At 30.7% G+C, this 72,089-nt stretch overlaps 3 protein-coding genes across 5 annotated transcripts; 2 read left to right on the top strand and 1 right to left on the bottom strand.

Moving 5' to 3' along the window:
* Positions 1 to 18,262: 18,262 nt before the first annotated feature.
* On the top strand, positions 18,263 to 19,389 carry LOC108475626 (uncharacterized). Its single transcript, XM_017777609.2, has one exon. The coding sequence runs from the start codon at positions 18,767 to 18,769 to the stop codon at positions 19,175 to 19,177; it is 411 nt and encodes a 136-aa protein (XP_017633098.1). The 5' UTR covers positions 18,263 to 18,766; the 3' UTR covers positions 19,178 to 19,389.
* A 17,763-nt stretch (positions 19,390 to 37,152) lies between these two features.
* On the top strand, positions 37,153 to 48,794 carry LOC108475649 (phosphate transporter PHO1-like). 2 transcript variants are annotated; one of them, XM_053025961.1, is made up of 16 exons: positions 37,153 to 37,615; positions 39,898 to 39,906; positions 41,760 to 41,828; positions 41,924 to 42,140; positions 42,631 to 42,985; positions 43,288 to 43,336; positions 44,481 to 44,552; positions 44,956 to 45,085; positions 45,188 to 45,308; positions 45,387 to 45,636; positions 46,748 to 46,852; positions 47,041 to 47,085; positions 47,431 to 47,580; positions 47,728 to 48,006; positions 48,183 to 48,319; positions 48,428 to 48,794. In XM_053025961.1, the coding sequence occupies exons 1-16, from the start codon at positions 37,208 to 37,210 to the stop codon at positions 48,513 to 48,515; spliced, it is 2,484 nt and encodes an 827-aa protein (XP_052881921.1). In that variant the 5' UTR covers positions 37,153 to 37,207; the 3' UTR covers positions 48,516 to 48,794. The 2 variants fall into 2 exon arrangements, with proteins under 2 accessions (XP_052881921.1, XP_052881920.1); XM_053025960.1 differs by lacking the exon at positions 37,153 to 37,615 and having other exon boundaries at positions 39,706 to 40,158; positions 41,739 to 41,828.
* Positions 48,795 to 49,424: 630 nt separating this feature from the next.
* On the bottom strand, positions 49,425 to 53,002 carry LOC108474540 (KIN14B-interacting protein At4g14310). Of its 2 annotated transcripts, XM_017776494.2 has the most exons (4): positions 51,270 to 53,002; positions 50,701 to 50,916; positions 50,303 to 50,622; positions 49,425 to 50,180 (listed from the first exon to the last, which is right to left on the bottom strand). In XM_017776494.2, exons 1-4 carry the CDS (start codon positions 52,860 to 52,862, stop codon positions 49,649 to 49,651), a joined length of 2,661 nt encoding a protein of 886 aa, XP_017631983.1. In that variant the 5' UTR covers positions 52,863 to 53,002; the 3' UTR covers positions 49,425 to 49,648. The 2 variants fall into 2 exon arrangements, with proteins under 2 accessions (XP_017631983.1, XP_017631981.1); XM_017776492.2 differs by having other exon boundaries at positions 50,303 to 50,916.
* Positions 53,003 to 72,089: the final 19,087 nt, after the last annotated feature.

Raw genomic sequence — 72,089 nt, forward strand, 5'->3', positions numbered from 1 at the left:
GTTAATATTTTGTATGAATATAATTTTTTATAATTATTTTAAAATTAATTTGTTAGTAATTTATGTTTATGTTATAAATTGTTGTGTTTGTAATTATTTTAAAATTAATTTATTAGTAATTTAAGATTATATTATAAATTTTTGTGTTTAGTTTAGTATTTGGTGAGTTTTAGTAATGTAAAATATTTTATTAGTAATTTATTATAAATTGTTGTGTTTTGTGAGTTTTAGTAATGTAAATTTTAAAAAAATAATTTTATAGTTATTTTGTAGTAGTTTATGATTAGGTTATAAATTGTTTGTGTTTTTGTGTTTTGTTATAGTTATTTATTTTGTTAGTGATTTATGAGATTAGGTTACAATTTGTTAGTATTTAGTATAGGGTTTTGTGATTTTTTTAAGTAATGTAATTTTTAAAAACAATTTTATAGATATTTTGTTAGTAATTCATGATTAGGTTATATAAATTGTTAGTGTTTAGTTATGTGTTTTGTGATTTTTATTAATGTATTTTTTTAAAAATAATTTTATAGTTATTTTGTTAGTAATTTATGATTAGGTTATATAAATTGTTAGTGTTTAGTTTAGTGTTTTGTGATTTTTTAATGTAATGTTTATATAATGTAATTTTATTTGATTTTTATTTATTTGACAATTTTTATTGATTTATTAAAATGTTGATTAAATTTGTTGTTATATAATTTCATAGGTTGTTTGAAAGAAACTAATCAAGTATGTTTCTATTTCTATTTTTATTTTTTAATTCGTATGTTTTTATGTTTAGATAGTTTAGATTTATTTTAATTATATTATTATTATAAACTAGCATAAATTTTTTGTACATAAATTATGAGAAATTATGAGATATTTACCGTGTTTTTTGTTTTGAAATTTGAAATAATTTATTGTATTTTTTGAAACAGATTAAATTAATTTCTTTTTTTAATTGCAAATTTGTAACAAATGGGTTCTTTGATTAATAATAATCACATATCAAGTATTATTAATGAGATGATAATGAAATTTTATTTGATACTCATGTTATTTGTGGAATTAACTTATATTGTATTAACTATTTTGCTAATTTAATAATGTCAGGGCCCATACCGCGTATTGTGGGGCCATGTTAATAGTGTAGGGTTTCTGTCAGATGAACGCCTAATGTCATACTTAGAGTTAGTCGAGTTCGGATCAGCGGCATTGATCCAGACTTTTGATCTACGATACGACTTGATTTCTGCTTTAGTCGAGCAATGGCGTCCGGAGACCCACACATTTCATTTGTCGTGCAGGGAGTGCTCCATCACTTTAGAGGATGTTGCACTACAACTCAGGCTCCCCATCGACCGGAATGCGGTCACAGGCATAAGTTAAATCTCTAGGCTGGCTGCCATTTGCTATGACTCACTTGGACGCTCGCTAAGTGAGGGGAAATTTACTAGTTGGAGGTTTTTATGGCTAAAGGCCAATTTTGAGTATTTGTTGAGTACTACCAATCAATGAGAGGTGATGCAGGTCGTTTGAGCTTACATTATGCACCTTATAGGATGTGTACTCATGCTAGATGCAAACATCAATACGATCCACTTGATGTACTTACCCATATTATCCAATTTGCATAACACCCATTCATACATTTGGGGGTCTGTAGTGTTAGCCATGTTGTAGCACGAATTTTTTCGGACGACAGATCCTTCTACGATGGATATAGGCGAATTCCTCATACTGCTGCAGTCGTGGGCACTTTACCGAATACCATTCTTGACATCCATTAGTCACCAATCATATGTATTTCTACTCATTAATAGGTGATAAATTTTTGCTCGTTATAACAATTAGTTGACTGAGCACTAATCCGGGTATCGAGAGGTCATACAGGGTTCTGATATACCGTCTGATGATTGAGAATCATGTTAGAGAGGGGGTACGTTTTTCCAATATCAACTTAATTTTATTATTTTATCTCACTCGACCCTCATTAATATAACAATGTTATTAACTGTGCAGTTTATTTGGATGTTGTATTCTGTTCCAGAAATTATGGCGGTTATTCCCCCATCTGCCCACGTTCGTTCAAACCTATGGTGCATTAATGCATCCGTTATCAATTTTTAGAAAGTGGAGTGGTATTATGGCGATCGAGTACTTCAGCAATTTGGTTGCATACAGTATATCCTGACACTGCCAGTACGATTTGGGGAGATCCATGAGATTAACAAGAGGAGGAAGCATGGAAATGATTGGGGAGAAGTGTATAAAGAATATATTACGATGTGGAACAACCGGTTGGAGAGGGTACCTCAGATGGATCGTGCTTTGGATTTGTAGCCCTTGCTAGAGTGCATACAATGGTACTGTGAGATAGGGAAACAATTTTTGTTTGGTGGACGGTTGATGGTAGTCCGTCCACATACGACACGACTTGGGTAAGCCACTCTAGATCCGCATTATGCACCGAAGCCGGAACTACACTCTGAGGATAATTCTTATCATTCAGATTTGGAGGGAGATGACTATTTCCCGGGCTCATCAGGCCACGAATATCATTCAGAGTTTGATATCTTCAGCCCACTACCACCTCAGTACTCCAGTCATCCCGGCTCGTATCCACTTCAGTACTTCGCTCTTTCTGGCCCGTATCTAACGCTGTACTCCACTCCTCTCGGTCCGTATCTACCGCCGTACTCTATTCCTCCTGGCCCATATCTACCGTCGTACTCCACTCCTCCCTACCTGTATCCACCGCCGTACTCCACTACTTCCGGCTCAATTTCATCTATGGCGTTTGAGACATGATTTTTTGTCTATGTTTCGCACACCTCCACATTTGGATGAAGAGAATGTTGATCACCGCAGTCGCCCGCAACGTGAACGTCGAGCTCCATAAAAATATACCCTTAGAACCACACCATTAAACCATCAATTTTAGGGGGTTTTGAAATTCAAATAACTTCATATTTATGTAATGATTTTTTTTCGTTTTATTTATCAATTTTATGTGTTTTTTTTTCAATTTAAATAATCAACTTTGTATTTATGCAATGACTTTTTTGCCATTTTATTTATCAATTTTATGGGGTTTTTTTTGCAATTTAAATAGTAAACTTTGTATTTATGTAATGACTTTGTCGCTATTTCAGTTATTAATTTTAGTAGTTTTTTGCAATTTAAATAAACAAACTTTAGACTAACTTTGTAATTCAAATTAGATTAATTGTAACAAATTCTAAACAAATTTTAGATTCAATCCTATCAACATGTGGTGAACAACATCTCAATTTCTACTCAATCGCGACAATTGTCCAATATGGTAGTTTTAGAGTGGGCATTTACTCTTATTATGACCAACTAATCTGTATACACCACATAGCTTCCCGTTGAATTTCTCTCTAATGTCCATTTTGTTATAGATTATGGATGATTTTGGATGACCTTTCGGGTTTCGCCGCAACCCTTTGTCTAGGACAAGCTCAAAAGTCATCAGAGGAACCTCTCATGTAGATAGGTCAAGAAGCACGGGGAACTCGTTCTCCCATACACGCAATGTGTGCTAGAGGGTTTACATTTTATTGATAAATTATTCTACATTGATTGAGATATTAGTACAAGCTACCACGACATGTGCACAAGGATACTGAAGTGTTTGGAACCTCCTACAATCGCACCGCTTGTTTCAGAAATCAACTCCATAGGACCTAGGTGGTATACTGGATCAACGACTGATGGTCTCTGTAACTCGAAACGTTTCATTACATCTTGAATATACTTCTACATTCATCGACCTCGCCATCCGTTGGTTTGTAACTATTGCATTCCTGACATATTCGACAAACACGTGTCCCGCCTCTATCTGGTTAACTTGGTGCTGCCCCATTCTTGATATCAAAATAGCCAACCTGTAGAATGCAGTCGAGAAGACAGATGAAATCATAAGATGTCGTGTTTTCAAAAACACAAAGTTAACCCCCTCCGCCAAATTAGTGGTTATATGACCATAACTAAAGCCCTCGTCGAAAATTTAAGCCCATTGCCACAGCTCCATGGTACCCAACCATTGTTGAAAAGATGTGTTCGTTTGACCTTCAATGTCACTCTCAAGTCGAGTCATCCTTTGCCGAAAAATGTGTGGCTCTATCTCGTGTACTGTGTATGTATTAAGAAAATATAAGTTACAGTCTTGCTCTAAAACATTAGGTTATATATTAAAAGGATAAGGTTATTATTTACCCATTCTCACAACTTGTCTCCACCAGTCTACATTCTTATAATCTCGGTGGAAGTTAGTCACGATGTGCCGGATAAAGTAAATGGATCTCCATGGCACATTGGAACACCTAATTGCGGTAATTAATCATTTCCTTCTATCGGAGATGATGCAAATATTATCATTACTAATAACAAACCTCCAAAGGTTTGTAAGAAAGAATTCTCACAACCCTACGTTCTCCCTATCTACGATGAAAAATACAACCGGAAGCATGTTCTTATTCCCGTCTTAAGCAACCACAAGAAGATCTGTGTATATTTACCGTATAGTCATGTCCCATTTACTTGCACAAACGGCTTACAGTGAGGAAATGCACGCACGCATGGATCAAACATCTAGAACATCCATTGGAAAATTCTTTTTTCCTGTTGTAGTTGGTCATCCGGGTCGTAATAAGGTCGTGTCTACAATTCAATGACAGTCCTCAGCAAGTACTCCCACATAGCGGCTATCCATCCCTGTAACTCATTGTACGATGCATCGAAATCTCCGTACAATTGCTCTATTGCTATCTGTTTAACTATCCATGCCTTCCGGTATGATACTCGATATTAGAATTATGCCTGCATTTTGGTAATCAATACCGAAACTCTAATAGTCGTCATGTCTTTCACCATTGGTATGATACATGTACAGATAATTTTGAAATCAAGTTTTCGATGATTTTCTGTCATACGGTTGAAGTGCATGTGTGAGGCTCGACAAATTTTCGTATATCCCACATCTGCTACTTCTGGATAAATGCAGCTCATATCCGCCAATTGCAGCCTTCTGCTAACCTCTAACACTCCCCAATATATAATGTCGGTTTAGACACGGCGACTTTGTAGTCCACTAATATATTCATGTTATACCGCTTAATGGCAAATATGCAGTCTTCTTTACTTTTGAATCTCTGGCCCATGAACAACTCCTCAGGATCGGAATCTACAGTCAGCTGGTGAGCAAATAGTATTCCAGGGTACTCCAAAAACCTGGTCGCGTACGCTGCATCAAGGTTTATCCGAGACATGTGTGCCCTAAGATTATTGTGTATCACAATACGACGAATCCAGTTCCCGACTGAAGGCGCATTAATGTTTTCATCGTCATTCACGTCTTCGTTGTCATTATCATCTGGGACCTCGTCCACGTCGGGATCACTATCACTATAAACCTCGTGATCAGAAGGATCACTACTACGATATATATCATCATCAACCACATCAGTCTCGGGTGCAGCATTAAGATCAATGTCGATCCTGTGTATAGTTGATTGACTATCAACGTACGATATCGGAACTACCATACATGGCTTTGAGCTCCATGTTCTTCACCTAATGGAGTGGGATTTTTAGTTGGCTCCATACCCGCTAACTCAGCAAATAACTGAATCGGTGCATTTTATTTGCTCCGAGTTCTTCATCGTCTACAAATTCAATTTCGGTGAATTTTATGGAATCCGTCGAAATTGGAAAGTTGTAGAAAAGTTTCGAGATCCTTCTTCCACAACATCTATAAATTTTTTCACTAATTCTTTCCTTCATATCATCAAATGAAATATTTCTATTAAATCTCATTGCTACTTGTTTGCGACATTGAAATATACATCCCACAGTTGTTGTCAAAATTTCTCCATAAAAAAAAAAACACTTACGAAAAACTGATTCTCCATCTTCAATATTAAATCAGTTAAAAAATTCAAAATTCTCAAAACAGTTTCGAATAGCAAAAAAGTTACATAAAATTTTTAATGCAAAAATTTTTATTCAGAAGCTAACAAAAACAATAACCTAACAAAATAACTTTCAAATAATAAAATTACTAACAAAACTCTACATTCTATTTAAAAAGAAATAAACTAAAATACATTATCCTCTTTTTTTTTTCCTTTCTTTATTTCTTCTTCATATTTTCTTACTTCTGTTCTACTAAATTTTGTGTATATCTTCTGCTCATTTGATTTTCGAGGGAGTATATATAGGGAAAAAATTAAGCACCAGTGGCGTCTGTCAGATAGGAGTCACAAGTGGCGCTTGTTAGATAGGCGGAACCAGTCGCACCTACTAGATAGGCGCCACCTACCCTATACCATTTTCATATCTCTACACGGGTCATATACTGATCAGAGAAAAAAATACAAGCAGTGGGGCCTATGAGAAAGGCGCCACCAATAAAATAATATTTAAAAAAAACAAAAAAAAAAACATTTTAATATAAAAAAGGTGGTTGTGCCTGTTAGATAGGCTCGGTCCAAAAAAACATATCATTTTCGTATATAATTCAGCTGACAACCTATTTCAATATTTAATTTTTTTTATATTATTTAGGTAAATTAACCCATTTTCTCAGCACCTAATTAAAATGGAAACTTTCATATAAGGTCCCTAGAGTTTTTAGATCATCACATTTTAGTTTGGTGCCGCCAATGTGTCAAACGGCGTTATTAGAACGCTATAGCAAATGCTTATTTTTGTAATTATTTTATTTTCTATACCTTTTTCGTAATTAATTATTTTTTATATTATTTGGGTAAAAACTCCATTTTCGCTATTTCAATAAATAATTTACCAACCCGACTAATTTGCCAAATATTTCTTAAACTAGCATATATGATTAAATAAGTCCATAGAGAATTTATTACATATAAAGGAAAAGAAAATAATGTTTAAATTACTATTTTCAAAAACGGAATCGAATTGATTAATTAGATCGAAAGTGATTAAAATATCATTTTGGACTAAAGAATTGAATCGATTAGTCCATAAATTAAATTAAAATCAATTCTCTTTTCCAAATTAACAAAGATTTTATTTATTTATAACTAGTAATGTTGATGTACCAAGTTAAATCAAGTTGAAATTTAAATTTTAGAAAAACTCTGGTTTATGTTTAACTTAATTGATACAAATGACTGGTTTTATTTTTTAAAATAATAAATTTAATTATAAATTTAATTATAAAATATATAAAATATTAATATAAAATTAAATTAAATTTTTAATATAAATTTTCATTTTATTATTTTTAAACAATAATATTGTATTAATTTTGATAATTGTTCATTTTGTTAGTGTTATGTATGAATATATAATTATTCAGAAAAATATTAAAATAAGTTAAATTCGCTATTAGATCTTATACTTCACATAATTTATGGATTTAATATTTATACTTTAATTTGTTCAAATTTAGTTCTTATACTTTTTGAGGTAATCAATTTTAATTCTTGCACTTTTCGAATTTTAAAATTTTAGTCTTGGCCAAATGGTGGTAGTTAATTATGTTCGGTTAAATTCTACTATTAGTCATATATTATGCGTAAAGTTATAGATTTAGTTCATATTCTCCGACTGGACCATTCTTAGTAACTATATTTTTTGAATTTCGAAATTTTAGTCTTAATGCAAACAATAATCAATAAATCTATTAACTTTTTTTTGTGTGTGATAGTAACATGCAGAAATGGCAAGTTGACATTGCTTTATGCATGTGATAATATGTTTAGCGCATCAAATTTTAAAAATAATAGAACTTAATGAAATTAATAGCCACCGTTCAGTCAAGACTAAAAAATTTAAATTATAAAAGTATAAGGACTTGAAATGACGAAATTAAAGTATAGGTACTAAATCCACAACTTACTCAAAGTACAAGGCCTAATAGCAAAATTTGACCTATTAAAATACTACCAATGAGGATATCTATTTCTTTTAAATTAGCCCCTATACTTTGATTTCTAGTAATTTAGTCCATCTACTTTTCATATTTCAAAATTTAAGTCCAATTGTTAGCACTTTTAAATTCTTGACATAATGACTTATTTAGCCCTCCAACTTTATAAAAAGTCATTTTAGCCATTCATTTAATGTTTTGCCTCTTTTAGCCCTTGAATTTGCATTGTTTGTCAAATCACTCTAAAACGGATAGAAAAGTTAATGTTTATTAACTTTGTTGACATGACATCCATATGGCAGTCTACGCCTATGTCACGTTAGCAATTAATTAAATTTTTAAAAATTAAAAAAATGTTTAAAATTATTTGTATATAATTTGTATACTTTTTAATACTTTTAAAATAATTTTATAATCTTTTGAATTTTTAAGTTTGAAAAAAATAATTAATTGCTGAATGATATTTACGAGGCAATTCATATGTATGTCATGTTAGTGAAGTTAACAAAGTTAACATTTCCATTTATTTTGGGGTGATTTGACAAACAATGAAAGTTTAAGGATTAAAAGAGGCCAAAATTTTAATGGAGGGCTAAAATGACTTTTTTTTTTTGTAAATTTGGAGGGTGAAATAAGTCATTATGCCTAAATTCTTTTTGTTATATTTGTTGGTTTGAGAAATACTCACTTGGTAGTCATGTAATTAAAAATATGACATTGTAATGAACCAGAATTTAACCAAAAAATTTTAACAGTGTTAACAGTTAGACCTGAATTTTGACATTTGAAATGTTGAGGGACTAAATTTCAAAATTTGAAAAGCGAAGGATTTATGACATCTTTTTTTATATTCCTCAAGTTTGTTTTACTATCCGTGCTCAGAGTTCGTGACTACCCCTCCTAACAATGTCATCTCTAAAGTTTAAACAGGGGCATAGCCAGGGGGTTGACAAGGACCGTAGCCCCTTTAAAATGGAAAATTTTTTATTTAGGCCCTTTAAGTTTTTTATAAATTTAAATTATTAAAGGTAAAATTACACTTTAGTCCCTCTAAAAATGATAAAAAAATTGATTTAATATTTTAAAAACTATAAAGATATAGGCTATTCAAATGGTGAAATTGAAGTTTTACTATCGTAAAAATTAGAATTTAATTCCGGCCCCCTAAAAAAAATTCAGCCTTCGCCCCTGAGTTTAAACTTGGATCTTCTCATTGAAAATGTAACGTGTCTTATTATTGCACCCACTCACTTGTTTGATTGTGAAATGGAAAATGAATTACAAATACAGTCACAAATAATAGATGTTGGAGCAATTATACTAGAATCAATTCAGTGTAAAGATGAATAGAACAAAAAAATTGAAATATATTTAAACAAGAATAACAAAAACTCAATTTAAAGAACAAGTAGACTAGAAATCATATTATATTTGAAGAAGGCCATGCATGGTGAAAGTTAAATCTAAAAAGATCTATAGGAAAACTGACATATGATATTTATGCTTTGCGAGATTCTAATCTAGACAATCAGAAATTCAAATCCTCAACTTTATCGGTGCAACCTCGTTGACAAATTTTGTATTAATATTTGATATTTCAAGTATGAATAAAATATATTAATATTATATGATTATATAAATTATTAGAATTAATTGAGTGTTAATCAATGTTTGAGGTGACTTAACAAAGCATCATTTTACAAATTTAGAAAAAATATTCTGGGAAAGACTAATCATATACCATAAAACGAACATTAAAGATATTTTGATTACGAGGAAAGAAAAGAAAAACTGTTATAGGCAATTAATTTGGAGATAACTTTGGGCAATTAAGCCCATAAACTCACAAAATATGTTTGCAAACTAAAAAAAAAAGAGTGCGCATGGAGTGGATAAGAATATGAAAGAAAGAGAAGGTTGTTGAGAGGAAAGAAAATGTGGGCAGTAACTAGTCCAAAGACTAACACCTTTGCTCAGTAAAACAAAAAGGAAGAAGCAAATGACTTGGAGAAAAAAGATAATTTTTTTGGGTTTTTCTCGAATTTTATTAATCTCTTTGTTGTATTTAATTAAATGTCTTATATTAAATTATTTTATTTTTAAAAATAATAATCAAAGTGTTAAGTTGATAACCATTTTGTAAATTTTAAAAAAACAATATAATAAAGGTGTTGATTTTTGTAACATAAATATATTTTTATTTCATGAAACAAAAACTTGAAATTGAAAAGACAGCATACATGTCATATTTATAGTCAAAATGTTTATATCTCATTTGAGATGTGCTTATTGCAATTGACAATAAGATCATTTTAATTTTTTTAACAAAATGAGCGTAAATTATGTTTTTCTTACCTTAAATTAGCAAATTACGTTTTGAAAGAATTTAATTTCAATTTAAGTTTAATTAGTAATATTAGTATAATAAAGTAAGAAATTTAACCTTTATTAATTAATTTTAATGGATTAGAGGCAAATTTACAGCCCACTTTTGTCTTGGATGGAAAAAGTGGGCAGCTCGGTTATTACAAAGTTTAAATCAAATTTAATCACCTAAAAGTAGGGGCATAAAGGTGTCTTTCAAAGCTATCTTTGATCTCCACATGCATGGAAATATAGACATAAGTATCGTTGTCAGTTCCCACTCTCACTTTCGCCATCTAGTCAGCTGTATAGGGGCTTCCCCCCATACCAATTTAATTGCAATAGAACCAAATCGATCTACAAGCTTGGAGGTAGCTCTCATCAAAGCAAGCATTAGGATCATTTAATAAACTTACCAAAGCACGACTGTATTAGTAACGAGATTCAATGTAGTATATGTGTTTGGATAATTATCATTACCAGCCTAAGTTTCAATAGATATGGGTCAGATTGCAATAAACTTGCAGGTCGAGCTCGCTTGATCTGCTCGCAGGTCGAGTTCGTTTTTTTGTGGGGTTACACTTACAGATTGGGTTTGTGTAAAACTCTATAAACACGTGTTTAGTTTAGAAGAGGATGCGTGTCTATATGTATAATATTTACTTAACTAACACGTCATGTCAATAAATAATATTCATCTCATATAAATATAATTACTTAAAAGACAAAAAGAAAAACACTCAATAATTCAATACACTATAATCATAATATGAGATACTCAATTGCATAAGACATGGTAAAGAATATTTTAAATGTTATAATGCATGAATAAAGTTTTAAATCATAAATTGCAGTGAAAAATAAAACAGTTTAATGTAATTACAAATTAAGTGAATAATTGTAAATGTAAATTCTTTAATTATCCACTCTCATAACTAAAAAGAAAATTAAAATATATATTACAAATTTAATTTAATGATAGAAATAGAAATTCACAATTAATATATATATGTAAATTTTAAATTACCAAATAATTTTTTAATTTCCTCAATTTATATCCTTAAAATTGTAAGGTATTAGTATACATGAATATTTGAATTAAGGAAATTATTTGCAAAATTTACCTACATTGTTTTTTTTTTCAAATTAATCCGCATACCTTTAAACATTAAGGAGTATTATATGATTTGATTTGTCAATATTACTTGTGAAATAAAAAAAATATAATTATTTTTTAATTTAGTTTCTCTACTATTATTTCAAGTGATTTAATTTCTATATTTTTAGATTTAAAAATAAAACCTAATTTTAACATAATTAAAATCGAGTTCATTATTATAACATAATTTTTTAGATTTTAAAATAATGTAAATTGAGTTGTGAGATATATAACATTCATACTAATTTCTCAAATCTATTAATTTGTTAGAGGTTTATTTAATAATAAATTTAAAATCCTTACAATATTTTTTAATTTGACAAGTCTACGTTTTTAAACCTTTTTAATATATATTAGTTTGAATTAATTGGTTCATAATATATATTATTTTTAGCATTTATAAAGAAATAAAAACAAAATAATTTAATTAAAAGAAATATTTTAACCTAAAAAAATACAGCCTTTCTCTTTAATTTATAATGTTGGAAATTACGTGACAAGGTGGGATTGGCTAACTTTGGGAATTGCAACCAAGAGAATCGTATTGGAAGAGAGGGGGAGAGAGAGAAGCCGTGTGACGGCTACAGGAATAGTTAACACGTAAAATCAAGAACTGTTAAAGAGGAGATGAAGGGCTGATATTTTGACAGATGTAAAATAAAGGAGCAGTTGAAAAAGACACGTAATGATGATTTGTGCGTCAGCCAGTCACCCAAGCACCACCGTACCAGGATTCTCTCTCGTAATAAATGTACCTCCTTTTTCTGGGTACCCACACACGGCCCTATCTTTGTCCTCCTCTCTGCAATTACCATTTTCACCTCCAAATTATCTTTTCAATCTAACAATGGGTTAGGTTTCTATGTCAACCAATGTAATTAACATTACTACCTGTTGCAAGTATTTATACTCTTTTGTATATTTAAATTTTAAAAATAAAATTTTAATCAATTTATTTTTCATATTTAAATTTGTAAGTCTCATTTTAAATAATTTTTTTGTTAAATTTACGTTCATTACAAGGTTTTTCACTCCATAATTATTAAGTGAGATTTTTATTTTATTTTAAAATATTAGAACACCAAATTTTAAAAATAATTTTTATAGTATTAACAATTAGACTTAAATTTTAAAATATTAAAATAAAAATTAAATTATTGAAAATTTACATTGAGAGATTAAATTTTAAATATACAATAACTAGAAGGACATAAAAGCATATTTTAATATTTAATTAACTGAGTTAGAAGATTATGAGTTGTTTGATATTTGTATAGACAATTGTTGAATTGAAAATGAAATTTAATATTTTATTCTGTTTGATAATTATTTTAGTTTTTTTATTTAATATAAAATTTTCAACAAAAATGTTGAATAAATAAGTAAATAGGTATCTACATATCATTTAATGTAGAAAATATTGAGATTATTTTATTTTATTAAAAAATTAAAATATTTTTTTAAAATGAGATATCCAATTTACCATATTTATATTTTATTCAAAACTATCTAAAATTATATGAAATATTATATTAATAAGATTAAATTAAAAAACAATCTTTTAAAATAAGTATTTACTTTTATCAAACAAAATAATTATATTCGATATTTATATTTAATAACTTACCAAAAAATTTCTAATATAAATTTAGCACTTATAAAATTTAGCAGTAAAAATTTAGTACTTCATTTATTAGCACTTAAATTTTTAATTTACCAAGCACACTATTAGTCAAGCATACTGTAGTAGTATTTTATTTTGTCACAACCATGATGTAAGTGGAAGATAGAGAAAAAAATTAATATTTAAAATTATATTTATAAAATTAAAATGTCACGATTGAATCATAGGCAGACTGGTAAAGTACATTTAAGTAAGTTTTCCTTAGGTTTAGGTTCAACTTTTCTTAGACATAGAGAAATGATTATATGAAACAGTGACGCCACGTAATCTATATCTCTTTCCAATAGTTTTATGCCATATCAGTAATCTTATCTTGAATTTCAGGATCTTTTTCTGAAAAAAATCAAATCCGAATTAAAATATAAAATTTAGGATAAGAATACTAATATGGCATAAAACTATTGAAAAGGGATACAGATGATGTGGCGTCATTATTTCATACAATCCTTCCTCTTTAGACATAAAATAATTAAAAAAGAATAAAACACTCTTATATTAATAATAAGCACTTTGTAAAATATGATTTTAAAGTAAATTTAGTTGTCGAGTTAATGAAAAATACATTTACAAAAACTCACATAAAAAAAAGAAAAAACAAACAAGATTTTAATTGAAATAGTAAAACAAACATGTTGAAAATCACACCCTCTTAGATTTAAATTTCATTACGAATGTATTTTTATTTTTATATAAAAGATATAAAAGATAAAAATCTCCTCAAAATAAGTAATATAATTTACTTTGTAAAGTAATAGTATTTTAATTATTACCAACTGAGTTAGTTCTCACTAACACTAGCTCGATCAATGACTTATATAGAGTATATAGAGTTAGTGCTCACTAACACTATCTCGATTAATGACTTGTATATAGTATTTATCGATACAAATATTTTTAAAAATATTTTAGTAAAATTTATAATATTAACAAAACAAAATTTTATTCCTAAAAAACAAACTTTTAAATATCAATTAGTAATTTTATCACACGTGTATGTGTGTGAAAAATATATATTTAGAGCATATATATATATATATATATGGTATATTGAAACATATAATTTAATTGTGTTTTGTAATTTTAATTATGGTTGTAATTATTCAAATATGTAGATTAAATCGGAGAAAGAGAGAACCTATCCATTTTGTTTCTCAAAAAAAAAATTATGTTTATTTTTGAAATTAAAAACATATTTAATAAAAGAAATAAAAATTTGTTTTCAATAATAAAAACATAATTCATACCTATTTTCTTATAATTGAAACATCAACATGATTATAAAATAAAATTTCTATATTTATATGGATTTGATTAATTTGAACTAAAGTAATCAATCTGATATTTAAAATCTGTTGAAATTTTTTTTATTTGCTTTTAGAGTCAATGCATTATTTTCTTTTAGTGTTTGAATTTGATAATTGTTCTCATATCAGGCTTAAATTTTTTTGTTTAAATTAGTCATTGATTGGGTATTTGTTTCCACATTAGAGCTTAAATTAGGCAATTGTTCCCATGTTGGGATTTAAACTCTTTTTTTCTCCATTTTAAACCTCGAACTTGTCAATTGTTCCCATACTAATGATTGAACTAGGCAATTGTTCTCATATTAGGGTTTGAGCTTTTTTTATTCAAATGAGCCCCTAAAGTTGGAAATTGTTCTTACATTGGGGGTTAAAATTTTGTTTTGTCCAACTTTTTTTAAGGAAATATCATGGACTAACTTGGATAAAAAAAAATCCAAGCTTCAACGTGAGAATAATTGTCAAGTTCTTAGACTAACTTAGACAAAAAAATTAAGCCCCAATAAAGGAACAATTGTCAAGTTCAGAGATTAGTTTGGACAAAAAAAAGCTTAAACTCCAATGTAAGAACAATTATCAAGTTTTTAGACAAAAAAAAAAACTTAAACCCTAATATAGGAGCAATTACCAAATTTAGGCCCAAAATAAAACATTGACCCTTTTGTTTATATGAGTTTGAATCATTGTCAACTCATTTAAAATAAAAAAAAAACTATTGTTTTCAATTTTTCAATTTTATAAAGCTTTTCCAATGAAAAACAACGAAATAGCTTTTTATTATTTTTAAATTTTATATATTTTCATTTTTCAAAAATTATTTTTAAAACTTTCTAACCCAACACGCTGCGTGTTTTCTAATTTCTAAAAAACAAAGGCAAAATATAGCTTTTGTTTTTTGAAACCAAACAAAGCTTTACTATTTTTTTTCTTTTCCATTGAATTAAAATTCTTATAATATGTCAATAAGGGTTTGACAATGTTCGACCTAATTAAAGCCTTGCGACCTTGATGTCTTAAGTTCGACTCACACTTTGTATAACCACGTGTGTTCCTGTAATTAGTTCACTTGTATTATAATAATCGAGAACATAATTTATACTATTTTATGGCACACAGGAAAATAATATAACAAATATATTTATAAGTAATTTCATATAAAAAATTAAATGAGGTATTGGTTAAAATGATAAAAATAACCAAAATATATTAGGTTCAAATCTCATTTTTTTGCACGTGCTTTTCTTTTTACTTAAAATATATAAAAGTCTAAAACACCTTCAAAATAATATAGTTTATTTTGTAAATCAGTGATATTTTAGTCATTATCCAACTGAATTGATTTCTAGTTAACTTATAACTCTAATTTAATCAAGAGTTTAATATTATATTAGATTATATCACACCCACAATGTGTGTGAAATAAATCATTTCATGTAGAAAACATTTTCTTTTAATTTTACTCAATAATGATAAGTAGAGTGGTAAAGAAATTATGTTAAATCGATTTAACACGAGTATCCTTAAATATATCAATTTTAAATTTTATTTAAAATTATATAAAATCATGAAAACACAAAATACCGTTTTAATAAGTATAAACTAATATTTTTATATTTGAAACAAAAGAATAAATAAATTGTAACACCAAATAATATATTTATGTTATCTTATTTGATAAAATATCTAATAAAAAACCCCAATCATTATGAAAGCAAATCAAATTTTTTTGTAGCATAAAAAAAAAGCTTATGATGTAATGTTGCGTATAATAACCAAAGTTCACAATATAACTACTTAAAATAAATGTGTGATGTGATTTAATCTCATTGACATAGCTAAGGTTTTCAATTTATTGATTTCCATGTTTCACGTTTTGATTTGTTCTTTTCATTCATTACTACAATATATTATTTACGATTACATGTTGATAGATGACACATTCACTTATAATTTTTATAATTATTAACATAAAAAAACACATTTTATTAATATATTTGGGTTTAATTGTATGGTTGGATTTGATATCGTATAATTTTGATAAATAATATAAGTTTGAAGGTTATGAATAGTTCGAGCATAGTATAAAAAATAGATAGTCGGTTTATTATTTCAGGTGTAATTATATCTTTAAGTGATGTCAATAATTTTTTTATTGTATTGATTTTATGATTATATCTAAATAATATTTAAAATTTTACTAAATTAATGTCGATTTCACTTTTTAACCAACCCTAATTCAATAGAGAATTTATCTAGAGTCGGTTTGTTGTTACAAAGTAGAATATATTGTTTTGAGGGTAATTTTATCTTTCCACATAAAATTAAGAAAAAGTATTTGCACTTAATAGGATTCATATTCAAAACGTTATAAATTTTAATAACTTAACTTACTATTTTAATCAAAACCATATTAGTTATTACATCAATTTTATTAAATCTGTTACATAAAATTTAATGAGTGTGCCATATTCTAGTATGATTATTTTACTTTACGAATGTCAAAAGATCCAATGTTTGGATCAAGGTTTAAATAAAACCATTTGTAATTTTATAATTTATATCAAATTGAGTGCAAGAATTATAAATTTAATATTAAAAATATTTTAGTTGAATCATATAAATCAAAAGAAAAATTTATAGTTATAGTTATTTTTTTATTAAGTTGGTGTTATGGGTTAATTAAGTATTAATTTATTTGTGAAATTATTAATTTAGCCTCTCAACGACAAATTAAATTATAAGAAGATATTTTTATATTTTATATATAATAAATAAATAAAAATTTAGAACATAATTAGCTTTATTATTATAACCAAAATAACAATTAATTTTATATAAACTTTTAATAAATATACTGAGTTAAATAATATTTTTTAGCATAGCAGTGTTAAATCTTAAAAAGAAAAAGTAGTTCTCTTAACAAATATTTTAACATACTCTAACAAATTGAATACTAAACCACTTAATCTGTAAAAGCTAAAATATGAGATAAGTATTTGTACTTTTCATAAAATTAGAATTAGTTATTATATTTCTATTCTTAGGAATTTAATCCTCCATGTTTTAAATTTCTAAATTTCAGTTTAATTGTTAAAATTATTTTCTTTTATTAAATTTGTTAGTATGAAATTTAAAAATAAAGAATATTCACTTGGTAGTAATATAATTACAAAAATGACGTTGTAATAGACCTAAATTTAACAAAATAATTTGGGTGTACACTATAGAATTAGTCACCCAATTATTAGTGTGTTTCTGATTTGGTCATCGAACTATGAAAATTTCAATTTAGTCGCTAACATTTCAGATCATTTCTATTTTGATAACTCATGTTTTAGATCATCTCTATTTTGGTCACTCGCCGTTAAATGGTTAACGACAATGATGATGTGATCTTTTTCTTAATGATATAATAACACATTTAATCCTTAATACTTAGGCTAATAGTTGGTGACTAATTCTATAGTTTACCCAAATAATTTTAAGACAATTGAGAAATATAAAAAATAGAGAGATTAAATTTCTAAAAATAAAAGTAAATTAACTAATTTTAAATTTATTAAGAGTACAAGTACTTATAGCAAATTCAAACCATTTGTAAATGCACTGTATAACCCCACAAACGTCCATTCCAGGTAAATTAAAATTAAGGGTTATAACCGTAATTTAATAACCTTATCTGAAAACTTAGCAAGGTACAAACCAATAACGGAAACAGAATAATGTTAAAAAGCAGAAGGATATTTCTGTCTTTTCAAAAATAAAAAATGGTATTTGGTGTAATTTCTCTAAACATAAAGGTTAATTCTAGTACTTCATATCATATATATTCTTTGAACACTCTTTCACTGCCATTTCTCCCTTATATTTTCTTCTTTCTCTCCGCCTGCAGTTGCTGGTTTTTTTTTACGCTTTTACGCCGTTCTTTTTACTCCTTACGCCGTCTATCTACGGCAGCGGCCACCATTTCAACCGCCGTTTGTAAGCACAGATCAAGGACTGTTTTTTTCGATTCCCTGCAACCCGTGATTTTTTTATCGGATAATTTTTTTTTCATATTTTCGTTTTTATTTTGAAATTTTTTCCTACTGGTTTTGTTTTAAAAATATATATTCCCCAATTTTTATGGTCGGCCGGATGGTTCTTTTGTAAATCTGTTTAACGTAACGGGTTTTTGGGTCTTTTCACTTGTTTTGGACGTTTACGCTCACTTCTCGATAAAGATGATTAGACGTTTTCACCCAAACGACAAGTAAAAAAAGATTTTTTAATTGACGTTTTTGCCCTTTATTGACTCTCTGCTTACGTGGCAGTACTTATTATTATTTTATTATAAAATGAGTCATCAACAGCGTAAGATTTTGACACCTGGAATCTGTAGAAAGCGTAAAGAACGAGAAGCTTTTTATTCCTTTAAACCGTCCGTTCCGGTTCAATCCTCGCTTTATACAAATCCAAAATCCCCGCCCCAACCTAATTGCTCGAACCGGCTCTTAGCTGGCTACATGGCGCATGAGTTCTTGACGAGGGGAACGTTGTTGGGTCAAAAATTCGATCCGGATCGATCGGAGGCGGTTCCGATTGTCGGCTCATTGGCTGAACCTCGAAAGGTCAAGACAGGAACCGAACCGATGGGTAAGAAAGAGTTCCCGAGCTATGCTGAGGTGGCAAGCGTTTTGAAGGACGATGGGGCCCACATTCCGGGGATTGTTAATCCTACCCAGCTGGCCAGGTGGATACAGATGTGAACAAAAGGAATTCCAAATTTGGCAAATTACGTGGCGGTATACGACTGGTGAAATTTTGACACGCACGTAATGGAAGTTTGCACTCACTAGCACTTGATTTTCCTGCTTTCTCTCTTTATTATGTAGCTCTTTCCGTGGTGAGTCCCGTCTCAATTGAATTTTCGTGTAAACGGGAGAGATTCGTTTATCTTAATATAAAATTAAATTATTTTAGTATTTTTATTTATTTAATTTTAGTGTCTGTTTGGATGAAAAATTTAAGATTTTGGGAAAAAATTAAATATGTTAGTATTTTAAATTAGTATTTATTATTATTTTGAGGTAAAAGTTCACATTTATGGTATTTATGATCATTAATGTCAATTACATACTGCTCAGCATGCACTTGGAAGAGTATAAATGTAGTTTTATTTGGTGATAAATAGGAAATGCTAATATTTTAAATTGTTAATATTTATGATTATTTCCATGGTTACGATAGATAGGTTCTGATCATGTCACTCATAATGCATTTATTAGCACTAATGAAAACAGCTTCTTGCTTGAAACTTGGATTGAACATATAATATTTTGCAAACAAAGATAGTGTTATCATTTTCCTTGTTTTTGGCTTCGCCATTGTTGCATTGTGAATTCTGCTCTAACATGAGTACTTTTGTGAAGAACCTTCCGTAAGAACACAATGAGTTTAAAAGGGAGTTACGACTTCCAATGTAGATTTAAGAGTCTGTCATCCTAAAGTTTACTATTATTCTTCATAAGATCTCTGATCGGCTCTTGGCTTATTGGAATAGCCCTCGTGCAAAGCAATGATGGTCCTAATGGCCCCATCAACAAGCTACTTGGAAGAGGATGAATGTAATTCTATTTCTTTTTTCTATAGTTAACGTATCTTCATGCTTATTTTACGGGCATATTTTACTGTTCATGAAATATTTTTAGGGCCTATAGTTACTCTTTCTTTTTAGAGTGTAATATGCATTCTTATTACATTTAATATAATGTAATTTTTTCAAAGATAAATAGGAAATACATTGAATGGTTGTTTTCATTACCATGTGAAGACATGATGTCATTAATATAAGAGGCATAAATTTTAGCTTTATGCTTATATGATTATAATAATGTTATAAATTCAATTCAATCTATTCAATTATAAATAAATTAGTATTTAAAATATATAGTAAAAATTAATTTAAAAATCATAATAATTTAATCTAAACATGATTAATGGTTGAGTTATTCATCTAAGTCCAAAAGTTTACCTAAAATTTGAGAAGGTTTAAACAAAAATATTAATCTAAAAATGAGTTTGGAAAAAATTTTATGCTCATTTAAAATATAGGCTTGGATTGAGCTCGAGTTCTAATTTTAAAGCATAAGCTTAGCTTGATTCATTTTCAAGTTTATGATATATTATATTATATATTATGTAATTTGATTCATATTAAAATATTAAATAAATGTTAAGCTGTGTTTGTTTAGGTTTAATAAAAGAAATATATATATAATGGTTGTAAAATATATAATTATTAAATATTTAAAAATAATTATATTTTTAAAAATAAAAAATATGGACATATATATACAACATTGAGTTAGCCATTTACAAATTGAGTGGGTTTAGGCAAATTTTAAAGTTTATATTTCAAGTTGAGCCCGGTTTGGATAACTATACATGGTATTAATACTATTCATAAGCCCAGCTCGAACCGGCACATGAACACCTTTATTTCAATAAATTAAATCATCGATTTTTTGCTCTTGATATTCCCTTATTTTACAGATTCACATCGATTTAATTTATATTAGAATCTATAAATCGATTCAATTAATCAAACCAATAATTTTTTATTCAACTAAATTAAATCAACAATTTGATCCAATATCACATTATTAAATTATAATGAAAATGTAAGTTGTGTTAGACATCATCATCAATCAGAAATAAATAGGCAGAACCTCCTCTCATATCTAACAATGAATGGTGAAGAAAGCAAACTATTCTTTCTTTGGTGAAGAAATCAAACTATTCTTTCTTTCTTTTTTCCCCTCTATATTAAGGTTGATTACTATGATGAAATAATTCATTAAAACTAGCTATTACTTTTTAAAGAGAACAAATTTTTGAAGTGTATTTAATATTTCAAGCCATATTTTATTATTATATATACTCAAATTTGTAAAAATAAAAGTTTAATTTGTAAATTAGTACGTACCTAAAATTATGCCATTTTTTTATCTTGGTACCTAAACTATTTTTTAGTCACAAGTGGTACTTAAACTATTTTTTTTTCCAAATTGGTACTCCGTTAGTCAAATTGTTAAGTCTATTAAAAAAAGATTTAACCCACAAATTAGTACATAAATAAACTCTTTCTCCCAAGTTGATACCTAATTTTTTTTTTTGAAAGTAATAACTATTTTTTTTGTCACAAGTGGTACCTAAATAATTCTTCCGTTTTCCATCTGATACCAAAATGTTATATCCATTAAAAAATTTCAACCAATAATTGATTGCCACATCATATAAACTTAAAAAATAATTCTTTTCTTTTCTTTTACATTATTTCTCTCTATTTTTTTTCTATTTTTCTTTATTATTCTTTTATAATGTTTGGCAATGCCATCAATATTCAAAATTGGCTCATTAGAGGTCTAAATGCTATCGTCTAATTTTGTTTTTGAGCTTCACCACTTACTTTCTCAACCTGATGTGATTGAAAAAGTTCTTTCATAAATCAAAATCAGTGTTTTTAAAACTAAACTAGATCAATTGTAAATTAAGTACCAACATGAAAAATATAATTTAAGTATTAATTTATAAATTAATTAAAAAATAAATTATTAAAATTTTACAAATAAAAGAAATATAATTGTACAAGAAGAAGAATATCTTATGTCACATAGAACCACCAATTTGATGCTATAGGGGTAGTAAAACTCCAAGGCAAACTTCTCTCTATTAATAATGTTCAGACAAGAGACTTGATTAACAAATCGAACGATGTTTGTTTTCGGAAGTCGATTTTTTGAGAAAATTTTTGAAGTTTTATCTATTAATTATAGATGGATGATATTTTGAATATTTTTTAAAAGAATATAATGCTTATAAAATAACTACGAGAAGAGTTATAAATTAATGGAAGGGATATGGGTTAAATTATATTGAATTATTAATTAATGATAATTTGTAATCTTAAACTTTAAATCTTAAACGAAACTTAATCTTATGAATATTTTGTACATATGGACTAGATTAATAATTGGTAGGAAGACCAAGGTTTTCGTTTTATAGCCTTATGTTTATGTCCGAGCATCTAAAAACATAAATCTAATAATGGCAAAACATGTCGACCAACATTGATGCACTAAACAAATTAAGACAACAGCAACAAAAAATAGGTCCCTTGTTACTTCTGCCCATTTCCAAAACAAGAGAGATTTTTTCAATTAGGGTTACTTCGCATATGATCTTTTTATTAAGGGTTATTTCAGCATCCTATAGTCTATTTCTATAAATGAGAAATGATTTTAGATTGGGAAAATTGGAGATTTGGAGTCGGGGTTTTTGTTTCTTTAATGGTTGGGGTTCTTTTAATCATGGGTTGAGTTAATATTATGGCAGTCAGAATCAGATTGGGATCAATTTGATTGGATCAGAAATTTGTTAGAATATCAATTTAGATAAAAAAAATTGAATCGACTTTTAAGTATGCCGATTGAACTGAGAAAAATTAATTAAATCGATTTGTATGTTTTAAATTTTACATATTTTAATAATTTATTTGATTAAAATTGTACAAACAATTAAACAAAAATTGATAATCTAATTTATTTGACTACCGATAGAATTTTTAAAATAATAATTAATGATAAATTAATTGGGTATGAATTTATTTAAGCTAACTTATAAAAAATATATACTAAACTATATTTATCATCACTTCAATTCTGCTTGTGAAATTCAAATTCTATTAACAACATACTAAATATTTTTTCTTAATATTATATACATAAGTTATATTTGATAGGAGTATTATTTTTTAGCATGTTTAGGTATATAAGTTAACAATAAATAATTCAATTGGTAATATTTAGCAACTACCATGACTTATTTTAGCAAAGAAAAAGAAAATTTTCCGCTTATTTTGAAGAGGTCTTATTTTTACAAAAAATATACTCATATTTCTAATTTCAAGTTTAAAATTATACTAATTATAATTTATTTTATGTCTAACTATTATAATATATATATATATATATGTAATAAATAACCTTTTTTTCCTCATGTTGTTGTATTAATAACCAAACTAACGGTTATAAACTTTAATTATGGGTATACATAGTTCGGTTAAAATTGAATTAACCGACAAAAAATGTAATTCGGTTAATCGGTCAATGGTTAAATTTAGTTCAGTCAGAGATCAGTTAATGATTTTTTGAAATTTTGATTATCAGTTAATTTGATTTGAAACCTAGTAATTAATCGAAGTAACCAATTAACCGAAATGTTTGTTGTTTTCAAGACTTATGTAGTATTTGGTTGTTAATTTTCAAGACTTATGTAATTTTGTAATATCTTATTTGTTGTTTCCACCTCCATTTAAAGTTTTTTAAACTATTAAATAAATGAAAATGAATATTAACAATGTATTTTTCATCTGTTTTATATTTATTTTAACTAAAAACAAAAATATCAAATTTAGTTAATTCGATTAACCGATCAAATTAACTAAATTATTTCAATTCAATTAATATATTTAAAAATTTTCGATTTAATTAACAATTAAAAATTCTTACCTTGTAAATAATTTAAATTAAGTATTACCCCAACCCACCTAACTTTAATCACACTAAAGAAAAGTAAGTGTAAGCAATAGTGGACTGCGCTGTATATATATTAATTTTTGCTGAAAATAATCCTTGTTTAATGCTCTAAGTATATATTAAAGTTACCCACGATTGATAGGGTAGATATGGCACAAGTTAAATACAGTAGGTCACCACCACAATAAGAATATATATGCAAGTAGAGAGTAAACAAGAGCATTAGTGGAAATGTGGAATAACCATTAATTAATTAATTAATTATTTTCTTAATTAGATGAAAATAAAGTACACTTTATTGTCCCACTAAATTTTATTTTAACTGTTGTAATAATTTAAAACATATGAATTTGGATTAATTTAAAAGTTTAATACTTTTCACTTTAAAGATTAAAAATTAATAAATAATTTAAGCTTGAAAAAATTTTAAAAATTTTAATATAAGAATCTCGAGTGTTTGTTTGATGGTTAGAGTTTTACCGTCACAAGTGTGGTCTGAATTTGAGTCATGATATTTACGTTGCTGTTAAGACTTTATCCTTCTTTTGTAATTAAATAAAAAATGAAATATGAACTATAAATGTCGTTTCTAATGCGAAAATATTTTATTTTTTTCATCCCTTTGTTGGAAGTGAAAATATTTTATTATTATTAAACTAAAACCCAAAGAAGCAAACAAAAACATACAAACTTGTTTTCTTCTTTTCTTTTTAGGTTATATTTGGTGCAGTTTTTACTACTAATTAACCTATTAAGACCTTTTGACTTGTTTCATGGACGAAATTAGAATCTTTTTAAAGAAAAAGCCACGTAAAGTATACATTTATTATTGTATTATATCATAATTTCATAATTCTTGAAAGAATTAAAATATAAATTTACTATTTTGAAGAACTACTTACCTCAAACTATCTTTAGAGTCATTTTATATACTCATGAACAATTCATAATTTCAACATAATATATGACATGTCACGAAAAAAGTATAAAATAATATATATAAAAGTTTGTACAAATATTATTTATAGAAAAATCAATATATATAATTATATAGTATTCCAAATATTAGTATAATACTAACATTCAATAACTTATACCAAGCTGAAGGATACCCCCATTAATTAATTAATTAATTAGCCCCCATGCTTCCCTAATTTGGGAACTTATCCGATAGGGGGCAAGGCAAAGAGTATTATATATGCAAAATATTAGACACTTGTAGCATAAAAGATTGCCCTTAAAATTCCACCCATAGTACCCATAGATTCTTTCCTCATCCAACCTTGTAAGTAAAATGGTATCTTTTATCTAAACCCTAAATAATAAAAATGTCCCAAATTGCAAAATTAAAAAGTTTTTTTCTTTTTTTTTTTTTAATTTCAGTCATTTCAAAGGCTAGATCCTAGCATGCCATCCCCATTAGTGAGATGTTTGTCATACACTCCACTAATTAATTACTCTTTTTTATATAATACCTACATAATTTCTATCTCTAAAATTTTAAATCCAAAAATATATATATATATATATGCTTAACACACGATTATTTTTAATTAACTAATTACTTAATTATTGATTTTTTGAATAAAATCAGATCATTTATATTTTCGTATTGTATTTTTATCTTTTTATACAAATTATTGTTTTTTTAACATGATATTTTGTGCCTAGCTACCTACACAAATCCCACCAATGACTAACCAATGAGTTTTTTAGGGTATGGGTTGTGACTTTGTCTTAGTGGATCAACACAAATAGGGAACATTGTTAATTATACGTCGTGTATTCCTCCCCACTCTTATTTTTACAAATAAAAATAAAATTTATTCCATAAAATTAATAATTTTGAAAATTTACATTTTTTTATAAAATAGTTAATTTTATCCATACGAAAACCCATATATTTTTATTTATTGCAATAAAATTGTACCAATTAAATTAAAACTTAATTATAATTTTAAAATATTATATAAATAATTGTTTTCAATGAGATGATGTTATTTAATTCATTATTAATGTACGAAATTTGCAAATCCTCCTATGTCATTATCACACAATGCAAAACGATTCATCACAAAATTGATTAGGTACTTGTAAAGGACAATTGGTTTTGTCGTGGATTGATGACATAACTAGCATTACACGAATAAACCAATGCATCTACATTATTTATAATTTTTTGAGAGATTTATTTATATATATTTTTATTAAATTGATAAATCTGGTTAATAGAATTCCAATTTAGTTGAGGAAAAAAATTAAAAAAGTTTGAAAATAACAATTTTTATTATAAGAGCAGGTTTATAATGTTTTTAAAATTAATTAACTTATGTTATAATTAAAATTTTAAAATGAATGAATAACTAAATTGGGAGATTTAAGTTGTTTTTGCAATGGTTTAATTTTTAATATTGTTTTTATATATGTTTATATAATTTTTGCTTTTACTCCACTATCTGAGTAAAAAGACTATATATTAATTATAAGGTTTTGGCTAAATAAGAAAATAAATATTTATGTTCACATTACAATTTTTGATACATTGTACTTTTATTTTTAAACACTTATACTATTAATTATATGTTGACTAGAGAACACTCACATGATTCACATTGACTTTATAAATAAATGTCAATTTATTTACTATTTCTATAAGCTTTTAGAATTTATTCATTTGAATAGATTTACAAGAGAAAGCTTATAGTTTAAAGTTATTTATATATTCTTACCCATGCGATGCATGAATTTACTTAATGTATAAATTAATTATAATCATAAAAGCTATGAAAATCTGTCAAAATTTGAATCTAGTAATAAGTTATTTAATGAGTAAATTATTTAACATGTACACAAATGGTAATATTGGTTATAATTATAAACCAATCAATGTGTCTTTAATTAATAATAGTGTAAATTAGTACTATATAGATGTATGGGTTTATTGTATTTGTTAAAGATATGTGACTCAAATTCTTGTTAAATAAGAATACAAGTGGCAAGATAGGGGATTTATGGTACAGGATGCACAAGTGAAATCTGTATAGAAGTATGCTTCCTCTATCTGATGTTGATTAGAATAAGGTGTTTTAACCTTACTGTATTACTTCTATTTGACTTTGATTAGAATATGGTTTTACAAATCTATAAATAGAAGTAGTCGTCTCTCTTCTTGTATCAATTCAATCTGTGTATTCTATTTTTCTCTCTTTTCTTACCATTACCGACATTCTATTTTTTCAATATTGAAATTAAAATATACATTTAACTAATTTATATTTTTTATGTATAAAATATTTGCACATAACCATTTGCTGACTTTTGGTGACTAAGCGCATTGTATTGAAATCATCATTTGCTGACTTTTGGTGACTAAGTGCACTGTATTGGAATCATCATTTGTTGACTTTTGGTGATTAAGTGTATTGTATTATAATTACCGTCATTTATTTGCAAAATCTTAGTATTATTATTGTATTAGAATCACCATCATTCATATCAATAATATATAAATAACTTTAAACTATAAGTCATATAAATAATATATAAATAACTTTAAACTACAAGCTCTCTCTCATGAATTTCCTCAAAGGAAAAAACCCTAAAGAACTTATGAAAATAGTGAAGAAATTGGCACGTAGAGTATGTAATTGACACTTTTTTATAGATATGAGAGTGTTCTCTAATCAAACTAGTATGTAATTAACATTTATTTATCGGTAAGTGTAAACATTAAAGTGTTCTCTAGCCAACATGAAATTAAAATTAATTTTTAATGAAAATAGTGAAGAAGCGAGCTATAGGAGTAATGAATGTAGGCTTAAAATTAATTTTTAATAAAAATAGTGAAGAAATTGTTATTTATTTAAAAGGTAAATATGATGTGGGATTAAAATTATTTTTTTAACAAAAAATAGTCCCTTAAGTGGGAGTATTCTCTAGCCAATGTGTTGAATTACAGAGAAACTATAAAACTTAAGTCTTCTGTATTCATAAAACTTCCTTGTATTTTATGAGTAGGCAGTACATGCATTTATAGAGAAGAGAGGGAGATTACTGAAGTACTAGGATCTTTAACAGCTTAACTGCTTTAGCAACTACCTACTAACTGACTTTAACAATAACTCTAACATTCTTCTGGTTCTCTGATCTGTTGAAGTCTGAAAGCTCCATCTCTTGTTGTGACTTGTAAAGCGCTGCGAAGCACGACAAACTACTTGGGAGCAATTGGCTTAGTAAGCACATCAGCGATTTGATGAGCTGACGGGACAAAGTTAACTTGTATGGTGCCATCTACCACTTTTTCTCTGACAAAATGATGATCAATTTCAATAGGTTTGACTCTGGCGTGGTGAGTGGGATTAGCTGACATAGAGACAGTGGAGGTGTTGTCACACCAGACTATGGGTGTCTGTTCCACAGTGAGACCAACTTCTTCTAGCAACTGCTTGATCCCCAGTAATTCGGATACACAATTTGCTAGGCTGCGATACTCAACTTCTGAAGACGACCTAGAAACCACTGCCTACTTCTTTGAGCACTAGGCTATAGGATTCGACCCCAAGAATATGACATATCCTTAGTTGACCACCTGTCATCAACTGAAGAGGCCCAATCGGCATCAGAATAGCTGATCAGTTATAATGGACCTTGAGAGAACCACAAACCATGATCCATAGTACCAATAAGATAGCGTAGAACAAGTTTGACTGCCCGCTAATGATTTTCACTTGGGGCATTCATATACTGACTAAGTTTGTTCACACAGTATGATAAATCCGGTCTTGTAATACATAGGTACTGCAACATACCAACAGTACTTCGATAGAGGGTGCTGTCTACAAGGACCTGACTGCAATCAGTGGCCATCAACTTAGGCGTGACTATCATAGGAGTGGGAGTAGTAGCTGCTCCTTCCATCTCTGTCTTCTTCAGTATCTCTTGCACATACTTCTTTTGACTGAGGAACAGTCCGCGAGATGAAGTCTGAACTTCAATGCCAAGAAAGTAATGTAATTGGCCCATGTCTTTTAGAGTAAATTTTGCATGAAGCTGCTACACAACATTATCAATGCCTTGACATGAGCTGCCAGTGATTACTATATCATCAACATAAGCCATTAGCAGTAAGTGACACTCTGATAACTTGCGAAAAAACAACGAAGGGTCAGTCTTTGAGGCTTGAAATCCAAGCTTGCTGACTAAGAAATTTTTGAGTGTTTGAAACAAAGCTCTGAGGGCCTGTCGGAGTCCATACAGTGCTTTATTCAACCTACACACTATTTTCTGCCCATTGAGGTCTGGTACCTCAAACCCAGGTGGCTGATCCATAAAGATTTCTTCAGTGAGCTCCCCATTCAAAAAAGCATTGTTGACATCTACTTGACGTAATGGCTATCTTTTTGTTACAGCAAGTGCAAGAACAGTCCTGATGGTGGCAGCTCGAACCACTGGACTAAATGTATCCCGAAAATCAGTGCCTGCATGTTGAGAGAAACCCTTCGCCACCAGTCGTACTTTGTATCGCTCTATAGTGCCATTGGCTTTTTGTTTAATTTTAAACAGCCATTTGCAGCCAATGGTGCGTCGATGGGAGGGTAACGGACAAACAGTCCAGGTGTTGTTGTTCACTAGCGCACGGAGCTCAGCATGAACAGCATCTTTCCATTCTGTATGTGCCAGGGCTTCAAGGACATTGTCTGGGACAGTATGTGTAACACCAGTCAGATAAACCTTAGACTTGAATACTCCAGCTTTACTTCGGGTGGTCATAGCATGTATGTTTTGTGTAACAGGATGTGAGGGTGGAGGGATATGGTTATGGGAAGGAGGGGAGCTTAAAGGAGCAGAGGTTGATTGGGTTGCTGTAGGTGGTGTGCATAGAGTAGTTTGGATAGGCATAGGTGACACGGGTCTATTTGGCTGAGTCTGAGGGGTTAAGACAAGTAATTTGGAACTGGTGTGAGGTTGAAAGTGGACTGTAACAGGCTTGGTAATGAGATTTCTGAATGGAAATATTTCTTCATGGAATGTAACATGTCTGGAGATGTACACTCGACCATCAGTGGCTCGGCAGCGATACCCTTTGTGAACTGAAGAGTAGCCCAAGAACGTACATGGTGTGGATCTAAATTGAAGTTTGTGACTATTGTATGGTCTGAGGTTCGGGAAACAGAGACAACCAAAGGTTCTAAGGAGCATGTAGCTGGGTTTAGTTTGAAACAGTTTTTCATACGGAGAAATAAAACCTAGTGGGGCTGAAGGTAATCTGTTGATAAGGTAAACAGCATGGCTGAAAGCTTCATTCCAATAGGTGACAGGCATGAATGCTTGAGCTAACATGGATAACCCGATTTCGACAATCTGACGGTGTTTTCGTTCAACTATGCCGTTTTGAGCTGAGGTGTACGGACAGGTGAACCTCTGAGTGATTCCATGCTGAGCTAGATAGTGTTTAAGGACTTGAAACTCCCCCCCATTTTCTGTCTGTAAGGTACACAGTTGCTTGCCAAGGGCTCGCTTAACTTATTTATGGAACAATTGAAACACAGTGAGAACTTCAGATTTCTGGCGCAGAAAATAAAGCCACGTATACCGAGTACATATATCAGTGAAAGCCACATAGTATCGGAAACCGTTGGACGGAAAATGAGCTGGCCCCTAAACATCGGCTATTACAAGCTGTAGAGGAGCAGTATAATGAGAAAGTGACTGAGAAAATGGCAGCTTACACTCTTTGCCTAGATGACAAGCAGTACAAGAAAAATCTGTTTTATTGTCCTTAACAGGCATATTACAACGCAGTAACGCCTTGAGCAGTATGCTTTTACATGGATGACCTAGTCTAAAGTGCCACACACTTAGAGGAGCTGAAGCATTGATTGTAAGACATTGAGCTGTGTGACTGTCCTTATTTTTAATGCGAGCATCTGGTAAATGAAGCCTGTATAGACCACGATGTAAGGACCCTCGTAGAAGCACCTCATTGGCCCGTAAGTCACGAACTTAGCATTGTGTGGGTAGAAACTCAAACATGACCTGATTATCCCTCGTGAATTTTGACACAAAAAGTAAATTTTTAGTTATGCCAGGTGCAAACAATAACGACTTCAGATGCAATGTCCGTATCTTAGTAATTAGAGAGGACTAACCAGAGTACAACACTGGAAGAGCATTACCGTGGCCAATAAAAACTTTACCTGGGCCATCATGGGAGGGATTATCTCCAATAGTGGCAGCTGAATGAGTCAAATGATGTGTGGCACCAGAATTGGGGTACCAGGCATTGTTGCCTACGATCTCAGGTGTTGCTAGGAGAGCATGAGGCTGCACAGCTGGGGATGGAGGAGCAGGTTGCATAGGTGCGCCGACAAAAGGGTTTGACCAGGTTGTAGGAGGCACCATCGGATATTGGCAGCCTGAGGGTGAAGTTATGGACATTGGGGATAGGGAGGGTGGCGCCCAAGGAGTCTGATTAGGCATGTAGAGACACATGCTTACCTGAGGTGGAGGCCTGTACCCAGCACTCCTGTATGTTGCATCAAATCGATGATAGCACCGATCAACCAGATGTCTTGTCTTGCCACACAACTGACACTGGACCCGTGATCCTAAGGAACGACCACGATCGCGACCATTGTGACCACGAGAAGATGGGGGATAGACAGATGTAGAGCTATCAGACACAACCTCTGGATGATGTTGGGAGACTAGATTGGCCGAGCTAGGGCTCTCTGCCACGGTAACTTGTTGGCGTGCTTCAGCATCAATTAACATGGTCGTGACTGCCTGGACACTGTAAGGAAGTTGACTGGTGACAATGATTGAAATGATGGACTCATAATCAGGTGGCAAGCCATTGAGAATTGCAGTAACGTGTTCATGATCACTGATAACTTCACTACAGCTTGCCAAACTGTCACAATAGGACTTAACTTTCATCAGAAACTCTCTCATTGACAGGTCGCCTTTTCGTTGAGAATGAAGAGCACGCCGATTAAACATCAGATGTGAAGTGGTTTTGCTACCATACAGAGAGAGAATAGCATTCCAGATCTGAGCACTGGTGTCCAGGCCAATTAGATGGGGAAGCATAGCCTGGCTGACCGAAGACAAAAGCTAAGAAGCAATCGTACTGTCTTGTTGTTCGAACCTGGAGAATTCAACATTTTCTTGAAGATTTCCAACTTCACCAGGAATCATCCGAGGCGGCGGAACCGTGTGCGAATCAAGAAAACGTTGAAGTTGATAGGTTTTAACAACTAACAGAATCTGTTGACGCCATAAGAGGTAATTAGAATCATCAAGAAGAATACTCACTTTCTTGGTGGAGAAAAATCGACTATCTACTATGCTATCGGCAAGATTCGACACCATTGCAGGAGGAGAATGAAGAACCATGGATGTACTGATCGGTGGGGCCATGAACCGCTTAGAAGCTTAGACCTACAGGCTGAATGTAACCTGAACTTCTGATACCATGTTGAATTACAGAGAAACTGTAGAACTTAAGTCTTCTGTATTCATAAAACTTCCTTGTCTTTTATGAGTAGGCAGTACATGCATTTATAGAGAAGAGAGGGAGATTACTGTAGTACTAGGATCTTTAACAGCTTAACTGCTTTAGTAACTACCTACTAATTGATTTTAACAATAACTCTAACACAATGTTGGATTAAAATTATTTTTTAAGGGATTATAATTACATTTTAATGAAAATAATGTAGGATTAGAATTAAATTTTAATAAAAATAGTAAAAAAGCGAGCTAGGGAGTATTCTCTAATCAGTGTGCAATTTTAATGTAAATAGCGAAAAAATTGTTACTTATTTATAAGTTAAATCTAAGATATGGGAATGTTCGCTGGTGGGATTAAAATCATGTTTTTAATTTATTAAATTATATCTAAAGGTATCTATATTTTTAGAGAAAATATTTGGTGCATAATTCCATAAACAGGATTAGGAATAGAGGTGTGCATGGCCGGGCTGGGCTCAACTAAAAATTCAGGCCTGTTTACTAGGCCCGACCCAAAAAATGGGCCTAAAATTTTGCCCAAGCCCGACCCAAATAAAAATATTAAAACCCGAGCCTGACCCGGCCCGCCCATATTAATTTTATATAATTTTAAAATATATATAATACATCAAAAATACTAAAAATATCAAAATAAATATTTTCCAACAAATTGAAAATAAATTTTAAAAAATATGTATACTTAAATAACACTAAGATAGATGCAAACAAGCAAATGTCTCTAAAATAATAACAAAATTAACAAATGTCTTTAAAATAATAACAAAATTAACAATAAAATAAGTTTTATACAATATCCAAACGAAAACAACAAAATAGTAGCAACATAATAGTAAAATGTTAGCAAAATAGGAGAAAATAATAAGAAAATAATATTTAAAAAAGTAGATTTTTTGGTCTTTTAGTGAATTGGGTGGGCTAGGGCCAAAATGCCTTACCGAGGCCGCCCTATTTTTAAACGGGCCTATTTTTTGTCCAAGCCCATTTTTCGGCCTATATATTTTCCCAAACCCTCCTACATTTCGGTGGGCCTTGGTCGGGGCCGAGTGACCCGAATTCGTGAGCGTGTCTAATTAGGAATTGACAAGTGTCTTATAAAAATATAATAAAATTTTATAAAATAAATACATGATAATTTTTCAAAACTCTTTATGAAATAAAAGAAAGTACACTATCAATATATCAAATACTAATACATCTTTTTATATGTAAATTAAAAAACCCTATTAAAAATGTTTACCAAAAGTTAAATATGTTTATCAAAAGTAAACCCATAACTAATTTTAAATCCCACGACAAAACATAGTGGCATATAGATTGGCCAATGGTTTTAACTTTTCATGTATCGTCTTGTCTTGTTGTTCGAACCGGAGAATTCAACATTTTCTTGAAGATTTCCAACTTCACCAGAATCATCCGAGGCGGCGAACTGCATGCGAATCAAGAAAACGTTGAAGTTGATAGGTTTTAACAACTAATGTAATCTGTTGACGCCATAAGAGGTAATTAGAATCATCAAGAAGAATACTCACTTTCTTGGTGGAGAAAATCGACTATCTACTATGCTATCGGCAAGATTCGACACCATTGCGGAGGAGAATGAAGAACCATGGATGTCTTGATCGGTGGGGCCATGAACCGCTTAGAAGCTTAGACCTACAAGTGAATGTAACTCGAACTTCGATACCATGTTGAATTACGAGAACTAGAACTTAAGTCTTCGTATTCATAAAACTTCCTTGTCTTTTATGAGTAGGCGTACATGCATTTATAGAGAAGAGAGGAGATTACTTGTAGTACTAGGATCTTTAAGACTTAACGCTTTAGTAACTACCTACTAATTGATTTTAACAATAACTCTAACACAATGTTGGATTAAAATTATTTTTAAGGATTATAATTACATTTTAATGAAAATAATGTAGGATTAGAATTAAATTTTAATAAAATAGTAAAAAGCGAGCTAGGAGTATTCTCTAATCAGAGTGCAATTTTAATGTAAATAGCGAAAAAATTGTTACTTATTTATAAGTTAAATCTAAGATATGGGAATGTTCATTGGTGGGATTAAAATCATGTTTTTAATTTATTAAATTATATCTAAAGGTATCTATATTTTAGAGAAAATATTTGGTGCATAATTCCATAAAAGGATTAGGAATAGAGGTGTGCATGGCGGGGCTGGGCTCAACTAAAAATTCAGGCCTGTTTACTAGGCCGACCAAAAAATGGGCCTAAAATTTTGCCCAAGCCCGACCCAAATAAAAATATTAAAACCCGAGCCTGATTCGCCCCCATATTAATTTTATATAATTTTAAAATATATATAATACATCAAAAATACTAAAAATATCAAAATAAATATTTTCCAACAAATTGAAAATAAATTTTAAAAATATGTATACTTAAATAACACTAAGATAGATGCAAACAAGCAAATGTCTCTAAAATAATAACAAAATTAACAAATGTCTTTAAAATAATAACAAAATTAACAATAAAATAAGTTTTATACAATATCCAAACGAAAACAACAAAATAGTAGCAACATAATAGTAAAATGTTAGCAAAATAGGGAGAAAATAATAAGAAAATAATATTTAAAAAAAGTAGATTTTTTTGGTCTTTTAGTGAATTCGGGCTGGGCTAGGGCCAAAAATGCCTTACCCGAGGCCCGGCCTATTTTTTAAACGGGCCTATTTTTTTGTCCAAGCCCATTTTTCGGGCCTATATATTTTTCCCAAACCCTCCTACATTTCGGGTGGGCCTTCAGGCCGGGCTGAGTGACCCGACCCGTGAGCAGGTCTAATTAGGAATTGACAAGTGTCTTATAAAAATATAATAAAATTTTATAAAATAAATACATGATAATTTTTCAAAACTCTTTATGAAATAAAAGAAAGTACACTATCAATATATCAAATACTAATACATCTTTTTATATGTAAATTAAAAACCCTATTAAAAATGTTTACCAAAAGTTAAATATGTTTATCAAAAGTAAACCCATAACTAATTTTAAATCCCACGACAAAACATAGTGGCATATAGATTGGCCAATGGTTTTAACTTTTTCATGTTGACCCCTATGTCTTTTAAGAATTCTGAAATTTGACCCAATCTCCAAACAGTCCATTCATTATTTTTAAATTAATTCTTGAACCACCAATGTGCTCCACTAAATCTATATCTTAGACAGGTTTCAACTTTCATGTGCCGATATTTTCCCTACTTTTTAGCCCAATTAAAGAAAAAAAAATGTGTTAAAAAGAAATTACCTAAATTCGAGACTCATTTAAATAATTATCATGTGGATTTTAATTTTATTAGGTATAATTGTTATTTATAAATTTTATCTGATTATATTATTATTTTTTGTTCATCTATATTTTTATAATTATTCGAATATATATTTATAATTATATAATTTTATATCTATGTATATTATATTATATATTTATTTTGGTAAATTCTTTTAAAAAATACTAACACATTTTTTCTCACAATATCATAATTAACCCAATTTTTCATAAAAGTATCTGTCAAATAAAAATTTCTGCAATTTAAATTGGTTTTATTTAAATTATTATTTATCTCATAAAAATATTTTTATTTAAATTTAATTATAAATAATATATTAACATATTAATATAAAAATAATAATTTAATAATTAATTATAAAAAATTAATAATAATTCAATCCAAATTAAATTGAAATTTATATTTTCAAATCACACTAGCCACCAAATTCTTTTGCCCTCTACTCTTATATATTTTCTCCCTTTATTTAGTGTAAACACTACTTAAGAAAAAAAATGTTCAAATTTCCCTTACCAATAAGCAAATTCTCCACGTTTCTATCTTTTTCGTTATCTCTATATTTAGATATCTGAGGGACTAATTTGATCATGTTCATATAATAGAGGGACCTCTTCTATATATTCACCCTTTATTTAAAGTATATTGTGAGCTTACCAAACTTCTTCTTTTTTCATCTTCTTGTTTTCTTCCTTTATTTATCTGTTATCTGTAAGAAAAATGGGTAAGAAAGCTTCCCTCTCCGAATCACATTTTATAGATCTATTATTAAGAAATCGGTTTAAGTTTTAGTTTTTTTGTTATCTTCTGAAAATTGATTGAGAGTTGAAACTATTGATAAATGAAATTTTATTTTTTCTTGTTATATTCCAGAAATTAATGGAGAGTAGAAGAGAATTTTACAGATCTATTATTAATAAATGAGTTTTTGTTTTAATTTTTTTTGTCTTCTGGAAATTGATCAAGAGTTGAAAGTTTTGAGAAATGAATTTTCATTCTTTTCCTGTTATGTTCTAGAAATTGATGGAGAGTAGAAGAGAATGAGGAGTAAGATTAAAGTAAAAACAAGATGAAAATAGAAATGGGTTCTGCAATTTATTTTTGAAGTTTTTGAAAATAACTGAGAGAGTGGGTTTAAAAGAAAATACTGGATAAAATTGACTAAAACAAAATTTTTTTATTCCGTATTGATGTTGAATAGCTATTCTTAACTTTTTCTACCGAATGTTGATTCGGTAAATTTGATGAATAGAGAAGGAATGAATTCCACCGAATAACCTATTCAATGAACTAAACTACTAAATTACTGTTTTCCACTGAATCTGACCTGGCTATTCATGCCAACCAAACATGCTGTCAACTTATATATATATATGTGTACACATTTGCATCACTAATCCCTCTCAATGCTCTCAATCTCTCATTCCCCATTTTGCTCTTAAAAAAAGCGAAGAAGAAGAAGAAAAGTGCAATAAGAGAAAAGAAGAAAAGAGAAAGAAAACCATGGTGAAGTTCTCAAAGGAGCTTGAAGCTCAACTAATACCGGAATGGAAAGATGCCTTTGTTAACTATTGGCAGCTCAAGAAACATATAAAGAAGATCAAGCTCGCTAGAAACAAGAGACCAATTCAACTTAACCATGGTTTTGGTCGTTCTATTGTCGACCCTATTCGTTTCATTGCCATGAAACTACTTTCAACCAAGTTGTTCTACAGCTCCAACAACAACACCAATACCGATGATGATGAGACCGGAAAGGTACAAGATATGACTCAAAAACATCAATCAGACTTTTTTTCTCTTTCTTTTTAGGGTGTTTGCGAAAGTGGGTTCCTTTCATTTCTTCCATTTCTTCAATGATTTTGACATAAAGTTGTGAAAATTTTTCAATGAAAGAGAAATAGGGTTTCAGCTGTATATGCTTTCCAATGGCCGATAATACTGCTTGTTTCTAAACTGATTCTTCCATGTTCTTTCTTCCAATTCATGTCGTGTTTTTTTGTTTGTTATGTCCAAACTTGTATCGTATTTCATGCTTCATGTTTAATAATATTAGGTCTACCGTCTACCTACCATGTTTTCATTTTTTCTACAAATATCACAAGGTCTGCTTTTTCTTCCGAAAGCTATTTCTCACCTTTAATTGATCATAAATATGGTTAAAGTTTCTTACAAATCCCCCATGTATCATACCATAAAATTTAGTTTTATCATACCATAAAATTTAGTTTAGTGACTCTAAAATTAAAAGGAACATTTTAATCACTATAAGATTGAAAAGTGACAATTAAATCGTTGCATGTTTAACTTTACTGTTAAGAATGGCATTGCTTAACTTTGATCATTGAAAAGCTAAACAATACTTTTAAAGAATGAATAGAAATATAGAAATTAATTTTTGTTTTTACCATAAAATTGTTTATGATATTGTTTTTTTGTTTAAATGATTTGTATCAATCTTCAAGAAGTCACATCATTCCATTAACAGCAATATCAGTTACTATTAAGTTATGTCATTCCATTAACAACAACTTTAAACATTTAAAATTAAAATATTTCTATGAATTAAAATAGACTTTTGATATATAATAATTTTAACTCATAAATTTATCAAAATATTAAATAAAATTTTATTGTATTTTTTAAAGAAACTTTTATTGTCGTGTTTATTATATTAAACCTATAGCATTGAGACCAATATGAACATGATAATTTTAAAATTTCGAAAGCCTCTCATGATTAAAAGTTGATAAATAAAAAGCAAAGATTTGGTAACCCTTTTGTGCCGAAAACATCTTTAATACACTATTTAATTAACTTTAAAGTTAATTTTTCATCATGGCTTGAATTTTCTTGCATTTTAAGTGGGTTTGTCACCTTTTTCTTTTCTAGCAAAATATTTATTTTTCTTTATTAGGAATACAAACTGTTACAAATGTGTTTTTTGTTTCACGCTAAGTTTATTGTAATAATTACAATTAAGGTTGATATGTTCAATTGCGGCAAATATCAACAGTAAAATATAACCATTTATTACTAAATTTTTAAGAATATTTAGATTAAATAGTAAGAAATTCGATTAATTTTAAGTAAGGTTACGACTTCAAATCTTTTGAACGAAGAAAATAGTGTTAAATGAACTTTACCCCCTCTATTTAAGGATTTGACTAGGCTCGACTCTAAAGTTAATAAAAGCTTTAATGTAATTTCGAATATCGAAAGTTTTTTTTGGAAAAAAAAACCAAAAAGAAAGAACTACACGAAGACACCAAATATAAGGGGAAGGTTGTGGAATAAATAATTTAAAATCGAATTTTAATATATTTTACATTTTTTATGTTATAGATAAGGAGTACAAGCATGGAGGATGCTTCTGATCATGAAGTAGAATTCTATCAAACTGAGCTTCTGCAATTATTTTCTGAAGAAGATGAGGTATACATAAAATTATTATTATTATTATTTGAAGTTGTTTGAGATTGAATATACATACTAAATCCATTTCTTCGTTTTTATTTTCTTTTTGGAGGTGAGGTATTTTTGAGAGGTTGGATGAAGAGTTGAATAAGGTGAATCAATTTTAGAATGAGGAGTAAGATTAAAGTAAAACAAGATGAAAATAGAAATGGGTTCTGCAATTTATTTTTGAAGTTTTTGAAAATAACGAGAGAGTGGGTTTAAAAGAAAATACTGGATAAAATTGACTAAAACAAAATTTTTTTATTCCGTATTGATGTTGAATAGCTATTCTTAACTTTTTCTACCGAATGTTGATTCGGTAAATTTGATGAATAGAGAAGGAATGAATTCCACCGAATAACCTATTCAATGAACTAAACTACTAAATTACTGTTTTCCACTGAATCTGACCTGGCTATTCATGCCAACCAAACATGCTGTCAACTTATATATATATATGTGTACACATTTGCATCACTAATCCCTCTCAATGCTCTCAATCTCTCATTCCCCATTTTGCTCTTAAAAAAAGCGAAGAAGAAGAAGAAAAGTGCAATAAGAGAAAAGAAGAAAAGAGAAAGAAAACCATGGTGAAGTTCTCAAAGGAGCTTGAAGCTCAACTAATACCGGAATGGAAAGATGCCTTTGTTAACTATTGGCAGCTCAAGAAACATATAAAGAAGATCAAGCTCGCTAGAAACAAGAGACCAATTCAACTTAACCATGGTTTTGGTCGTTCTATTGTCGACCCTATTCGTTTCATTGCCATGAAACTACTTTCAACCAAGTTGTTCTACAGCTCCAACAACAACACCAATACCGATGATGATGAGACCGGAAAGGTACAAGATATGACTCAAAAACATCAATCAGACTTTTTTTCTCTTTCTTTTTAGGGTGTTTGCGAAAGTGGGTTCCTTTCATTTCTTCCATTTCTTCAATGATTTTGACATAAAGTTGTGAAAATTTTTCAATGAAAGAGAAATAGGGTTTCAGCTGTATATGCTTTCCAATGGCCGATAATACTGCTTGTTTCTAAACTGATTCTTCCATGTTCTTTCTTCCAATTCATGTCGTGTTTTTTTGTTTGTTATGTCCAAACTTGTATCGTATTTCATGCTTCATGTTTAATAATATTAGGTCTACCGTCTACCTACCATGTTTTCATTTTTTCTACAAATATCACAAGGTCTGCTTTTTCTTCCGAAAGCTATTTCTCACCTTTAATTGATCATAAATATGGTTAAAGTTTCTTACAAATCCCCCATGTATCATACCATAAAATTTAGTTTTATCATACCATAAAATTTAGTTTAGTGACTCTAAAATTAAAAGGAACATTTTAATCACTATAAGATTGAAAAGTGACAATTAAATCGTTGCATGTTTAACTTTACTGTTAAGAATGGCATTGCTTAACTTTGATCATTGAAAAGCTAAACAATACTTTTAAAGAATGAATAGAAATATAGAAATTAATTTTTGTTTTTACCATAAAATTGTTTATGATATTGTTTTTTTGTTTAAATGATTTGTATCAATCTTCAAGAAGTCACATCATTCCATTAACAGCAATATCAGTTACTATTAAGTTATGTCATTCCATTAACAACAACTTTAAACATTTAAAATTAAAATATTTCTATGAATTAAAATAGACTTTTGATATATAATAATTTTAACTCATAAATTTATCAAAATATTAAATAAAATTTTATTGTATTTTTTAAAGAAACTTTTATTGTCGTGTTTATTATATTAAACCTATAGCATTGAGACCAATATGAACATGATAATTTTAAAATTTCGAAAGCCTCTCATGATTAAAAGTTGATAAATAAAAAGCAAAGATTTGGTAACCCTTTTGTGCCGAAAACATCTTTAATACACTATTTAATTAACTTTAAAGTTAATTTTTCATCATGGCTTGAATTTTCTTGCATTTTAAGTGGGTTTGTCACCTTTTTCTTTTCTAGCAAAATATTTATTTTTCTTTATTAGGAATACAAACTGTTACAAATGTGTTTTTGTTTCACGCTAAGTTTATTGTAATAATTACAATTAAGGTTGATATGTTCAATTGCGGCAAATATCAACAGTAAAATATAACCATTTATTACTAAATTTTAAGAATATTTAGATTAAATAGTAAGAAATTGATTAATTTTAAGTAAGGTTACGACTTCAAATCTTTTGAACGAAGAAAATAGTGTTAAATGAACTTTACCCCTCTATTTAAGGATTTGACTAGGCTCGACTCTAAAGTTAATAAAAGCTTTAATGTAATTTCGAATATCGAAAGTTTTTTGGAAAAAAACCAAAAGAAAGAACTACACGAAGACACCAAATATAAGGGGAAGGTTGTGGAATAAATAATTTAAAATCGAATTTTAATATATTTTACATTTTTTTTATGTTATAGATAAGGAGTACAAGCATGGAGGATGCTTCTGATCATGAAGTAGAATTCTATCAAACTGAGCTTCTGCAATTATTTTCTGAAGAAGATGAGGTATACATAAAATTATTATTATTATTATTTGAAGTTGTTTGAGATTGAATATACATACTAAATCCATTTCTTCGTTTTTATTTTCTTTTTTGGAGGTGAGGGTATTTTTTGAGAGGTTGGATGAAGAGTTGAATAAGGTGAATCAATTTTACAAGACTAAAGAGAGTGAGTTTCTTGAGAGAGGAGAGGCTTTGAATGATCAACTTCAAACCCTAATGGACTTGAAGCAGATACTCGACGGCAACCGACGACGGAAGCTGAATAACCTTCCGCGTTCATCGTCATCTTCTCGTCGCAACTCCGGCTTCTCTGGTGAGAGTTTGCATTGTTTTTTTCAATATTGTTAAGTGCTAACGTATTTAATTTTGTGAAACTTAGGGGAATGTGTAACATTTTTTATTAGTTTATGGACTAATGGTCGGTCCATGACCTAAGATGATTTTATATCTTAAACATAATTTAAAATTAAATAATGAATTATATACATATAAAAATTGTAATTGCATGGTTAAATCAAAAATTTTAAGCTAAAACACTTAAAATGCCCTTAAACTATACCCCTATATGCAAATTAAAGGTTAAGTCTTTATTTGAGAGTATAAGGATGTTTTAAGTAAAGGACTAATCCAAATACGGTGGTAACGTTGAGGGACTTTTTTATGGAATTTACCATAATTTTTAGAATTAAATTAAATTTAAAATTTTGGGGAAAATAACTGGAGCTAAGCTGCTGCTTACGTAAACTTGCAAAATTGTGGCTAATGATAATGTTGATTTTCTAATTAGAAGTAAATAAATGCAGAGAGTCCCTTAGGATTAAATGATGGTTCCACAGAAATCTCAGATGAGATAATCGCCGCATTTGAAAGGAATGGAGTGAAATTCATGAACTCACCGGCGGCGGGCGGCAGGGCCAAGAGGAAGAAAGTTGAGAAGCGGAAGGCTGCGATGAGGATCGACATCCCGGCCACGACGCCGACAAGCGCCATCTCAGCTGTGACATCAATGCTGTGGGAGGATCTAATCAGCAACTCCACGAAACAAGATTCGACGGCGGGGCATTCCATCAACAGAAAGAAGATCCAATGTGCTGAAAAGATGATTAGGACCGCTTTTGTTGAACTCTACAGAGGCCTTGGCCTCCTCAAAACTTACAGGTCCTTTCGTTTTTCTTAGAAAAAACAAAAAATTCAGAATTGATTATTTAATTTAGGTGAAATTCTATTCATGGTCCCTGCAGTATGCATAAGTTGCAGATTCAGTTCTTATTCTCTTATATCAAGATATTAATGCAAGATAAAAAGTTTAGACCATAATTGTAAATATATGGCCCAGATGAGATTTTCAAAACTATAGTCTAAATTTTATGCAGTGGGGTCCCTAGATTTACAACTTTTTTAAAAATTTTATGTTATTGTTTGATGAGATTATTAATATGATTGAATTATTATTTTGGCAGCTCATTAAATATGGTGGCTTTTACAAAGATACTCAAGAAGTTTGACAAGGTAATTCTATTTTAGATATCATAATGCATTCTATTAAAAATAAATTGAAATTTTGTATTAAAATAATTTTATATTAAAATTTTAATTTCAAAAGGAGACAAAAATCTATTTTTTATTTAATAAAGAGACTAAGAAACATTAAATTGAATTTGTTAACATTTAAGAGGGTTTAAATTCGTAATTATACAGCTAAGGTCTGTGGATGTACCCAATATGAGTAGACTTGTACATGAGTAGGGCGGGAAGCCTGTCCAGAAAGTGGAAGGGTTTAGGTAAAAATATAGTTCTAAAAAATAGGTTTGGGTAAAAATGTAATTCCGAATAATTGGCTTCGACAAAACAATAAGGCCCGTTTAGAAAACAGATTGAGCCTCGAGTAAGGCTTTTGACTCGAGTCTGACCTGGTCCGAATTTACAAAAAGAAAAAAAATTGTTGTTTTCTTATTGTTTTGCTATCATTTCACTATGTTATGTTGTTATTTTTAGATATTGTATAACTCTTATTTTATTATTAATTTTGATACTATTTTAGAGGCATTTATTTATTAAGTTACACCTATATTGGTGTTATTTAAGTTCAAAATTTTTTAAATTTATTTTAAATTTATTAAAAACATTTATTTTAATGTTTTTAATATTTTTATATATTATATTTTAAAATATTTTTATATAAAAATATTTAATACAAGCGGGTTTAACCTATATTTTAATATTTTTATTTGTGCAGGCTTACCAAATGTGTCTAAAATTTTATCAGAGACTTTGGTTAGGCTCAGCCAATTAACAAGTCTAAATATTGATATGTTTAGGGTGAATGTAAAGAGAGTGGGGCAACGGGCATTGGCTCCCCAAAAAATAAATAATTGCACTTTTACCCTCTTATAAATTATTAAATTATAAATTTATATATATGATGATATTTCATTTTAGCCTTCAAAAATGAAAAAATCTATTTAATTATTAAAAAAATATGATATCATAAATTAATATATAATAAAATTTCATTTTAACCTCTAAAAAATTTATACTTCAATTCTGGTCCCTCCTAAAATCTTTTCTAGATTCGCCCTTTTAAATATGTTTAAAGAACCATATTCTTCTATATGCCCGTATGCATACCTAATGGACATAATGGTTTGAACAGGTATCCAAACAACAAGCATCAGCAAGTTATTTGAAAGCAGTGAAGAGATCCCATTTCATTAGCTCTGACAAGGTAAGTTACTATATATTTTAGGGTTAATATATCATCCAGTATTTGATTTTAGTTTTAATTTTTAATTTAGTATAAGAGTTTTTTATTGTCTTGGTTCAGTTAAGTTTCTCTTCAATATATAATTTGGTGCCAGCAAATATTTGAAACATGCGCTCTAGTAAACGAAATAGGTACTTCAATGGGACTAAAAAAATTTAAGTACCAAATTAAACACTAGAATTAAATTTAATTATCAAATAATATATTAATCTTATATATAAATTCAAGTACCGAATTCAACAAATGCGCTTTACTATGCTAGTAGTCCATAATCCACAAATGGAATGACGAGCTATTAGTGTAATTTTACTAGAAATGTATTGTTTCTAATCTAACAGGTTTATTTATGATGAAAATTGTTTAGGTAGTTAGATTAATGGATGAAGTGGAATCCATATTCACACAGCACTTCGCCAACAATGACAGGAAAAGGGCTATGAAGTTCTTGAGACCTCAGCAGCACAAAGATTCTCACTTGGTCACCTTTTTCTCTGGTAATTAACTCTGTTTTCCGAAATATCCATATTCGACATATATTCAAATACGAGTAGAAGGCTCAAATTCGGATTCAACCTTCAATTTTGGTGGTTTTGCAGGATTGTTTACAGGTTGTTTTGTATCACTATTTGGTATATACATAATATTGGCACACTTGTGTGATATATTCTCATCTACCACTGGCACTGCTTACATGGAAACTGTCTACCCTGTTTTCAGGTTTGTAAACCTGAGAACAATATAAAGTTTGATAGTGTACTAAATGCAAATTTGAAATTTTTTTTTTTTTTGGTGCAGTGTATTTGCATTGTTAAGCTTGCATATGTTCTTGTATGGGTGCAATATGATGATGTGGAAGAACACAAGAATAAACTATAATTTCATATTTGAGTTTGCACCAAACACAGCCCTTAAATATAGGGATGCCTTTTTAATTTGCACCACTTTGATGACTTGTATTGTTGGGGCTTTGCTCATTCATCTCCTCCTCACTGCTGCTGCCATTTCTCCTTCTCATGTTGACACCATTCCTGGAGTTCTGCTCCTGGTTAGTTCAATTAATTCCCTGTTCTCTTGCTCCCACTCTTTTATTTTCATTTTTCAAATGATTTGCGCCCGAGGTAGATTTTGAACATAATGGGCCAGACCAGCTGACTCACCCGAAAAGTGAGAGAGATTGAATAAAAATATAAGTTCAAAAAATAAGTTTGAGCAAAAAACAAGGCCCATTTTTTAAATAAGTCAAGTTTTGGGTAAGCTTTTTTTACCTAGGCCCGACCCAAATTTGCAAAAAAAATTATTGTTTTGGTGTCATTTTGCTATTATATTGTTATTATTTTGTTGTTATTATTTAGATATTATATAACTCTTATTTTATTGTTAATTTTATTACTATTTTAGAGGTATTTATTTGTTAAGTTGCATCTAGTATTATTTAAGTATAAATAATTTTTTAAAATTTATTTTTAATTTGTTTAGAAACATTTATTTTACTGTGTTTTTAGTGTATTTGATGTATTATATTTTTTAAATTTATTTTTATATAAAAAAATTTTAATACGAGCAGGTGGGCTCGAGTTTTAGTATTTTTATCCAAGTCAAGATCAAACAAAATTTTAGGCCCATTTTTCGGACCAAATCAAGCCTAGGCCTAGAAAATGTGCCTACAATTTTATTGAGGCCTAGGTCAAACCCAGCCTAGCACTTGATCACCTTCAAACATGAGTATAACCCTTATAGATATGAAAAAATTGAATATACTCGTGTTCAATGGGTTACCATCAAGTTTTAGCATTCGAATCGCTTTATTTTTGTAAACAATGAATTGAGATATCTAAATTATTTATTTGAATTTGTTTTATTTCTCTTGATATCAGTGGCAGAATCGGAAAGTTGGCAGGGGTTGGGCCACTAAAATAGAAAATTTTTCATTTAGGCCATTTTATAATTTATAAAATTTTAAATTAGTAATGGTAAAATTGCACTTTGACTCTCCTAAAAATGATAAAAATTTAATTTAATTCTTTAAAAATTATAAAGATACAGACTATTGAAATGGTGAAATTATTTTATATAATTTAATTCCTAAAATAATTTTCAGACTTCTCCCCTTATTGATATTTAAGTCTCCTATTTTGTGTTTGGTTTTTCAATCTCAGATTTTTATAGCTTTGCTAATCTGCCCGTTTGACATCTTTTACCGACCAACTCGTTATTGCTTCCTTCGAATAATGCGCAACATAATTTGCTCTCCACTGTATAAGGTATCTTTACTTCCATACTTATTATCTGTTAATGGATCGGGTAACAGTTGGATTCCGAAAAAATTCAAGTCCAATTTAGGATATGAATTTTTTTGTCTAAACTTAATTAATTTGGGCGGTTGTATTATCCAGCTTTGGAACAGCTCTAGATAGTATAAAGTTTGAACATTTTTTGTTGTTGTTTGCAGGTTTTGATGGTAGATTTTTTCATGGCTGACCAACTTACTAGTCAGGTAGTTGTCTTGAGTTCAATTGAGTTTCATTTTATAAGAGCTTGAATTTGATTCAGAATAAATGGATTCATTTGGTTTAACTTATTTACCTCAAAAAGATAATTTCGATTTATATGGTCAATATCAAACTTGATTAATCAATAACGAATTGCTCGGATTCAAATGTTAACTAAAAGTTTAAAAAAAAAAAAAAAAACTTGTGAGCTACTTGAATTAAGTATTAAGATACTTAAAGGCACACTCAAGCTAAACTCGATATTCTTCATTTTATTAACATTTTTTCTATTTTCTTTTTCTAAACTCAAGCATTTCATCATCAACCATGTTTTTTCTTTTTTATTACAGATTCCATTGCTAAGACACTTGGAATCAACAGCTTGCTATTTTCTTGCTGGAAGCTTCAAAACTCACCAATATACCTGCAAAAACGGAAGCCTTTACCGACAGTTCGCTTATGTTATCTCGTTTTCGCCTTATTATTGGCGTGCCATGCAGGTAAAATTCGTATATTCATGCCATGTTTGTAAATTTTCTCGAATTATGATTATGTATTTATATAACATTTTATAAATTAAGAATTCATATCATATACATTTTAACTAATGTGTTTTTGTGTTCCTTTGTTTTTGGTTTGATTTCAAGTGTGCAAGAAGATGGTTTGATGAATCGGATCCGAACCATTTGGCTAACATGGGGAAGTATGTTTCAGCAATGGTGGCTGCCGGTGCTCGGCTAACGTATGCGACGCAGAGCAGCGGCCTGTGGTTTGGTGTAGTTCTGGTGACTTCAATAGTGGCCACTGTTTACCAATTATATTGGGATTTTGTTAAAGACTGGGGACTTCTTAACCCTAATTCCAAAAACCCTTGGCTTAGAGATGATCTGACGCTAAAGAACAAGAGCTTTTACTACATTTCCATTGTGAGTTATATTACTTTTAACTTTCTCTCACAGTTCTATATTTCAAAAGAAGATGTCACATTAAGTAATGAGCAGTCTAACAATCCTTCCATCAACTATATACGTACACACACAAAAACTAGTTTTTTTTTTTTTTCCATAGATGGATCTTTAATGAGACATTTGTGTAATTGTAGGCCCTGAATGTAGTACTAAGAGTTGCTTGGATAGAAAGCATCACACAGTTTCGAATCAATCAAGTTCAGACACATTTGCTGGACTTCTTCTTGGCTTCCCTAGAGGTCATTCGACGAGGACATTGGAATTTTTACAGGTATTTATAATTTCTCATTTTTTTTCCCAGTCAGAAAACCAATATGAAACATGATGATTCTGAGATCAAAAGGTCTGACAGAACATGAGAAACTGTTAACTGTAACAGGTTGGAGAATGAACATCTAAACAATGTCGGCAAGTTCCGAGCAGTAAAGACTGTCCCATTGCCATTCCGTGAGATGGATTCTGATTGAAATCCATGAAAATTTCATGATCAGGGATGACATAGAAGCCAAACAAGCCAACTGCAATTCTAACTAGTGATTTGCTGATATCTGAATCAATCTGATGTATTAGCCAATACGCTTTACTCTCTCTATTCATTATCCTGCAAATGATTTTTTTTTTTAAAGTTTATGTGATTTCTTTGCCACTGAGATTATTATAATTCAACTGAAGTCTACAATTTTTCTTGGATTTGTTTCCCACAAGCGAGTTAGGTGAATTGTATTGTAGAAATTTTTGTGGCAGAACTTACTCTTTGCATTACTTTTATGCCTTCATATAGTTCGGATATACATAGGGGTGTAAACTCGACAACTATGCTTAGGTTCAACTCAGAACAACTTGAATTCAGCTTAATCATTTTCGAATCAAGCTGGAGCAACTCAAGCTACAGAGAAGCTGAATTTGAGTATCCCAATGCTTGACTCAAGTAGCTTTTCTAAGCTAACCGAGCTTTTAATTAGTATGGAAATTAGAGCTCAAGCTCAAATGCAAATAATCAAACTTGAAATCAAGCTTACAACTTGAGCTTATTTGTTACTAGGTGAACAAGCCTAATTGAATCTAATAGAATTAACTCAGGTAAATCGGTTTTTATCTCAGAACAAGCTCAAGCTTTCAAAAAGAATCTCCATTAAGCTCAAGTCTAGCTTTGAGTCTCAAGCCTCAAATTTTGAGTTGAGCTCAAGCTCAAGTTTCTTACTGCTTAAGCTTGACTCAACTCGATCATACCCTACATGCATGGCTGTCCAATGATTTAGAGAATCCCATTTAATGGGATTTTGCTAACAAGAATGTCATAAGCTATATTTTTTTCTAACATAAAACATGTTTTTGTGCGTTATGTTTACCATAATTGTATAACAGATGCTATCATGTTATCAACATTGGAAAAAACCAAAACCATAAAATATTCTTCACGCTTCCAAAAAAACATTAGAACATAGAGAGTCAGCATGACGCTGCACTCAACTGGTATTCTTATCACACATCTAGGCAATCAATAAATAACATAAGCATTATATGTTCTACATAGCATGCCATGAGAAGCCAAAGTAAACTCCTAGAATTTAGAAATTTTTTTCAACATCTATCATACATACTATGACAAGTGCCTCCATAGTGCCGGGCGATCTCTGGATATCAAGAGAACACGAGATGCCAAGTAGTCAAAAGAAGGGGAATACATGTCATCTGGTCCAACAATCTCTCGTACATTTTCAGCACTTCCTTGATCATATATGAAAGGCTGAAGCCCGTCATCCTTCAAGGCATCAAATACAAAAAGCCCCAGCCCACAAACACCCATGACAAGGTTCGAATTTCCCCAAACCTGTGTTATGGCTGAATAATGGGAATGAGCATTAGATTCAGGCAAAGAATAAGTAGTGAAGAGCCTTTGTTTGCGCAACGAGAATTGTTGCACTTGAGAACAAGGCTGTTTTTTCCCTGATGGCTTTACATTTGTGCATCCAAGAAAGACCATATCCCCTCGGGAGAAAACAGAATGCACATTAACACCAACTTTTGCTATTTTCGCACCTATACCAGATGGATGGCGAAAATCCAAGATATTAATAGAATCTGCAGTGCAGAATACACCATCATTTCCTTCAGCCTCTGATGAACTTACTCTGCAATCCAAATTTTGCAAACATTAGGATCCATACACAAAATATTATGCTGGGAAACTAGAAAACTACCGTTGTAGAAATAATATGACATGATAAACGACAACATGGGATAAAGTTCTAACCTTTGCCTAACCCCTCCACCTATCTCAGCATCAGTGTTATTTACATGAAGAGCAGAGATTTTTCGACCAGATGAAGAGACCGATAGTACTGTCTGAGGATGTAGAGAGTTCACATCCCAGACAGATATCATTTCTGCTTCGGCTACCACTACCTTCCCTCGGTTTCTCCACTGCAGTGGACTTGAATAATCCATTGTCAATACAGGCTTCTGGACCTCCCACTTCATAATTTCTTCACCATCACGGATGTCATATACTTTGACAACCTTCTGAGTGCTGGCGGTAGCGACCATAAGAGGGCCCAATGGTTTATACCACCACTGCTGAGTTTCAGGTGACAAACTATTACACAAAGCATTTCTTCTATACAAAGCATTGTTTGGTAAGGGACCAAGTACCGTTCTTGAAGCGGTTTCCCTCTGCTCGGTGTGGAAAGCTCGTACCTCTTTGCTATAGAAATCCCATGAGCAGAATCCTGATTCTAAGGAATTGCCAGCGGATGCAGCAACAACATATCTCCCAGGACAACCATCTGCACTGGGAGCACGAATAATCCAACAATCCCTCCATATATTAGGTGAGATACCTACTGGAGGCTTGTAGACAGCCTTCTCCTGAAAAAACAAGTGACCATCATTTTAAGAAATTGTACATTCAGTTGTGTCTATGACTGTTTTTTTTATCAACATGCTCAATTAGTATAAAGATGCAAAAGAATTTGATTTACCAATGAAATTGAAATGAGATTCCAAGGTTAAGTCCATTGAATTTAACAGAATGAAGATAGCAATAGAGACATTCAAAAAATCAGAAGGAACACAAATCATCAAGCAGAGATAAGAGATACGATATTATGCTCAGATCACTATCATGAAACGACAGAGAACATCAGACAATTTGATAGTTGAATACAGAATACTAATATGGAACATAAAAATCAACTTCAGACAGGTACAAGGAAGAATACCTCACAATTAGTAATGTCATAAAAGGAACATGATCCATCATCATGAGCAAGAAGAGCTGCCTCTCCTTCTGACACAAACCATCCTCCAGTCGACATCTTAGGGCCAATTTCATTGAGTGGATAAATGCTAGCATCTTCAGACTCCTCATCAATAACAGCAGTTGGCCTGTTCTCCTGGTCATCAAAGTCCTCAAGTATCTCATCTGATTCAAGATTGAACTCGACACCATGCTTCACAAATAAGTTTTTCGAAGGCCCTTGTGCACCTGAACCACCACCACCATCCATATCTTGAGTATCAGAATTCTCCATGGTAGCCAGCTCATTCCCTGTGGTGACTTGACTTTGCTTATCAAGTGAAGCCAAGAACTCCAAAGCTATTGGATTATCCTCAATGGAACTCAATAACTTCTTTTCATCCCTTATTTCACAACCAGATTCTACGGCATCAGAGGGTTCGTGACTTTGAGAGCTCCCTGATGGTTCCTTCAATGATGTGCGGTTTCTAAGCAATTTGTGATGAGGAAACAATCTAGCTTCCAACTCTTCACTATTCAAATCTTTAACAGAAATCTTAACATTACCCACCATCCGCTTACTCTGACTGCCATCAGCTTCTTTAGTACTCACTTCTTCATCTCCAGAACCTTTCGAACTGCTCGATTTACCATTTGAATCACTCACAACATTACCCATAGCCTTCTCGATACCAGAAATCTTGTCCTGAATATCTGAAAGGATCAGCTTTGAGGCATCAGGATTGTTCATATCAAGCATCTCTTTAGTCCTCTTAATATCGGAAGCAATCCTCTTCACCTTCCCTTCTAGAAAAGCAAGCTTTTCATGAAGTTTGCTTGGATATTTAATGGCAGCCCCACTCCCTTCACTGTCTTGCACACTCAAATCCTTCTCTTTTGAAATCACCAAGCTCTTTCCATCACTTAAAGACTTCTCTTTTAGAAACTTTGCGTCACATTTCTCATCAACCCTAATACATGCTCCAAGTTCTGAATCAAAATCTGAAATACCCTTTTCATTAAAAGCCCCAAAACCCTCATTTTGGATGTTATCCCCATTTGGTTTTCCCAAATCAGAGCTAAATTTAGCATCCTTTTTACAATTCCCATCTGAAACCCTAACCCCTTTTACTTTCCCCTCATTTTCCTTCACTTTCATCACCAAACTCTCCCTAAACCCACCATTTTCTTTGCTACCTTTACCTGTTGAATCCCTAAAACACTTCTTTTCCCTATCGATTGAAACCCTCTCTTTTTTCAAATCAGAAAAAACCCTAACAAATTCAGATGGGCTCTGACTCCTACCTCTTGGCGCCGATGAAGTGGACCACCGCACCCGGCCTTCACTGTCGGAGCCACCAACCGCCGCCGCCTTCTCGACGCGAGGGACAGGCCGGATTGTGGGCTTCTGGGTCACCACGGAAGCCCGAGAAAGACTGCTGGGTCGTGGGTTTTCTTTTCCGGAAGATGTTTTTTTGAGGGTCGGAGTGGAGTCGGAGATTGGGTTGAGGTTTTTTGCAGGTCTCTGTTGGCCGGCGATTAAGTCTCTTTGCCGGCGAGCCGACGACGATGACATTTTTCTCTTTAGCTTTTGAGGGTTAAATAAATTAACAGTAAATTGAACCGGATACTTTAGAAATTTAGAACTGAGAAATGATCTTTTCAGAACTTAAAGTTTGAATTTTTGGGCGGGAAATGAATGTTATTTTGAATTTTTGGTAATATTCTCATTTTTAATTTCTTTCTTTCTTTTCCAAGGGTAAAACTCATAATTGGACATAAACTTTACTTTATTGTGCAATTTGATACATTAATTTTAATTTTATACAATTAAAGACATGATTTTTAATTGCAGTTCAAGGTATACTTATAACTTAAATTTTGATTCAACTATACACATTTAAATAAATATATCAATTTATTTTTATATTAAATTAATATAATTATTTGTACATGCAACATATAAATATAAAATAGCATTACAGTTTATATGTAATTTTGATATTTATCATTATTTCTAAAAATTTGTTTAATTTTAATTTTAAAATATATTTAATATATCTATAAATGCTTTTTTTCTTTGATTTCTATAGTATTTATATATTAGGCATCTATAGATATATTAAATATATTTTAAATTTTAAATTAAACAAATCTTATACTTATTTTATAATTAAATAAACCCTAATATATATTTTTATGCATTAAAGCCCTTCTCATTTTTAGGTGAAGTAATTTTTTCATTAGTTACAAAGTTTTAATCTAATTTTTTCACTAAGCACTCAAATGTTTAGAATTAAAATTCTTTTAATAGACCAAATTTTAAAATAATCATCAACTAGAATGTTGTGTATGGTGTATGATAAGTTTGGGTTCATGGGTGTCAATAGTGATGAATTCTAATGCTTACAATTTATCATATTTTGTTTTAAAAAATATTATTATTAATAGGAATCATGAATAATAATAATACAAATATGTGTCACATAGTATAAATGATAAATAAATTATTATATATTAATGTACAAATGTCATGTCTGAAAAGTAATTTAAAAAAAAAGGGAGCAAATTGACACTAATTATAACATTGGAATAATTCAAAAAAAAACCATAAATATTTGAACTTGATAAAACCGTTGAATTTTGTGTCCTAACGTAGTTATCATCAAATTAACCTAACAATGAACACCGATTAACCAATAAAATATTTTGAAAAGTCTCAATAGACCCACCGCATCATTAATGTACAAAAGGCTAAGTCCCAAATGGTCTTCAAAAAAAAACCATAAATATTTGAACTTGATAAAACCGTTGAATTTTGTGTCCTAACGTAGTTATCATCAAATTAACCTAACAATGAACACCGATTAACCAATAAAATATTTTGAAAAGTCTCAATAGACCCACCGCATCATTAATGTACAAAAGGCTAAGTCCCAAATGGTCTATTATTCTCCCCATCATTTTGAATTTATCATCATTATTATAATCTATCATGATAAAACCCTTTGAAAGCAGTTTTTAATAAATCTGGTGGCACTAACAAATCTCATATATACATCTGAATATGACTAAAAATTAAAAGTAAAACCATCTAAATAAAATGGCCAAAATAAAATTACAAAATTATGGACAGAATAAAATCACGAAACTATAGATAAAATCATAATAATATGAATAGAAATTAAAAATAAAATAAAATTTTAAAAAAAATGTTGGAGAAATCACAACCAACCATCAATCTGAAGGACTACACCGATATTCACATCCACAAAGCAAAATTAAAATTTGAAAAAAATAAACATTTTTTTTCTATAAAAAGAGGCGATGGTATGGTCAAATTATCTATCACTTAAATGAATGGAATTAATGCTATTTTGAAAAAACAGTTTTAATTTTGGTAGCTAAATTTTTTTCTAGTCGATTTTTTTTTTTGGACGTTATTGGAGTGTTTTAAGTTTTAATCAGTGGATGCTAATAAAATTAAAATAGTGCATTTCAGTCTTTTAATCTCATACATAAATTATTTTAGTTGACGTTTTTTTCTAAAAAAATGGTAGATTAAAATAGTTTTAATTTCATATTAATTTTTGTAATTATTAAATTTAAGACACGTGTAAAAATAAAAGAAAAGATCAAAATACTTTAATTAAAATCATGGGTTATGGGAAAATTTCATAGATAAAAGGGGCAATTTATTAAAAAAAAAGCTCTTTTTTTCGATAATTATGAAAATGGACCGACTTTTTTATTATTTACGAGAAAGGATCATTTTTCCTGAAAGCGCGTTCACGTCAGCGCGAAGATACTGTGCACGTCAGCAAAACGCGTCCCTGGAGGAGCGTTTTGCCCCGCTCCAACGGTCATCCCCAACGGTAAAAAAAAAAACCTATAAAAGACCCCCCTTTTCATTTTTTCACACAATAGTCCTCTCACAACAATTCTCTCTCAATTCTTTCCAAATTTTCTCAAATTTCTCTCAATTTTTGTCAAAGTTCTCTAATTTTTGCAAAAAATTTGTGTTTTATTTTTTTGAATTAGTTTTATTTTTTAAATTATAAAAATATTTGATCGTGTTAGCAATGGCCGGTTCATTAATTCGTCTCGATAAGAAACACATCTCCGTTGAGCAAATGACAATGGTAAGTAATTAACTTAATTAATTTTTGAATATAGTATTTAATATTTTTTTTCATTTATGTGATTTTAATTAATATTTATTTTTATAATTTTTTATAACAGTCTGTAGATCAGGTGTTGTAATGCTATATCCGTAATATGTCTGGTCTTCCATCGCCATTGATAGAGAATTACCTGCGGGAAGCGGGTTTTTGGCACGTAGCCACTATAGGCCGGGGGTGCAAGTTGGACCCAAAATTAATCAGTGCATTGATGGAGAGGTGGAGACCCGAGACGCACACTTTTCATCTTCCATGCGGAGAGTGTACTATCACTCTAGAAGACATGCAATTGCAATTGGGATTGCCGGTGGATGGGTATGCAGTCACCGGGTCCGCATCATCTACTGATTGGGGAGCTGTGTGCTACAAGCTTTTGGGTGCTATACCGGATAATATTAACGGAGGTCGGATCGAGATGGGCTAGTTACGAGACACATTCTTGGAGTCGGATAATGATTCGACTAAACTCGAAAGAATACGATATGCTCGGGCATACATTCTTGAGATGATTGGAGGTTATTTGATGCCAGACTTGTCACGAAACCGTGTACATCTGAGATGGCTGTTAAAACTCGTTGATTTTAGAGCGGTAAGTGAATTAAGTTGGGAGTCTGCCGTGTTAGCAACATTGTACCGAGAGATGTGCGGGGCGACGCAACCGAATAAAGCTAAAATCAGAGGATGCCTATCACTACTGCAATCATGGGCACGGTTTTGCCTTTCATTTTTATGTCCTCGAGTGAACCACCCATATACATCCTCACTAATAACGAGGTAAATTTTATATTAGATTTTACATTTATTACGTAGATTTAAAATATAATTGTATGCTAAAAAATTATTTAATTAGGTGGAACCATTCGGCGAGTTATGTTGGAATACTCACATCTCTTGAAGATATACGGCTTCTATTAGACCAACGGTCAAAAGCACAAGTAAGTATTAAATAAAATATATATACATAATAAAATAGTAGTTTCGTATTTAGTATTTAGTATTTAGTATTTAGTATTTAGTATTTAGTATTTAGTATTTAGTATTTAGTATTTAGTATTACCTATATAACTAATATTATTATCATGTTCATATAGTTTCAATGGACACCATACGAGGATCCGACAATTCGGGCAGTAATTTTGGATGAATTTTTTAAAAAACCGAACATTTGGCATGTGAAGGTCCCATTGGTAAACTATGCTATCGTGGAGATGCACTAGTCAGATAGGGTATTGTGGCAATTTGGATTCCGACAACCGATTCTCGTGGAACCTGAGGTGCTCGATGATGAGCACAAAGTCAACTTACGGCTATTGAATACGGATTAGCTGAGACACAAAGCCGATAGGTATATCTACCATACATAAAGGTACCGTCAATTTGTATCAATGGCTTGCAGTATATAAATGCGTCCCGACATTGCTTAAAGCTCCAGAATAGATGCTTGAACACTTGGCATCCACGAAGCAATCGATCGTTGTAGTATGCAGGTGCCGTTTCAAAGTCTGTTATGCAACCTGGGACATATCTCTCTAGCACTTGACACCACTACCACACTTCATTATATGAAGCATCCCAACTACCATGCATCTTTTCCAACGCCTTCTGCTTAGCTATCCAAACCTTGCGGTAAGAGGATGTGTACTTCAATTGGCTACGAATATTGGCAATTAAGACTGACACTAAAATCTTCAGATCCGTTGGTAGTATTAAGCTAGCAATCATTTCTGAATCCATCTTGGGATGATCTTGTGAAACACCTGCCAACGAAGTATGTTAAATAATGCAACATTACGTAATAACAGTTTTATTCAAAAACCCTAAACACCTAATGATACTTTACTGCCAACACATGTATGTGGACCTTTATACTTTTTTATCCCCCAGAAGCCTGTCCTTTTCCTCAATGAGGCCATGATTTTCCATGAACACGTACCGTATTGCACTGCACACTTGGCCTTAAACTTATCGGATTTGGATTTAACCATGTTGTAATTAACCCCATTCATGATGCTATATTATTTCAATGCAACAATAAAACTATCCTTATTAGAAAACTCCCTACCAACTTCAAGTTCACCTGAATCCAATGACGAACTTGTACAGTCACGCCTTCTATGTGGTAGATCTGGAAACTCCAATGCATCATCTTGAGATAGATCGACATTATGCATGTGGGCTGAAGGTGAGTACGCCCTAAATCGCGGATCTTCTTCTTCTTCATCTGAACCCCCTTCAACATCTTTTGGTATGGTTGGAACAGGTTCCGATTCAGAAAATAATGCAACTTTTGCATCATCGGGGCCGGGCTCTCGAGGTGGATCCATATCAGACTCATCATCCGACGCACCATCATCTACAACGAATGAGGTCCCCTAGCCGGTGGATGTCGTAGGGAGTTCATCATCCCTTCTTCTAGATGTTTCATAATGTCCCCAATCCGATGTGGATTGCCAACCACTAGAAGTTGATGTCATTCCCCAGTACGTATTTCCAGTATCAAACATCGACCCACCGAGGTGCATGTCTCATCCACCAACGGAGTGTCGTGCAGGAGTTGTGTATTCCATACTTCTACCAAACACGGGTGCTTCCGTGTTTTGTCATCCACTAACGGAGTGTCGAGCAGGGGTCGTGTATTCTTCTCGAACAGCATTAGATGTCGAGATTGCAAATGTATCAATTGGTGATGAAAATTATACATATAACTCAAGATAGGGTGATCTACTAGCAAGATGAGTCTGCACCATCGCCTCCAAGCTACGAGGTCTTTTGATGTCGAATGAGTCATATCTCATGGGATCAACCGAAGTACAAAATTGATACTTAATAGACAAAAATTTCATTGGCGTTGTTCCGAAGATTTTACGCCTTTACGAAGTTCTGTGAAATCTATGTTTTGGTTAAAAACCAGTCGTACTCTGCTCTCCAATAAAAAAAATGTCTTTTTCGGTGTCACAAACCTCGCCATCATAGTAAATAACAACACTAACACGTTCATTCATCCTCAGTTTCTCTTGCTGTAACTTACGCAACCTGAGAATGAAGTTTGGCTCATTTATAGTCTAAGGCTTTTTCAGATACCACTGTAGCAAAAGAGTGTCTACGTGGAAGCTTTTTTTCCAAAATTTTGCTGAAAGTGCATCCTTCTTGAAGCGTTTTTGACACTATTTGTTTAGAAATATCTTCTCAAAATTATTTTATCAGATACCACTGTAGTAAAAGAGCGTCCACGTGGAAGCTTTTTTTCCGAAATTTTGCTAAAAGTGCATCCTTCTTGAAGCGTTTTTGACACTATTTGTTTAGAAACATCTTCTCAAAATTATTTTATTAGATACCACTGTAGTAAAAGAGCGTCCACATGAGAGCTTTTTTCCGTAATTAATAGTTAATTTAATTAATAGACCCTAAAAAACCCTAAACCCTAATTTAATTGATTTTTTTATTTTCATAGTTAATTTAATTAATTAGCCCTCAACTCTAATTAAATTAATTTTTCCCTTAAAAAACATTAAAAACCCTAAACCACCAAAAAACCTTAAACCACTATAAACCTTAAACCATTAAATCCTAAACCATTAAACCCTAGTTTAATTTATTTTTCTTATTTTCATAGTTAATTTAATTAATTAACCCTCAACTCTAAGTGTTCATTAATTTTTCCTTAAAAACACTAAAATTCTTAAACCATTAAAACCCTAACCCTAAAAACCATAAACCCTAATTTAATTGATTTTTTCTTATCTTCATAGTTATTTTAATTAATTAACCCTCAACTCTAAGTGTTCATTAATTTCTCCCTTAAAAAACTCTAAAACCTTAAACTATTAAAACCTTAACCCTAAAACAATCAGAAACACTAACCATAAAAAACTTGAAACCCTAATTTAATCATTTTTCCCTTAAAAAACACTAAAAACCCCAACCCCTAAACCCATTAAAAATCCTAAACCTAAAAAACCCTAACCCTTAAAATAAGGGACAAAACGCGTCTCTGAGGGAGCATTTTGCCACGTCAGCACAAAGCGCTTCCTTGAGGGCGCGCTTTGTGATGACGTGGCAAAACGCTTCCCCAGGGACGCGTTTTGTTGACGTGCACAGTAACTTCGCACTGACGTAGACGCGCTTTTGGAGAAAATGGTCCTTTCCCGTAAATAATAAAAAAGTTGGTCCATTTCCGTAATTATCGAAAAAAGGGCTTTTTTTAATATATTGCCCTAGATAAAGTGTTTATTTTACTACAAAATAAGTATAAGGGCTTACTTCAACATAATATAATAGTTTGAGGGCTTTTTCATATTTTACCTCTATTGAGCTAAACTATATATGTTCTATATTTAAAACAAAGTCAATTTGACAATGAGTAAAAAAAAAGACAATTTTTTACAAAGTAAATTACTATAAGAGTAATTTGTTTGGGACTTGACCTTAGTGGAATATGGTGGTTTTAAATTTTAAAATTTATTATTTTAATTAAAATTTTATTTTGAATTAAATATAATTTTTAATAAATATTTTTTCACCTCATTGTAGATGAATCATAATTTAATATATATTTTTATTTATATCTTTATTAACTTAAAATTCTTAATTGAATTGGCGTCACAAGTTAAATATACACCAACTTATTTAATAATGACTTAAAACCATTTTTAATAAGGTAGTAAATATTATTATAATTATATTTTTATTTTAATGTTTTATATAAAAATTAAATAAAACAATTAAAAAACACAACTTAAAATAAAACATAAGTCCAAAGATTGAACCCAAGAGTAATGCAACTTTGAATATACATAATATACCTAAGGTTGAATTGATAAATACATATTTGATAGAATTTCCCGAATTTTAGAAGTTTAGTTTTGAGTTAAATTTCTTAAATTCTGAGATTAAGAGGCTTCTGAGAATGGATACATAGTGGATTAGAGGATTATTAAAGGGTTAATATTCATTAATTAGACGGGTTAATTAATTAGAAATGAGAAATTTGGATTTAAGACCTATGGACTAGATTGTAAGGATAGTAAAAGAATTTAGGTTAATTTGTGAAAATTTAGGTTAATTATTTCCCTAAGCCCGTTTTAGCAATGTTCCCAATTTGAAATTTTATTTGGAGGGAAAGGTACCTCCTCTTCTATTTGCATGGTTTGCTTTTTTCAGAAACACAATTTTTTTTCTCATTTTTCTCATCAAACATTCTTCAATTATTTTAGATGGGTACATTAAATTTCATTAAATCTTAACACAAAAACAAGGTTTAAAGAATAAATTTTAACAAATTTTTTTTATCTTTCTTAGCTCACATTAGTGTTGGAAAAGAAGGAAGAGTTTGAGTTTTTAATTTTTTGAATGTAGTTTAATTTTCTAATAAGGTAAGATGATTTTTAACCGTAATATATTATCTCTAAACATTGAATATTGATTTTGATTTTTCTTTCATATTTGAAGATTTTTATTAGTAGAGTGAGAAAGTTTCAATTTTGATGTTTCTCAATGTTTTTAAGCTTAGAATCAAGTGGGATAACTAAACTTTAGGGTTGATATTAGTCTTGAATGAGTTCTTGAAAGATAGCACGATTGAGTGCTTGGAGAGTTTTAGAGAGAGAACTTAGGAGCTAGTATTGTTGATGGTTTTCATGTGTTTGTGAGTTCCTAAACTTAGTTGTAATGTTAAAGTTTGGTTTCAGATTGATCTGTTTGGAGTTCTCTTGAGGAGGCAAATAATTCAATAAAATGTTTCACTATATCGAATTGCATCTCATTAATAGTTTTTGGTGGATTTTATATTTGATTATGTTTCTTGAATTTTTATTTTATTGTTTTAATTATGGTTTGTAGCAAAAGAGGTGACGAAATCATCTAAGGTCAAGAGAAAATAAAAGGTTTTCGAAGCATAATAAATTTTAATTTTGTGCTAGCTTAATTCAATTTCTTAATATAGATTGGATTAAGTAATCTACCTTAGGATTTACTGATGATGCTATGCTTATGGTTATAGATTGGTTTATGCTTGATCTATGCCTATGTTGTAATCAAGCTTAAACTTAGGTTGTGGTGGATTTTTTTGGAAATCGCATTATACCATTTAAATGACTAATGCGAAGAATGTGGGTGATAATTTGTGATTTTTAATATTTTTAGGACATGTTTTAATAGAAAATGCCTTATTTAGTAATGTTGGGAATGGTTTGGGTATAATTGTTATATCATGAGATTACTTGTGATAGGAATATTTGACACTTGTATGCATTATTTGTGCATTAGGGAAAGTTGTGTTTTCATACACTTTGGTGCATTTTCTCTGTTTGGCGCTTGTACCAACTTTTGAGATATGGTAAAGGTTTTATCTGCATATTTGTTTATTGTTCTATAGTTGGTTAATAGGGCATAAACTTTACTGTGAATATATTTATAATGATGAATGTGAACTGGAATTGTTGATGATCATGATATTTGGAATATGTTATGCAATGATTTGAGGCAATATTCAAGTACGGTTTGGATATGTTGAGTGATTCACATGATGTTTTTAGAAATTTGTTAATTGAGGCTAAATTGAAATGCTTCGACTATGTGAATCATGCATATTTGATAGTGTTTTATTGTGTTAACATTTTTTGTTGTTTAATGGTTGTATATTAAAAACTTGGTTATGTTAGTATCACTTAGCTTCAAAAAGCTCAGTGTGCGTCCATGTGTGGGTAGCAAGAGTGTGTTAGAGTTTCGATTCAACGTCTCATAGCATCGAAGCCGTCAAGTCTAAACCTACATTTTTTATTTGCAATTTAGTATATTTGGTTTGGTTCATTTTTAGATTATTGAACACTTTTGGATTTAATTTGTGATGCAAACTTATATGGCATACATTTGTTATTATGTTTTGCAAATTACATGTCTAGTGAGTTTTTGGTTAATTGTGTTAATGATCATTTTATACTTGTTTTAGTATATCAAATGTATTTGTGACGGTTTAGTTGTATGATGCATGTGTTTAGGTACATTTAAGGAGTTAATTGCATAACTTTTATTGCTTATTTTTTGCATTTTTAGGCAAGTATCTCGAGACCTCAAGAATAATTTCATAAGATTCATATGCATTTTTAGGTATGAATCTCAAGACATATAATGAATGCCTCACGACATAAGATGCCTAATCTAGAGACATGGTGACACAGTCTCGAGTATCAAGACATAATTCCATTGTTCTTGAAGCATGAAATTTGAAGTTAAAAATTGAAAACATAAGAGACATGTCTCAAGACAATATAACCCTACATTTTACTAGTTTGACCCAGGATTCATAAGTTAGCTTCCATGTTTGATTGCCATTGACTCCAATTTGTAGTATGTGAGCCAAATTGAGTTATTTTAACTTCATTTATCACTTTACTACAAGAAAATATACTTTTAGCGGCATTTTTTAAAGTGTTGCTATAATTATTTGTGGCGTTTTCATGAGCGCCGCAAAAAATGCCACTATAGTAAACGTCGTAAAAATTTACGGTGTTTATCTGAGAAAAACGCCACAAAATATCAAGACTTTTAGCGGCGTTTATGGGGAAAGCGCCGCTAAAAGTCATGGCTTTTAACGGCGTTTATATGAGAAAAATACCACAAAAGATCAAGACTTTTAGCGGCGTTTGTGAGAAAAGCGTCGCTACTTTTCCCACAAACGCCGGTAATTTTGGCAGATTTGCAATGTATATTTTTCACCAATATCCAACCCTTCCTGCATTAAATCCAACCAAAAACAGCAAATATAGCATCAAATACAACCAAAAATAGCAAATGTAACATAAAAAATACAACAAAAAACATTAAATCTAAATGATACTTTAAATTGAACGAAAGATTTATGATGTAAATTAAAAAATGAAGTATAACTCAAAATATTCTTACAATAATGTTAAATGTGACTGTTAAATATGACTCCTATTTTCAGTCAAATTTAAAAAATAATCTTTCAGTTAAACTCTATTTACTTGTTTCAATCAAACACTGATTAGTTTAGATTGTTTTATTATTATTTAATCTATGAATTTAGCCTATAAATAGGCTCTTTTACAACCTTAGAAAACACACCCATTAGAGATTAGAACTCATAATACATTTAGAGAATTTTGTGTTTACGTTTTGTGGGTTCTTTGTTTTCGGGGTTTAGTTTTTATCTCCATCTTTTGTACTCTTCGTTCTTTTGCCATTATAGTAAAATTATCTTTGCCCGTGGTTTTTTATCCTCTTTGGAGGGGTTTTTCCACGTTAAATTTGTGTGTTCAATTTCTCAATTGATTTCGCTATTTTCTTGTTCGTTGCTTAATCGGGTTAAAATCCTAACAAGTGGTATCAGAGCTAGTTCAATTTTCATAGATCAGCCCGTTCAGAGATGGCAAGAACAAGGTTTGAAATTGAGAAGTTCGATGGTGAGACAAATTTCAATCTGTGGCAAGTTCAGATGATGGCAATTCTAGTTCACTCAGGCTTGAAAAAGGTTGTTACCAGGAAAAAGCCTGAGAATCTAAATAAAACAGAATGGGAAGAGCTTGATGAAAAAGCTTTGTCTGCAATCCAGTTGTGCCTTGCGAATACGGTATTGCAAGAGGTATTGATGGAGAAAACCTCATCCGCCTTGTGGAAAAGGTTAGAAACTCTTTATGCGACTAAGTCTCTGGCTAATCGTTTAGTGTTGAAACAATGTCTATTTACGTTTCGCATGAACGAAGGTGAGCTTCTTAGAGATCACATCAGTCAATTTATTACTCTTTTAAATGATTTAAAGAATGTTGAGGTTCATATTGAAGATGAAGATCAGCCTATGTTATTATTGTGCTCTTTACCCCCTTCATACAAGTCTTTCAGGGAGACCCTGATTTATGGTAGAGACAAACTCTCGTTCGAAGATGTGAAGGGTCATTTGTTGAGTAGAGACAAACTCGTCAATGAGTTTCATTTGGATAGCAAGACAAATATGCAAGCTTCCGTTTTGGTAGCATCAAAGAAACGAGATAAAATGTGTCGCTATTGTAAAAAGTTAGGTCACGTCAAAGCAGATTGTTATAAACTGCGAAATAAAAAAGCTGCTGAGAGTAACGAGGAAGATGTAGCTGGTGCTAATTTGGCCGATAAAAATGGTGATGATTTCTTGTTAGTGTCAACAAGCAATAACACCAAGCTCACATCCGAGTGGATCCTAGATTCATGATGTTCTTTCCACATGTGTCCCAATAAAGAATGGTTCTCCACATACAGTTCGATTGAAGGTAGAGTTGTGCGCATGGGAAACGATTCATCTAGTAAGGTAATTGGTATTGGTACTGTTAAAATTAAGATGCATGATGGGACGATTAGGACACTTTCAGATGTCAGGTATGTACCTGATTTACGAAAGAATCTCATCTCCTTAAGTATTTTAGACTTGAAAGGATGCAAAATCAACATCGACTCGAGCGGCATTAAAGTATCTCGTGGAGTTCTCATTTTGTTAAAAGGTAAAAGAACTGATAGTCTTTATATTCTGGAAGGTTATACAGTGACCGGTGAAATCGGAAGTCCCCCGTCCGTTACGGAGTTGAAGTCAACTTGTTTGGAGCGGAGGTAACTTGGTCATAGGAGGGAAAAATGTATAACTGTTTCGTTGAAGAGAGGTTCTCTTTTAGATGCAGGTTTTGAAAAGTTAGGGCACTGTGTTCGTGAAAATCAGACCCGGGTTGGTTTTGATTTGGCAGTATACAAGTCGAAGGCTAGAAGTCTTCCAGTTTTTAAGCACAAATTCGACTCAGTTAATTCTCTGCATAGTTCAAGATAGGCTGGTGGCGGGCTTTAGCAAAGATGACATTGTGAAAATATGAGTCAAGGTGGAGATTTGTTAAATATGACTCCTATTTTCAGTTAAATTTGAAAAATAATCTTTTAGTTAAACTCTGTTTACTTGTTTCAATCAAACACTGATTAGTTTAGATTATTTTATTATTATTTAATCTATGAATTTAGCCTATAAATAGGCTCTTTTACAACCTTAGAAAACACACCCATTAGAAATTAGAACTCATAACACATTTAGAGAATTTTGTGTTTACGTTTTGTGGGCTCTTTGTTTTCGGGTTTTCGGGGTTTAATTTTTATCTCCATCTTTTGTACTCTTCGTTCTTTTGCCATTATAGTAAAATTATCTTTGCCCATGGTTTTTTATCCTCTTTGGAGGGGTTTTTCCACGTTAAATTTGTGTGTTCAATATCTCAATTTATTTCGCTATTTTCTTGTTCGTTGCTTAATCAGGTTAAAATCCTAACAGTGACAATGTTAAAAACATTCTTACAATGAGAAAACTAATGTTTAAGATGGCGGCTTTTGCATTCTTTGAAACATTTGCATCATTCTGTGAAGGCTCAGAGTGGAGCTCTTCGTACTTTCTCGCTCTTTTCTCTTTGCCATTCTTCTTTCCTCGACTCCTCATTGCTATCACGCCTCCTTCTCTGCTGCCTCCACTCTAAGTTATTACTGGAGTTCTTCATATTTTCTTTGAACCTCGATAATTTGCTTAACTGTGCTCGCTTGCATCTGAGCTATCTTCAGCTTGAGTTTGACTCCCGGAAGGCATGTATTGTTGGGAGCCGGATCCAAAATATTAGGTCGGGGTAACACCAGATCCTTGAAATTAAACCCGGCCGTACCTTTCAGAACCCAAAACTTCAGTGATAATTCTGTTATCAATGTTCTCAAGATTAACGAAACTATTAGTCAAAGCGATCGCTTCATCAATAAAACTGCATAAACACAAAATCAAGTTTATAAAGATATAAACTCTTTCAAAACTGCTTGAAAATCTTTTGCAAGTTTAGCATCTGCTACCTTCTTGTTGGCCTATAATTAATTAAAAGAATTAAAAGGCATTAAGCATTTCCTCAAGTTTATAAAGATATAAGCTAATACAATGGTAAAATTAGATTTTAGCTCTCATAAAATATATAACTTAACTTTAATCCAAATATATATTCATTCAATCCAAATGGGAAAACATTAGCAAGCTTGCAAGCAGTCAACAAAGCATCTTGAACTCTAGCAATCTGGTAAGTGTTTGAAGTTAAATACATTAGCTTAAGCCGTCAATATTTCTGAGGTATTGAGAAGGATGTCTCAAAAGGACTCCATCGTATAGATGAACTGTGTCATTGAGATTTGCTTTTACAAGGTGCTGTATAGAACATGCTTATACAAAAAAATATAGATGGAAAAGAGGGAGAGAAAAGCTAGCAGCATACTCGAATCATAGCAAAATTACATCTCTTATAGCCCAGAAATAATGCATAGCATAATATTGGATATCACTAGGACATACCGAGCAGTTTTTTCTCCACTTCTACCGTATACTGTTAAGATGATCACGAGTATTCCTTTGTTACATGCATCATCAATTAAACTGCATAACCACAATAGTAAAACCAGATTTGAAGGACTGGTGCTGAGGATAAGTAGGTTTCAAAAATGAATAAAACACGAAGAATGACAACTTACTCCTCAACTCCTGGTCTTAAAGGTAAACTTTTCAGCATCAATTCCTCCAGTGCATTTTTCTACCAATAATATGATGACCATCCATTGGCTTAACATGTTTTACATTATAACCACAAGAAAACATGATGGCAAGCAAATCTTACATATATAATTACAAGAAAGACTGTACGATGAAGAAAGAACTCAAAGGTTTCAAGGAAAGGATAAGGAGAACACTACATCCATGAAAAATTTAATATCATTTCTTTATCACAATTCAATTGTGTGTTGTTCGGACTCTTCAAGGATCCTCCAAATACAGTTAAAAATTTCCAATATATCCGCATAGGACACATACAAGTATCTAACATTTACACCTAAGTACGAGTAATATAGATTCAGGTTACCTTCTCTCGCAGTACACTTTTCACAAATGGCTCATTCTCACTTGTAGGCAATGAAGTAGGCCAACCAATCTGCCAAAGTATACTAGACTTTAAGCCACAAGGTTGATATAATATCATGCAAACAATAACATTGCCCAATATGAATGGAAAACACCAAGTTTATCATCCCGAACTTACACTAATTCCGGCATTGTGATCTGTTTCACTAGCTTGTTTAAGTTTAGCCGAAGTGTCCTTCACTAATTGCCCAATATGTAGCCTTGTTTTATGCCTACCAAGTTAAATTAATATGTTAAACGTTGTGAAGTATGGTGGAGAATCATATCTAGAAAGTCTAGTATAAATTATTGCCTAATGTTTGTTTTAGTTGTGGCCAATACATGCATGTTAAAGAGTTTTGTCAAGCTGCTAGGAGGGTTGACATTATCCACCGAAAAGTGATAATATCCATGAAAAGGATAGTATTGACTCGATCGAGTCTGAGATGTTCGGACCATGTATATTGAAACAAATGTCAAGAAATTGATCTCTATCCCAAAAGTTGCACAATGGAGTAATTTGGACAGATCTCAATTTTCAATATTGGAGAAAAACTAGGAGATGCTATGTATTGTGGTGATGGTTGAGGATTCACAGGCTGTTTAATCTGGAGATAAGGTTGAGACTGTTTCAAAATATTTATTGTATTTATTATTAGTAAAACATATTAGTATGAGGATTTATGCTTGAATGATGAAGTTTCTCTAGAAGTAGCCGATGGGGGTGTGGTTGCAATGGCCCACTCTCTTTATTTTATATAATTGGTTGGAAAACACAAGGATGTGGACATCCAAAGTTTTATGATAGAATTATGAGCAGCTGACAAAAACAGAATCGTTTAGAAATTTAACGTTGTGAAGACATCCACCATTCTTTCAATTTCATCTGATTTCTCAATCACCAAAAGAAGCCACACAAACCCTAGTCCTAAATTAATATGTTAAACGTTGTGAAGTATGGAATAAATGGGATGTTGTTGGTAAAGATAGGTTGGAAATGAGTTGGAGTTTAGCATAGATTTCTGCTTAACTTGGAAAACAAAACTAAGATTGTTGCGAAACTCAAATCGAGGAAGATAGATTTGAAATTCCTCCAAAACCCATAGGTTAAACAAAGAAGAAATCAAATTGTTCTCAAATAAAAGAACAACTTACCTGAAATTTTACACTCCGATGAAGCAAATGAGAAAAGCGTCTGATTATACGAATTTGTTGTAAGTAACCTACAAAACAGAAAAGCGATTCAAGCCAGATGTATGTTACCTCGACAATGACTCTTCACCGTGTCTGCTGATTCTTTTGGGGGAAATTTAGGGATTAGGAGAAATTAGAGAATTGGGGAAATCTGTTTTGGGTTGGGGGGAATGGGTGTCGGGCATGAAAAAAAAGAAAATATTTCAGAAAGGAAAATGACGCCGTTTAAGTTAAACAATTATGTTTTTTTGTGGCGTTTTTAAAAAAAATGCCGCTAATCCCCTAAATATCCAATTAAAACGGCGCCATTTACGTTAAACTATTTTGTTTTTTTGCGGCGGTTTTTTTGAAAAAACGCCGCTAATCCCTTAAATCTCTAATTAAATTTTACTTAAATTTTTCATATTTATAAATACTTAACGTAAATTTATTTAAATCTAATGATATTGTTTTAATTTTTTTATAAATATATACATGTTATTTTCATTTGATATTTATTAATTTTTAAATATAAACAAGTTAAATATTTTTAATTATTATTTTTTTCTATTAGTCGTTGAATTATATGTAAGTTGTGGATTTAGTCCTTTTACTTTCATTTTGTTATTTTAGTCATTTTAAAATTGTTTTAAAATTGTAGTATTAATTAAATGGTAGCTATTAAATTTGTAATGAACAATTTTGGCCCGGGCCCGTGCAAACACAAAACCAAAAAAAAAAAACAACAAAAACAAAACAAAAAATATATACCATAAAAGTCCAGTTTACAAGCCCAATAATAAAACCCAAATCCAAACTTAAAAACTAGGTCTAAAGTTTCAAGGCCCAAATGGCCCAAATTTTTAAAACGGGCAGAAACCCTAAGGTCTACGTTGCCATAGCAAAGCCTCCAGTAGCAGACGCGCTCTGTCTGATCCAGCAACCACGCCACGCCAACACTGACCCAGTACTCGAGTGCCAAGACACCTGCACTGCAAAAAACAAACAAGCAATAGCAGCAAATACAAACAAAGAGAAACATTGTATTTTTTTTTTTTGATTTTGATTTTTCCTTTCTTTCCTTTTCGGCTATAAAGCCGAGATTTCAATCCTTGTAAACGGTTACGAACTCACATACAACAAAGAAATAGAAAAGGCAGAAATCACAAATCAATAGGTGATTTTTCAAGTCGGTTTATTCTTTTGTTTCTCTCCTCATTTGCTTGCTTTTTTTTTTTGTATAAAAGAAAGAAACATCTGAAACAACAGCAATGAACACCCAAGTATCTCGAAAATAAGGAGATTCGGGCGAGGGTCGAACGTTTCACTTTGAAGTTTTGCTCTTTTTTTTTAAAAGAGTGAAATAAGATTTGAAGATTTTTTTAAAAAAAAAAAAGAAAGGGAAAGAAGTGACTTACCAGATCTTCGTGGTTACGACCCCCGTCGGCAGAGTCTGGTATTTCGCGCCATCGGCCATCGAACTGATGGTGGTTTGGCGGCAGTGTGCTGAACCAACCCTAACAGAGCAGATTAAGGGTTTTTTTTTTTTTTTTTAAAAAGGGGAGCTTAAAGATTAATAGCTTTTTCGAAAGGCAAATAAATGGAAATGGGGGTTTTAATATCAGGTTTAGAAAATTGTGCCGTTCCAAGGGGTAAAGGCCTGCATGTTGACCGTTTAGCAGGCCAAATTCATGTGTGTTTGCTTAAATTGGAAGATTTGCACGCTGACCCCTCTCGTTCACCTTGATGTTGAATTAGGCCCTATTTGTACTTTAGTTGTTTTTTTAAATGGCATCTGGATTAAGAAATCATATCAGTTTAGCCCATGCTTTTATGCAGCATTTTGGAATCCAGAATATTTCCAGATTTGGTCCCTGAGCATTCGCATTCGCGGCGTGCTAGTCCTTTTTTTATATTTTAATACTCTATTTTATTTACAAATTATCCCTTTAAATTTTATTCAATTATAATTGAGTTTTTATTGATATAAATTACTACTTTAAATTCGTTTAATATTTTTTAGGTGTTGATTTATTTTAATAATTTTGCTTTGTTTTTAATTGGATAATTATTTTGGAGTTCTTTTATTATATTATTTATGCATTTAGTATAACATCTCATTTAAATATTTTATGTATATTTGTACATGCACTTGTTTTAATAGCTAAGTCATTATTTTAAAATTCATTTTTGTGATTATAAAATTATTGTTTGAATTTCCTCTTTATATCATATAATTCTAATATCTTTAAATACTTTTATACATATTTATACACATGTAGTAAAAATAATTTAACCTTGTGTGCATTTCCATGTTTTTACAAATAATTACTTCTAAAGTTATTTATGTATATATATATATATATGATTTGTAAATTTATTATATTTCTAAGATTATATTTTATTATACATTTTTAATCTTTTCATATTTGGTACATAATTTAAATTTTTTTATGAAAATTGTCAATTTTAAGCTAATATTCTTCAATATTTTGTATGCTATTGATTAAAAATATTTATTCCATAACATATATTTTAATAATTATGTATATATGAAACAATTTTAGAAACTTCATCTTTGTAATTATAAAATTATTATTCTTGAATATTTCTTTATATTATATTACTTTTGTGTTTTATATAGCCTCTTATTTAAATATTTTGATATAAGGGTATGTATATAATTTTAGACTAACTTAAAATTTATATATATTATTATTAATCTCATGATTTTTTTACAATAAATTTACATGTACATATGTTTTATAAATCTATTTTGTGTATTATGTCTTGTCATGTATCTTTATTATTCTTTTGTATTATATATTATTTAAATTAGCATGTACTTTGTCAACTTTTAAATGAATTTGTGTCTAAAATATTTTACCATAATTTGATTCAAACTTTTATTCTATAATATCCATTTCAAAAATTATATATCTATTCCTAGTTTTTATACAAATTTGTCAACCTATATATTATGTGTCCATTTATTTGTTATTATTTCAAAATCGTTATGGCACATTAGCTTCTAATTGCTACGTTGTTTTTCTACATCTTGCATTGATTATTTTATATCATGCTATGTATATTATTGTGGCATATTATTGTGTGTATTGTTTTGGTTGTGTTGAATTGTTATATTATTATTTTCGTCATTGTATTATGATATCAATTATTTCCCATGCATGATTGTAATCGGATTATATTTTTAGGTTAGTTATACTTAATTGTTAGTTCGTTAATTGATTGTATCTTATGTGTGTACATTATCTCCTATCATTGTTTTCCATTTGGTATATGAAATGTGGTTTTGTAAAATCCAAATTTTTATGATTAATTTCGTCTTATTTCAAAACACATTAATGCGCTTTAAACTAGTTTTATAATCATTCATGTTTTCTAAAAATCCTTTAAAACGAAGGCGATGTTCGATATTTGGCAATTCTCAGAATCGTGCCCTAACGTGCTGGGTTACAATTTCTCGTTTGCTCAAAATAATCGAATGTCCCTTTGA

Source organism: Gossypium arboreum, chromosome 3 (assembly GCF_025698485.1).
Source record: "Gossypium arboreum isolate Shixiya-1 chromosome 3, ASM2569848v2, whole genome shotgun sequence".
Taxonomy (NCBI): Eukaryota; Viridiplantae; Streptophyta; class Magnoliopsida; order Malvales; family Malvaceae; genus Gossypium; species Gossypium arboreum.

Coding starts and splice junctions, on each gene's coding strand:
- LOC108475626 (XM_017777609.2), top strand. CDS start 18,767: ATGAGTCATCAACAGCGTAAGATTTTGACACCTGGAATCTGTAGAAAG.
- LOC108475649 (XM_053025960.1), top strand. CDS start 39,751: ATGCTGTCAACTTATATATATATATGTGTACACATTTGCATCACTAAT. Junction 42,141..42,630: donor TCGCAACTCCGGCTTCTCTG/GTGAGAGTTTGC, acceptor AAATAAATGCAG/AGAGTCCCTTAGGATTAAAT. Junction 45,309..45,386: donor ACTGTCTACCCTGTTTTCAG/GTTTGTAAACCT, acceptor TTTTTGGTGCAG/TGTATTTGCATTGTTAAGCT.
- LOC108474540 (XM_017776492.2), bottom strand. CDS start 52,862: ATGTCATCGTCGTCGGCTCGCCGGCAAAGAGACTTAATCGCCGGCCAA. Junction 50,917..51,269: donor ATGACATTACTAATTGTGAG/GTATTCTTCCTT, acceptor TTGTTTTTTCAG/GAGAAGGCTGTCTACAAGCC. Junction 50,181..50,302: donor GGTGGAGGGGTTAGGCAAAG/GTTAGAACTTTA, acceptor TTTGGATTGCAG/AGTAAGTTCATCAGAGGCTG.